Raw genomic sequence first — 72,089 nt, forward strand, 5'->3', positions numbered from 1 at the left:
TTGAGTTCGATTTTGCATTCTATTTTGCATTAGATTTTAATGGGGATTTGAGGTTCCATTTTGGGAGGGATTTCATAAACTGAACACAAAATCCCTTCTTAAAATCTACCAAAATAGAATTCGATAAGAAAATCCGCTCGTTAGAATGTGTTCGCACGCAGTCAGACGATTTTTGCATTGTGCACATGCGTACGCATCGCAATGCGCGTGCGTGAACCAGTGCAAGCCATCGGGAAGCGTACGCTCGCCGCGCATACAATGAGTGACAGGAGAGGCCGTTTGTGGGTGGTGACAGGGGCAGGCCACTAGAAATGGAGGAGTGGAGGTGCGAACGCAGGCGTGCCTGAGCGATAACGCCGTTTCAGAGGCGTGCATAATTAACAGGCAGCGTCATAGTACATGTCACTTGGTTGTATTGCACACTAAAGTGCTTGCAGTGCTTGTGGTAGGGTATAGTCAACCACAAGCGCTGCATTCGCTTCCGATGGTACTCGATGTACTGATGGTTGCATACACATTATGGAGATGACGTGCAGAAGTGGGCGTTTTAAGACAGGCTAGTGAGCGTCTGCATACACAGAGTGATCGCACGCCAAGACATAGTGGGCGTGCTAATGCCTTGCCGTGCGATCGCTTGCCATACTGGGTGTGTGCCGGATTTGCATACGCTCAGGGGCAGAACTACCGGCGGTGCAGCTGCTGCACTGCACCGGGGCCCGTCGCAATATTGGAGTCTGCCTGTATGACAGGTGCAGTGCAGCTGCTTGCCGGGCAGTCATCAAGGCTGTGACTGACCCACCCGGCAGCTACACGCAGGGAACCGGAGCACAGTGCACTCAGGCTCAGCACTGCAGTACACTACTAGGAAATAAATACCAGTAGTCTCTGCAGTGTGGTCGGAGGAGCATGTGCTGAGCTCTTAGGAGAAGCCCATCACATGCTCCTCTGACCCAGCAGCGCAGCCTCATGGGTGTGACTCATTGTGAGGCTGTGACTGCTGCTCTGCCGGGCCTGCTGCCTGAGGATGCTGCTGGTAAGTACACTGTGTGGGCACTATAGGTGGCATAATGTGTGGGCACTATAGGTGGCATAATGTGTGGGCACTACAGGTGGCATAATGTTTGGGGACTACAATGTAGCATAATGTGTGGGCACTACAGGTGGCATAATGTGTGGGCACTATAGGTGGCATAATGTGTGGGGACTACAGTGTAGCATAATGTGTGGGCACTACAGGTGGCATAATGTGTGGGGACTACAGGTTGCATAATGTGTGCAGACTACAGTGTAGCATAATGTGTGGGCACTAGAGGTGGCATAATGTGTGCAGACTACAGTGTAGTATAATGTGTGGGCACTACAGGTGGCATAATGTGTGGGCACTAGAGGTGGCATAATGTGGGGGGTATGACAGTGTAGCATAATGAGTGGGGCACTACAGTGTGACAAAATGTGGGGGTACTACAGTGTGGTATAATGTGTCGGGCACCCACTGTATCTCCCTGTCACCTGCTGCCTCTCCCCTCTCCATGTCACACACTGCCTATCACCCTCTCCCTATCATCCTCTCCCTACTGCTCCTCCCTCTCCATATTACCCACTGCCTGTCACTTCTCCCTGTCACCCCCTCTCTCTCACCCACTGCTTTTCCCTGTCACTACTGCCTGTCACCTCTACCTATCACTCTCTCCCTGTCACCCACTGCCTCTTTCCTCTCCTTTTCACCCATTGCCTGTCAACTATCCCTGTCACACTCTCCCCCTCTCTGTCACCCACTGCTTCTCCCTGTCACCTCTCACCCTCTCCCTTGTCACCCACTGCCTCTTCCCTCTCCCTGTCACCCACTGCCTGTCACCCAATGCTTCTTTCTGTCACCCACTGCCTGTCACCTCTCCCTATCACCCTCTCCCTGTCACCCACTGCCTCTTCCCTCTCCCTGTCACCTACTGCCTGTTATCTCTCCCTGTCACCCACTGCTTCTCCCTGTCTTCCTCTCCTTGTCACCATCTTGCCTCTCTTTATCTACCTCTTGCCTCTCCCTGTTACTCTCTATACCTCTCTCTGTTACACACTGCACTTTGAACTTGGAGTAGGGAGGAGGAGAGGGACCCAAAGCAAATTTTTGCACCTGGGCCCACCACTCATAAATCCGCCACTGCATACGCTGGGTACATACGTACGCATCTAGTGAGTGGGTCTGAATCGAGCCCTCAATTTGATTTCAGTCGATTTTATCGATTCATAAAATCAAATACCAAATCGAACTTTAGTAAATTTCCCCCCTGGACTGTAATAGCGGAATTGGGAAACTCTGTTTTAAAATAATCATACTAAATTATAACAATGCACAGTGGTTAAAAGACCTAAAACAATAGAGAAGTCTGTACTTTGCAAGACTCAGCATTGCTGTAACAAGAGCTTCAGCAAAGAAATTTGTTTGTAGAACCATAAACAAATCACATAATTGTCACTACCCCAAAATAGTTATACACATAAGAACAAAATTAGATGGTTTTATTTTTAATGATAAGTCAGGTCCTGTAGTCTCCCACCCAGGGGAGTATTACTGCCTAAGGAGGCCTGTGTGCAGCGGATATCTGCACAGCGTCCTGTTACACCTGTATTGCACAGCTGTTAAGGGGCCTATGTATCAACCTGTTGTTATTTACATAAAATTATGTAAATAATTTTATGTATTGTTCCTATGTACTAAAAGTACAATGCAGGAGATTTCACAGATTGCAGCATTATTATCAATGGAGACTACGATCTGACCCCCAGTGGTGTAACTACAGTCCCCGCAGACCCCGCAGTGGTGGCCGCAGATTCCATGCGGACTAGCCGTCTGCATGGAATCTGCAGAAAACGGCCCTCCAAAAATGTCCGCCACCTAGGAGGAGACAGATGCTAGAGGTCCTACTGGACCTCTAGCATCTGTTAGTCACGCAGCCAGGGCGGTAGTGCGGACCGCACATAAGTGCCGTCCGCACTACACTAGTATAACAAACACACAGCCACCGGCGCCAGCAGCTGTGTATTAGTTTTAGCAGCCGATGAGTCAGACAGACTCATCGGCTGCTTGTCTTGCGCCCACTGCCGGAGCCGGGCTCTTCCGGCTCCCGCAGTGGGTGATGATGGGAGAGATGTCATGACGTCTCTCCCATCATGCAGAGCGGGCCTGCCCGGGAGGACGCCGGACGGAGGAGCCGATGCCGGAGCGTTGATCAAAGTAAGTGGATTTTGTGTTTCTGTCTGTCTGTCTGCCGGGGGGGGGGGGGTTGTTTACTACTACTGGGGGCATTGCTGGGGGAGTTGTTTACTACTACTACTACTGGGGGCATTGCTGCGGGGGGTTGTTTACTACTACTACTGGGGGGCATTGCTGGGAGGGGGGACTACTACTGGGGGCATTGCTGGGGGTTGTTGTTTACTACTACTGCTACTACTACTACTGGGGGCATGGCTGGGGGAGTTGTTTACTACTACTACTACTGGGGGCATTGCTGCAGAGGGTTGTTTACTACTACTACTACTGGGGGCATTGCTGGGGGGGTTTACTACTACTACTACTGGGGGCATTGCTGGGAGGGGGGACTACTACTGGGGGCATTGCTGGGGTGGTTGTTTACTCTACTGGGGGCATTGCTGGGAGGGAGGACTACTACTGGGGGCATTGCTGGGAGGGAGGACTACTACTGTGGGCATTGTAGGGGTGGAACTACTACTGGGGACATTGCTGTTGGGGGGACTACTACTGGGGGCATCGCTGGTGGGGACTACTACTGGAGGCACTGGTGGGACCACTACTGGGGGCACTGCACTGGTGGGACCACTACTACTGGGGGCATTGCTGGGGGAGGACTACTACTACTGGGGGCACTGCTGGGGGGTTAGTACTGGGGTCACTATTCAAGGGGGTCTACTACTGAGGGCATTATATAAGGGGCACTGCATAGGGGGATGACTACCTGGGGCACTGCATAGGGGGACCACTTCCGGGGGCACTGTATAAGGGCACTACTGTATAACTGTCTAGGGTGGGGTGGGAGCAAATTTTTTACTTTTGCACTGGGGGCCAAATTGCGTATAAATGGCCCTTTAATAATTTAACCAAAATGCCGAGGGGGGGGGTTATATGGGGGGGGGGCAACAGCAAAAATGTTGGCAGGGGGGAGCAAAATTTATAGTTACGCCATTGCTGACCCCTATGTAGCCCCGGTAGTTTACACCATCTTTAGAAACTATAAGCCTATGGAGGCTCCAGGTGCAGGAGAGAGATCTTTCCATCTCTCTCTCGCAGCCCCAGGCAGGTCCTGAAAGCTGACACTGGGCCTGATTCTGAGACAGACGTTAATGCGATCGCAACTGCATTTTCACACGCAGCACAGCTTCGAAAATATGCTAATGTCAGCAAAGATCACCTGAGCATTAATACGCCCACTGCTGCCTTCTCGCCTGTTTGCGACTACACATACCTAAAGTACATCGGCGGCCATCTTACCCTTGAGTCTGACCTGCCGCAGCCGTGGGAGCTTTTCTGACATGCAGAGCTGCGTATCCATTCACAGAATTGTAAATTTCCAAGAGGTAGGAGCTTCACTAGGGCCCATTATCAAGGGCCCAGACCCCGAGTCTCAAACTTGTTACCACAACTTTTTTTAATAGTTTTTTTTTATTATGCCATTGACTTAAAAGTCTTTATTTAATTGTCGCTTTGCTCTAAACTATGTAATAAACAATTTTGTTTGTATATAATATATATTACTATTAGTGTTACTTTGTACCATTGGTGCATGGTAGGAGCAACAATAACAGTGATGACCTTGGTTGTGGTGCTCGGGCAAATTTTCCTGAGAATTTATCAATGCACTTGCCTATAGGATGACTACTTTATGCAGAACAAAATATGAAACCAGCTCAATTCTCCATGCATTTCTACTGTAATTCCCTATTGGCTAGCAGCTGCCATGATCAGCATAAACACTGGACATGCTCTGATCACAAACAGGTAAGAGTGGGGTCCGCAAATACAAGGCATACCTCCCAGGAACGTTACATGAGGACCAAGTGCCCAGAGGGAACCAATCAGATTGTAGCTATCATTTTATAAAATGTACTAGATAAATGATAGCTAGACTCTGATTGGCTGCTCTATAAAATGTTACAGTGCCGACCATGGCTATATGGTGTTGTATTTTCCACCCTTTTGCACAACCTTAATAAGGGAACGTTAATCAACTGTATAAAGGAAAATATTTGTTTCAGATGCTAAATATGCAAATTTGGTTTGCTTGCTTCCACTAGTTGTAGTTGTACATTAATATTATATACCTTTTTATATATATTCAAATAACACATCATGCTAAACATTACAGAAACCTTTGAACGATTCCCATTATCCAATGGCCCCTGCAGTCTACATTCTCTAACACTCAGGCTAACATGACAGATTTGTTGGTAAAATTGAACGTTGCCTATGCACCAATTTATTTGTCATGTTATCTGTTCCTTGTGAATTCTTTAGACACTCAGGGGTCTATTTACTAAGCAGTGTTAGGAGACAGTGAAAAGTGATAAGGTGCCAGCCAATCAGCTCCTAACTGCCATCTCACAGGCTGTGTTTGAAAAATGACAGTTGGGAGCTGATTGGCTGGTACCTTATCTCTCTTCACTCTGTCTCCTAACACTGCTTAGTAAATAGACCCCCAAGTGCACTTCAATGTTTTATAGTAATGAGAAGACAAAAATTGTCATTCAGCGATAATAATCTGCGATCCCTGTCTTTAGGTTTGGCAGCTCTGCAGAAAATGCTCATTAAGTGAGTGATACCGCCTACAATAATTGGTTGGAAATAATGTTCTTTTTTTGTGTCAGTCCTATGTTATAAACAGACTTCATAATATGGCTGTAGTCAAAAGGTAGACAATGTGACATTTCATCACTGTCTACTTGATTATTGTCGACATTCTCATGTTGACATTATGACAATGTCGACATATTATACCCATCCAGCAGCTCCCATATAAAATATTTAAATTCACTTTAATCACCAAATATAATTAAAGAGACACAGAACAAATGAAGAAGCATAAAAGTATACAGTGGTGTAGAATCTGATTGGTTGCTTTGAGCAACATCTCCACTTCTAAAAACTCTCACTTTAGCAAATATACCCCTGTGACTGGTGACTCATGAGAGTAATAATACACATAATATTGAGGCTGAATTATTAAATACACAAATATTAAACACACACAACTCAATATATTTTTAGGGTGTGTAATTTATAGGTAAACACAGATATATGAAAGTCATTATTATCTAGATACTGAGATATTATCTAGGTTCACTTGTATAATATAATTTTTTATATTTTTTTTAAGTTCATTTACATCAGGAAATAAGCAGCTACAACAAGTGTAATGGACTGTGTTAATGTTTTTTTACTTTTCAAAATGATTTATTAGACATTTGGGGCCAAATAGGGTGAGAGTTTAGCAGTAACCTCTCCGCCAATGTAATAGAGTCTAAGAACATTCAAACATGCATGTTTTTAGACTCCAAACAATCTCACAATTTAAACTCTCATCCAGATGTTTTCCCAGTTTAAAGATTACTGGTAAACTCTCACCCTATTACATTTGGCCCTTGTTGTCTAATTTGAATGATTTATTAGGTCGTTGCCAAATAAAGTACCCACCAGCCACAATCCTAATCCACATACCTTTATTGATAAAACTATACATTCATCAAATATATGTCCAACATATCAAATAAGTTTTTCAAATACATTGTTTTTATGTATGGCTGTATCTAGTATATCGGAAACAAATAGGAATATGACCTTACCTTGTCGTATTCTGCTCAACCCTCACACTGGGTCCAATGTCACCACCACAATAGTGAAGATGAAGTAAAACTTAGGGACAAAGGATAAAGGACAGCTGAAAAAAGGTCACAAATACACTCTCACACAGGACTACACGCTCTAGACACGCCCCAAGTTACCAAAATAAAATTATCAGTAAGTGAGCAGGGACATTCCTGAGGTGTGGAGATACAACTCAGTATTAGCAAAGCCAGTACAGTCAGCTGTGGAATGCCACGGACAGAGTGTCAGTCACACACTGAGTTGGCAGGACACATCAGTGAGGGTGCAGGGAAAGGGAGGACATTTCCTCTAAGAATTAGGATATGTTTACTGAAAGAACCATCGTCTGTTAATAAATACAGAGTTTTGATTACAACTGCCTGCAAGGATCATTGTTGTAATTGCGTTCTATGAATTGTTAGTGGCTATTATTTCTCCACAGGGATTAGTAGTGTAACATGGTATATGGTAAGTAGATTTTACATAAGCCCTTGCTACACTTAACCTTTAGTTAAAATATTTGAACATTCTTAATTTATTGCTAATTAAAAAGATGTATCGATAACTCTGTAAACTACCTTTATATATTTTAAGGCTATTAGTACAGTTGACATAAAGGCTCCCATACTATGAGATACACGTAGTTGCCTTCTATTCTGCTCAGATAGTTGTTGCAACTTATTGCAAGCTTTAGGTCTTGGGCCTAATTCAGGGATGAGCGCAGATCATGCGCGTCCGTGATTTATCACGGATTCTCAAGTGCGAACATATGCAGATGAGAGTTTAAGCATTCCCCTTGTGCACTAATGCGCAATGGACTTTGTAAACCCTGTGACACCCACTTTGCATAGCTGTGCTATGCTCAAGTGCTCTGATCACTCCATCATTGATGCATGATGAAACACACCCATGACACGCCCATAACACGCCCATGATTCCTCCTTTAGGTCACCTCCAAGTCTCCATTCTGACCATCCAATGGATCGCAGAAGTAATAGCGATGTCGTAGGCAAATGTGTACGTCATTGAAAAGTTTGGTTCGCACCTGCGCAGTAAGAATTTTCTAGACTTTTGGCACATGTGCAGTAGCAAAAAATCGCTGAACTGCACAAACATCGGTACTGTGTGCCCCTCTGAATCAGGCTCCCTGATGACATTACTTTACAGGCTGATGCAGGTGGATTGCAGTGTTATAGAATGGGATTAACCTGGCCATACATAGTCTGATCCTGCCAAGCAAAGGATTATGGTACAATCTAGTGATAAACGGTGGTGGGCAAGTTGATGATATCCATCAGTTCTGCCAATCACACTGGGTACTTGATCATGCCCTGACTTCCACCTTATGAAAAATGACCGCACACAAGCTGATTGGTATCGCCGGCAGTCATTTTCTGAGCACTCTTTCCAGCAGAGGAGTCAAGACAGCCCACTTGTGGGCTAGATATGTTGATGCTGCTGTCAATAGGTTATTGTGGAGGGTGAGGCCATTGGGGAGGGAGGGAAGATGATCAGCTCAGTCTAATGCTGGGTACACTAGACGATGTGTACCCAGCCAGACATCTACAGCGACGGGAGTCACGGGACCCGGCAGCGGCAAGTACATACACACTTGGCGATGCTGGCAGTGACAGCGGGAATCATGCTGTACTCAGCAGCATGGCCCTCGCTAATGACATCCCCGTCATACCTGCATGTAGAGCCGACGGAGGATGTAACTGACTACTCGTGTGTGTGCGCATTGTCAGAAACATCGTGCGCACACACTTGACGATTTAACATTCCAATGCGTCGGAATCGGCCAAATAGTTTAAAAAAATTGTCTAGTGTATACGGGGCTTTAGACATGTTAAGTTTAAGAAAGTGCTGGAACATCCAGAGAGAAATAGCAGAGAGACAGTTTGAGATACAAGTGAGGAGAGAGGGGGAGGGGGAGGCGAGGTAGATCTGAGTATCATCAACAAAGATATGATATTGGAGGCCAAAAGAACTGATGAGCTCACCTAAGGAGGATGTATAAAGGGAGAATAGAAGAGGTCCAATAACAGAACTTTCAAGGACACCTACCGATAGTGAAAGTGGGGGGAATGTGGAGTCATGAGAGGAGACTAAGAAAGAACGATCAGAGAGGTAGAACAGCCAGGAGAGGGCAGGAGTTGCAGGAGGAGAGGGTGGTCCACAGTGTCGCAAGCAGTAGAGAGGTTGAGGAGAATAAGCAGACAGTAGTTGCCCTTGAATTTGGTAGCAAGGAGAACATTGCTGATTTTCATGAGGGCAGTTTCTGTGGAGAGGATGAAAGCCAGACTGAAATGGCTCAAGCAGGAAGTGGGAGGAGAAAAGACAGTAAGGTGGTTGTAGACAATCTGCTCGAGGAGTTTGGAGGCAAATGGGAGGAGAGAGATGGGATGGTAGCTGGAGAGAGTGTAAGGGTCATGGGTGTGTTTTTTAAGAATGGGGGAGACAAGGGCATACTTGAATGCAGAGGGGACAGTGCCTGATGAGAAGTAGAGATTGAAAAGATGGGCAAGATGGGAACAGGCAACAGGAGAGAAGTTGCAAAGGAGGTGGGAGGGGATAGGGTCAAAGGGGAGCAGATGAGGGCCATGACTTCATCTTCAGATACTGGGGAGAGAGAGGTCAGAGTTCGTAGAATCAATGGGAAGCGGTATGCTGGAAAAGGAAGAGATGGGATGCTGGCGGGGATCTGGCGGGATGTAATGTCCAATATCGCATCTGACTGGCAGCCAGAGGCATAACTAGGTATTTTAAGGCCCCATATCAATAGTTTGTAAGGGCTCCTATGTACCATTCAATAATGAAAAATGTACATAATGCATGTAACACTGACAAAGAGGATGGGCCCCCTCAGCTCTGAACCCCATAGCAGCTGCACCACTTGCACCTATGGTAGTTACGCCCATACTGGCAGCCATCAGTACTCCGTTGTAATATTCAACATAGGAGGAGAAAGGGAATGACCAATGAGGGGAGGTAGAAGGTGGGTGGGGTGGTAAAAGGTACTGGAGGCACAGGTGCACTGGATGGTGAGGCAAAGGGTAGAAATCGGTGGGGGGACATATATTATGAGGAATAAAAGACTGTAAAATAAAAGGAGTCTAAGAAAGGATAGACATCCACTATGCTGAGACAGAGGCAAATACAAAGTGGCTTATGGAAACAGATTATACTTTTTGATAGAGAACGCCGTTCAAGCTGCAGGTGCTTCCGCTCAACTATGGATTCCGAATCCCTTGAAGTATGATGGGGATCCCAAAGGCTGTCGAGTATTTCTGAATCAGTGCTCGATTCAGTTCGAAGTCCAGGTGGCAAATTTTCCTTCCGAGAGGACAAAGGTGGCTTATGTTATTTCGCTGTTATCCGGACAGGCATTGGCTTCTCCGTTATGGGAGATGAGAGACCCACTGGTCAATAACAGTGCCGATTTCCTAGCAGCCTTTCAAGGGTCTTCATTGAACCTGGGCGATTATCCTCTGCAGGGGTGGCCATTCTGCAGTTGAAGCAAGGCAACCAAACTGCTGGACAATATGCCATGCAGTTCCGAACCCTGCCCTCAGAGTTAGGGTGGAACAACAAAACCCTGGTTGCAGCATTTATACAGGGTCTGTCAGAGCAAATTAAGGATATAGACCTTTGCCACAGAGAGAGGGAACAGTCTTGGTGTTCAGCTTCAAGGGTCTGAATGCCATCATCGCCAAGGATCAGTATCCACTACCACTAATCTCGGAACTCTTTGACCGTATAAAAGGGGGTGAAGGTTTTTTCCAAATTAGATCTCCGTGGGGCCTATAACCTAATCAGGATCTGAGAAGGGTATGAGTGGAAGACAGCCTTCAACATGCAGAATGGTCATTACAAGTACTTAGTCATGCCTTTTGGTTTAAGCAATGCACCAAAAGTACATGAATAAGATCTTTAGAGACCTGTTATATAAGTATGTAGTGGTACAGTATATCTGGATGACATCTGGATCTTCTCTAAGGGACATTATGAGTTATTGTCATCGCATATGCGAAGTACTGTCACGACTCTGGGCCAATCAGCTTTTCTGTAAGCTAGAGAAATGCTCCTTCGAGCAAAAGGAACTGCCATTCCTGGAGTACATCATTTCGGGCTCTAGTCTCCAGATGGACCCTGAGAAGCTATTTGTCATTGTCAATTGGCCACATCCGGTGGGGTTAAAGGCGATACAATGTGTTCTGGGCTTCTGTAACTTTTACTGGCAGTTCATCAGGAACTATTCTTCTGCTCCCATCACTGCTCTCACCAAGAAGGGTCAAAACACTCGTGTGTGGCCTCCTGAGGCAAAGGAGGCATTTGAGCGCTTGAATTGATGTTTCACCTCAGCTCCCATTCTGAGGCAACCTGATTGTGACCAACCTTTCTTTCTGGCGGTGGACGCCTCTATGGTCGGGGTTGGGGCAGTGCTCTCGTAAAAGGACAAGGAGGGAAAGTGGTATTCCTGTGGCTTTTTTTCCCGCAAGTTTTCAGCTCCGGAGAAAAACTACACCATTGGGGATAAAGAATTGTTAACCATCAAGCTGACCCTGCAGAGACATCTGTTGGAGAGGGCAAAATTCCCTGTGATGGTTTACACAGACCAGCAAGAAAAAAAGGGGTAGTATTCTAAAGTGTAGGGGTAGTATTCTAAATAAGCAGTATCTCCTAAAATTTAACCTTTATTATATTAATTAAAAGCGAATTATGAAACAGAATGTGAAGTGATATGTAACATGTATGTAGTCAGTTAAAAAATGGACACCTCAAATATAGGGTATTTACCCCAGTTCTTAGAATGTGGGCCTTGAGCTAGAATGCAGCTTTTTTTAATGGGGGTGTATTATTATCCAGTTCAATTATCAACCTCAATTTATTGGTTACCTCTCCAAACCCACTATATCTGAAAATGCACTTCTATCTGTTAGGGGGTCTTATATATTCTTAATCCTGCTGGTTTACACAGACCACAAGAACCTTACTTACCTCAAGACCGCTCAGTGTCTGAACTATTGTCAATTTCGACTGCATCAATCTGGTGATCAATTACCGGCAAGGCAGCAAAAACAGCAAGGCGGACGCATTATCCCGGGCATTCAGTTCTGCGGAGGAAGACGCAGTTCGAGAAGAAAGGCCCAGTCTCTATCTGGCTTGCTTCGTAGCAGTAACTACCAAGGTCAAAATTCCTCCAGGGAAGACATTCATAGCACCTGAGCTCCGTGCAAAACTGCAACAATGGACACATGGTTCACGCTTCACCGATTATGCGGGTGTGAAAAGAACCCTGGAGCTAATTCTTAGGGGGTATTGGTTGCCAAAGGTCCATGAAGATGTTAAGGACTTTGTGGCAGCCTGTTTTACCTGCGCTCAACACAAGGTTCCACCTTACTCGCCTCGGGTCCCCTGCATCCATTGCCAGTGCCTGACCATCCTTGGACCCAAATTACCATGGACTTTGCCACCGATCTGCCGTCCTGCCAAGGTTTCAATACCATCTGGGTAGTAGTGGACAGGTTTTCCAAGGCCGCTCACTTCGTCCCATTAAAAGGCCTACCTTCAGCTCCAAGGCTAGCAGTGGCTTTCAGAAGGGAGATCTTCAGGTTACACGGGTTCCCTAAGGACATTGTTTCTGACCATGCGGTGCAATTTACCTCCAAATTCTGGAGGGCATTGTGCAAGTGTTTTGGGGTTAACCTAAGCTTTTCAACAGCCTACCATCCGCAGAGTAACGGTCAGACAGAGGGAGTGAATCAGGATTTGGAGAAATTCATCCGAATGTACTTGTCAGACAATGAAAACGATTGGGTCTCCTTACTACCATGGGCTGAATTAAGTATTACAATCTGTTCCATGAGACATCTGGTCTCTCTCCATTTTTCATCCAGTAAGGTTTTCACCCTGTATTACCAGCCCTTAAGTCGGTATCACTCCCAGTCATCCGTGACACAGTGAAGCGGTTCCTCAATATCTGGAAAGAGGTAAAGAAGAATTTGTTCAGAGCCTCTTTGAGGTATAAGATGTTTTTGGACAGGAAGAGGGTTCCTTCACTGAGTGCTGGTGACAGAGTTTGGTTGTCTACCACACATCTGTGATTTAATGTACCGACAAAGAAATTTGCTCCCAAGTTCATTGGGCCATTTCAGATCCTCCAAGTGGTCAACCCCGTGGCATACGGCCTGAAGCTTCCTGGCAGGCTTAGGATACCGAAGGTCTTCCACATCTCGCCCTTGAAGCCGTTGGTTCTGAATCAGTTTTTAACATCCTGTGGACCGCCTTCAGCTATTCCAGTGGCTCATCAGGAGGAGTATGAGGTGAAGCAGATTTTGGACTCAGTTTTGCAAAGTACAGTCCAATTCCTTGTGGACTGGAAAGGTTATGGTCCTGGAGAACGCTGTTGGGTCAAGGTATCAGATATCCATGCACCTCACCTTCTCCGGAGATTTCATCATAGATTCCCTGGCAAGCCAATTGTGGGGTGTTCGGAGCCCACCCCTAGAGGGGTGGGTAATGTTACAGCGCGGCCGAACCCTGCTCACTCCCCTAGGGGTGCATGCACCAACCTAAAAGGAATTTAAAGAGACAGGTGTGCCAAATGTCTCTTATATAATTATAACTCCCAGCTCACTTTTTGTAGGATAGTGCAGATCTTCTGCTAATTTTCCTCAGACCTTTGAGACTATTGAATAACACAGTAGTAAGCGGACATAAGTACTTAACTTCTGTATATTATATGTATACTTTATACTATGTAGCTTCCATATTATGTGATCTTGCAGATTTTCTGCTAATTATGGAACTTTCAAAATTATCCTACTATAGGCCGACTCCGAGTGATAGATATAATAGTATGAACATAATGAGAAATACCCTTTTAAATGATATGGTGTCTACAACAAACAAAATATCCATAATATTTATTATGCAGATCATTCTGCTAAATATGGATTACTACATTTAATTTATGGACACCCATTGCTCTAAATTAATCTGTTGTTGATAAACCTACTACAATAGTGTGAACAAATTGCTATTTTGTACTAATATAATGCTTACAAAATAAAAATATCCGTGTTTTTGATTTTGCAAATGGCTCTGCTAAGTACTGAATTTTGTACCTTACCGATTGTTTAGGTTAAAAATGATAATCCTGTACCAATCTCTGCACAACAGTGTAAGGCAGACAATACTGCTAATAAACAGATTATTGGAATCTTAATATCTACATCAACATTATTTAAGAATAAGGCTATATTATAAACCAGAATAATCTAAATGAGTGCCAATTGCCTTGGTCCAGAATAAATACGGTTAGTTACTTTATTCTCAATATCATATTCATATATGTTGGTAACCTGATAATTTGTTCAGTATACTGCTGATACTGTGGTATCAGTTAATTGACACATCCCCCTACATACACACACACACACAATTTTGTTACCAACGATTTTATGAACGATTTTCTGTAAGATTATCTGACAGATTTTTTAAAGTGTAATAAACGATTTTTTGAACTACAAACAATTTTTGTAACTTCCCTTAATGAAAATCGTTCAGTTGGTCAGTCAGAATGAACTACAAACGGGAACGAGCATGAACGATAATCGTTCATCGTTATAACTGAGAAACTGAGCGATTTTTTTCAACGATTGAACGATAACGACTTTGTTATAGTTAAATCATTCAAAAAATCATTACGTGTGTATGCACCTTAACTGTGTGCAAGTGCATTCATCAATAAGAGGGACACCCTCATCCCACAATAAGGCAATATTTACCTACATTATTATAGCATATAAAATTGAGAGCGAGACGACACCAGAAATTCAAATCTGTTTATTTCACAACTTTGCAAATGTTATTAATTCATAATATCTTTAATATGAATTATTGCTTTTAATATTTCACTGGTACGGTACACAATTTTAATTCATTAATAAAGGTTATATTTTACAGAACAACTTCTATAGTGCACCAAGTAGAGATAATTCTTTGCCCTTTTTTCTTTCTATAATCATACTTATTGTCTTTAGCAGCACCCCCGCATGAATAAGACATATTATATGTCATAAGTAATAATTTGGGGTTACATAGGAATTTTGGAGATACCTACTAGTGCAGACATCCTCACAATATCCCTTCCCCCATTTACATAACGACTGTGTGGTACGCCTGCTGGTACTCCACTCTAATCCAGAAGAACATCAGCACCTGTACAAGGAAACCAAGTCTGAGGGCCGCGACCTACGTGTTGGACGCAGATAACTTTCTTAGTCTCAGTCCAAACCTCCTTGCAGGGGACCATGGTGAATACCGTCAACACGTTAAGACTCCGTGCCTCAGTACTGGGTCTCGCCAATCCTGAAGTACGGGCTAGCATCCATTATTCGTCCGTTGTTTGTGACAATATGACAATGGGCAGTGCGTGACTCATAATGTGGGGTGAAGGCGACGCTCTAATTGCAGCCTGTGAGAGGGAGGGGCCTTGACGCTCCCATTGTAGTCTGTGAGAGGGAGGGGCCGTAACGCTCCCATTACAGACTGTGAGAGGGAGGGGCGGTTACGCTCCCTTTACAGACTGTGAGAGGAAGGGGCCGTGACGCTCCCATTACAGACTGTGAGAGGGAGGGGCCGTGACGCTCCCATTGCAGCCTGTGAGAGGAAGGGTCTACCAAAGAAATAAAGGCCCAGATCCTTACACCAGTGCTCCCAGTTCTGCATATCAGGATATAATTTAAAAAAAAAACACCTACCCCTAATGAGTCCTAACCTTTGATTAATCTAATCTCATGGCAAATAACTCATAACATATTTTCTTTTGGCATTATTTATTTGAGCAAGTACACCCTTACTGATTACACAAAAATAAAAGAGGTCATTTTGAGGCAGGTGCTGCCACCTCTCTATAGAACATAATGTATGATAGGGCTAAGCATTCAGGTTTGTGCCTCTGCCATGCTAAAGCTAAAAGACAATTGGTTTGAGAAGTTAAGCCATTTTAAGTCCATCATTCAAAACTGACAAACATTATTTTCAAATGAAGGTAAAGGCAGTAGCCAATCTTTCCAGGAGTGGCTATCTCAGGAAACCTACCCAATAATTTGACCATACAGTAGGCTGCTCCCATGACAGACACAACTGACAAGCACAGTGGTGGAGTGGTGATGATTGACACCTGTTTTGGAGCCACTGGACCTGGACGCCTCACAATCATTGTGTCCACCAGGAAGTCATCATTACACCAGAGCTTTCTAGAGGAAAATACAAGGCCATCCATCCAACAACTGAAGAAACATTGAAACTGGATCATGCAACTGTACAATGATCCCAAGTACAAAGGCAACTATGCAGAAGAATGGCTGAAAAAGAAAAGATAGCAAGTCATAGAGTAGACCTCAAGTTCATTAAGATGCTGGAGTGGGACCTTAGGAGAGCCTACTGCCCTTACATATAAATGATCTTTATCAGTTTTGTAAGGAGGGGAAAGACAAAATGAGTAAATACAATGTAAACTCACCCAGAAAAGAATTGTTACCACTGCTAAAGGTTGTTCTCCAAGCTAGGTGTACTTACTTTTCTTTTTTATTGACTATATAACATACGGTAGTAATAAATGTGTTATTTGTCACATGCGATTAGGTTTAGCAAATTTAAGGACTAGATGATGACTTGGCTGTATATGTGATAGCACATGCAAAATAAACATCTCCAGTGATGACCAATTCTGCTTCTCCCTTGCACCTGCCCCCTGTACACATATGGCAGAGCCTTAATACCTTCTGCCCTATATAGGTGGCAGTAAGGACCGCGGGGGCCCTGCACTACAGCGGCTGGTCAGAACATCATGTTTCTGGTCTGACAACCTCAGATTATAGAGCAACCACCAGAAATAAGTTACTTGATGGCTGAAGTAAAGTAAAAAAGTAAATGTTCACAGAAGTACAATTTTACTACTTTACCCCTTTCTCTTAACTCAGTGATTTTAATCTCACAAGAAAGAAACATGCTAATTTTTACACTATGAAAAAAAAAAAATATATATATATATTTTTAATTAAATCATCCTCCCCCAAGTGAACTCCTATTATCGGTAGCATCTTGGTATTTTTAGATTAAAAACAAATAGTTATCATACTATTGCTCATGGCCCTATAACTATCTAAAACCTTGCAAAAAGAGGTTTCCTGGAAAACAAAAAAATATAAAATTATCTTAGAAAGACTCATGTAAGAAAAGATAATCCTGGAGAAGTCAACTCAGAAAGAAAAAAAAAAATCAAAGTAGTGGTGCAAACTACCTCTGGGGTTAAATTCATATACAAATCGATTATGCCATTTCATTTTACTTTGTGATGGTAAAATATTCTGATTTTGGTGTGCGTGGAAATATGATACAAAGCAGAACCACCAGCGCCATCTGTTGTCCAGAACTGTCCGTGAAATAAAAACACAAAAAACACACACAGCCAAAAACTTTTCCGATTAGACAATGTTAAAAATGGTCTTCTAAATCAGGGTTTCTTATCCCTTTTAATGGACACCCAGGCTTATTCCTGTACCAGATTACCACTGAAATAGTGCAAAAAAAGAGACAGACAACAGGAATAAACTCAAACCAGTCTCACTGCTGTAGCTCCTGAAGTTGGATGTTTAAGTGAGACCCTGGCTGTTTTGTGTCCTGTTGCCCTGTCCTGTTACACTGTCATGGTACAAGTAACATACCCTCCAACATCTCTGAGTTGAAAGCCGGTACAGGGGCATGGCCACAAATAAAGGGGTGTGGTCATCTATAAAGGGGGAGTGTCCACGGGTACTGAAGACTGGAGGCAGCTGGCGCTTGTGGGTTGTTATGTCAGCGTCAGTGCAGATTGCCAAGAACCACGGAGGACGGAGCCACCTGTCATTTAGCAGCGCTGCGGGAGTCTGTGTCCCCGCAGCACTGCTATAGTATTCAGGAGATTGTGCTCATCCGGTACATCGGTACAGCCCGTTTTGCCGGTATAGACCATTAAAAAACGGTACTGTACCGGCCAAATCGGTATAGTTGGAGGGTCTGAAGTAATAGGGAGACAACAGTCTCATTGTCCATTCACAGAGTAGGTTGGTGAGTGGAATAAAATTGATAGAGAATCTTCCCACTCTTAGGAGCCAAAATGTTAAAAGGAAACTTGACCCCCAATTGTTTTTGAAAAACACTTTTATTGTATTCATTGCATTACAATGTTCAAAGTGAATATAAAGAAATGTGTTACAAAAAGCAAATCAATAACGAAGTACATTGGTGTTAACATCAATTAATAATTTTTTTTATTTTCAAGTGGGAAAGAAAATAAAGGAGGAGGGGAGGGGAGAGGGATATTTGGTGAAATAAACAAGGGAGGCAGCCAGTCTTTTTCAAAGAAGATCCAGAACGATAGTATTAACAAAAGAGTAAAGAAAAATATGTTACAACCGATAAGTCTAGGAGAGACATTGTAGTAGGGACAAAGTGGTATATTTTTATAATACTATCAGCAGTATCAGTGGGTAGGTAAGCTAGATATAGCTCCCATTTCACATGAAATATCTTACCACCTTTTTCATTAACGTAGAGAGCAGTACGTCTATCAAAGTAAAGTAAGTTTAAAAGTTAGAATTTGAACATTTCTATAGTTGGGCTGTCCTCGAAAGCCAGTGCTGTAAAATACATTTTCTGGCCAAGTCGTGAGGATTGTCAACAGTGACAGTACCGTTTTGGGCACTAGCGTTGGGGACCAAGAGGTGACATCTGCTAAAAGAAATGGTTCCCAGATGAAAGGTAATATATTCCCCGTAATCTGTTGTATAAAATTAAAGACCTGATACCAATTTTTTTTTACCTTGGTACAACCATTATGAATATAAGTGGCAGAGAAAGAGCTGACCCATTTTTTATTTTTTAAATCATACATTCCACAGTTGATAGAGGGTTTAAAAAAATAAAATAACATAATATTACAATACATATGATTGAGCGCTCACGGACGCAAACATCTTTACATGTTTGCTTGCTTGTATTCTCTATATCCTAAAGGCTGTGTGGTGACCTTGTCAGTAAGCTGCTCCCATTAATACCTATAGTACTGGTTATTGGAGCGCACGTACCCACTTCTTTATTTATAACATACATACATACACACAGAATCCAACTGGGCTGCCGCGGAATCGGGTAATTCCCCGGTGGGCCCCTGATAACAGGGTCGTTACCAGGGATTTTTTTTCGGAGCCTGCTGAGCTCCTGAAAGAAATGACTGCCGGCGGCCGTGCTTCGGGGCTAATTGGATAGCCCCCGGGGGATCATTTAGCTGCAGCACTGCAGCTAATTGAATTCCCATGTTTATGTAATAACACTGCATTACTCATGTTAACTCCTTTGGTTCAAGTTCAACTTTTACTTATATTTAACCTCAGAAGAACAAAAAATACAAATATAGTAAAACAAATATATAAACTATGCTGATATAATAATATATTTAGAAGAGAGGAGCCATCTGTCGTGGGTCATCCGGCAGAACGCTGACTGAGTCTTCAGCTCTCCCACATAACATGCAAAGCATAGTGTACTCCTGAAATAGAACACAGGTAGAATTAAGGTACTATAGCAGTCTTCATCCTCTGAGAAGCTCTTATTTTTATTTGTCAAGTAACCCTTCTTCACTAACACAGTAGTAAAGTGTTTGTTACAACAATGTGAGGAAGCCATGGGTGTGTTTGTTACAGGCTAGAACCATGTGAGGAGGCCATGGGTGTGTTTGTTACAGGCTAGAACAATGTGAGGAGGCCATGGGTGTGTTTGTTACAGGCTAAAACAATGTGAGGAGGCCATGGGTGTGTTTGTTACAGGCTAGAACAATGTGAGGAAGCCATGGGTGTGTTTGTTACAGGCTAGAACCATGTGAGGAGGCCATGGGTGTGTTTGTTACAGGCTAGAACAATGTGAGGAGTCCATGGGTGTGTTTGTTACAAGCTAGAACAATGTGAGGAGTCCATGGGTGTGTTTGTTACAAGCTAGAACAATGTGAGGAGGCCATGGGTGTGTTTGTTACAGGCTAGTGTAAAAAATAGAGTGTACTGTATAAGGGTGTCATTATTCTAAATAAGCCAGCAAATCCTATGACACAGATTTAATAACAAGGTAATAACATAAGTGTGCTACAGTCCATCACTTCCTTATTAGTTTAATCTAATGAGGAGACTAATGAAAGCAAATGTTAATGTTAGTTGCTATGGGTTATACATATATGTTGTAATAAGGGACCGCTGCCTAACTGATAAGATAGCTTGCAAATTATTATTATTTTGTGTCTTACAGTGTAAATGAAAACCAATGACTATATTGTAAGGTAATTATACCCTTTAAATAGGTACGCTACTTTTCAGCAGTAACTGTTTACCCAGATCAGACTCGGGACAGAGCCCTTTCCCACTGCGGTGCCAACCCGGGTTATGCCGTCGCGGCACCGTTCACTCCAGACCCGGGTGGAGCTGAAAATTTAAAGCGACACTCACATAAAGGGCCGGATTCAATTAGCCTTGAAACTTCTATTAGCCTCAAAGCAGTGCCCGGGGCTATTCAATTAGAGCACGCAGCCTGTGCCTAACGCGGATTTCTGGTCACTCCCTATTGAGGCTCAAACAAAAATCTGTGGTAATTAGGGCTTTCGCTCTTATCGCGGGTTCCGGACTATAGACAGACAGTAATTAGTTAGACAATGTCTAGATAGACACCAGATGTTAGACAGTCAATAGTTGGATAAGGATTAAAGTTTGACACAGACAAAAGTCAGACACACTAAAGTTAGACATGTAAAAAGTTCGACAGGTACAAAAGATCGACAGGTACAAAAGTTTGACTGTCTAACATCTGGTGTCTATCTAGACATTGTCTAACTAATTACTGTCTGTCTCTTATAACACCCCTTATCGTGGCTGCTGCTGCTTTACTGCACAAGGAAAATAGTTTGTAATTGAATGGCTCAGAGCTTAAAAGTCTGTGGCTACAAACCTTTTCCTCACGCAGTAAGTATCAAACCTAACTGATTCCAGCTTAAGTCTAAAGCCAGTCGTGCTTTACTCTGTATGTTAGTGCCACGTTACATTTTCAGGTCCAACCCACCGAAAAGTGGCAGCATTTTGGACATATAGCCCAAGGTGTTAAAATAGCATTTGTAAGTACTGTGTTTCAACCGTAAGAAACCCCCAGCAGAATAACTAATAAACCTTGTTTCATGCAAATCACTATTATCGTTTTGTTAGGCTCTTATGTTCATCATGTCGGCAAGCAGATTGTTGAGTTTTAACATGTCTACTTGTTCAAAATGTCGCCACCCAATTTTAACTCTACCGCTAATCCTAACATTTCTATTCTAGGACCATGTAGCATGTCATATGTTGACATTTCAAGTGTGGTGGCAATTTGCAGATGTCGACATATTAAGTACCAACATTCTGGTGTCGACATTTTGACTGTCTACATTCTAATTGTAGACATGCTGACTACATCTCACACAAAAGTACCAGATAAATAAGGGATGATCCTGTGCCCGCACACACGACGCAATACGCAGGGATATTGCAGATTTCTGCATACTGCATATTCGTCCCCCAAATAAATTGGCTTATGCACAAGGGTCAGATCAAGTACGTGCACACGGGTGGAGATCGCTTTTGTATACGGAACGATTTCTCCGCCGACGGACCACACGAGCCATGGAATGGGCGGTTTTTGGCTGGTAACTGCGCGGCAACCATGCGATTGAACAGAACTCATCTGTCTCGTGGGAGTGTAGTGGGCGTGCCTAAAACTTTCCGTGCTCATTCGCAGCATGCGGGCGGAGATGGGACGTCTGTTTTAGCTGGTGACTAGTGTAAGTTCAGATACTAAAGATGATCTGCGGCAGCGAGCATAACAGTAGTGGACGGGATAGGCTTCCACATGCAGTCACATCGGTTTTGCTATACAATGGCGGATACCATAACGTAGTAAGTAGCCATACGGACAAGTGGCTGCCATGCATCAGACACTAAATCAGCCCCATATTGTCCAGAACTGTCCAGTGAGCGTTACATTGGTTTTGAACATTTTTGCAGGTGCCAGGTGGTAAGCCTGCTCTGTCTGTACCTGATAGTCATCCACCACGCTGAAGGTATATTCGTGCTTTGCGATCACATGGTGACAATTTTTACACATGTCTGGAAAATAAATAATAATATTAATAGTGGTTTCCCCCAAAATGTAAAGTATCAAAGTTTAAAGTATGCTCATCTCCTACACGCAGTATATCTTAGCCAGAGTTAGTACTAGCCACATGCATGGCAGCAGCTACATCATTCTTTATGGCTCAGTGCAAAATCTATCACTGTCAGGGGCAGGTGCCCAGAACTTGGAGTCTGCATGCTGTATTGAACTGTCAGTGGGGACGTCACTAAAAAAGTACATATGGGCCTCCTTAAACTTTAGTATGCACCACAACTAGTTTGCAGTATATTAATGTACCCATTACATATCTTTTAGCTGTCCATTATAATCTAAAATCTTGTTCCCAGGGTGCAAAACATATATAACAGTTAATCATATTTCGAGATGTTTTTTGATCTTTGTAAAAATCTAAAGCTGTGTATCCACATGCCGATATTAATGGACGACTGAACGATAACGACATCGTTATCGTTCAGTTGTCCTTTAATCGTGCATAAATCGGGTAGCTTAATGTCGGAAACGACTAGAGATGTGTGATCCCACTGGTCGGAAATGACATCAATCATAGCCTGAACATTCCGGTCCATGTTCAGGGATGAGGGAGGGTGCCTGCACTGAACGACATATCGTTCAGTGTAGGCACTACAGGTGATGAGGAACGACTGTACGATTACGATGTCGTAATCGTACTCTCTTTCCTAGTCGGCAAGTGGATACGCACCTTAACATTACATTTTGTTTACCAACAAAGGAAGCCAGTGACTCTGTGTCAATTGTCAATTCTCAGGAAACCAGTTTTCAAAATTAAAAGATGAATACTCATACACTGCAACCTAGGGCCTGATTCAGACCCGGTGGCAAGCGCTGAGCGCTCGCAAGCCCCGGTCGATGGTGGCCCAGAGCGCATGCGCACGACGGAGCCAGCTCCATCGTGCGCATGCGCAAGACCCGGATAGCGACGGGCACTCTGTTGCTCCGGGTCTCGCACCAAAGGTGGGCGACCTGTCGATGTTGAGTGACAGCTTGCCCCCTTTGGTGGGCGGGCCGGGGGCGTGGCTGCCCAAACTGAGGTGTTCCCATGAGAACGCCTGACGTTTGGGAGCGGCCTCACTGACATCACGAGTGATGTCAGTGGAGAGATATCGGCTCTGTTAGAGCCAAAATCTCTCTGGGGCTTGCGGCCACGAGACCCTACCACAAGGGTCTCGTCGCAAGCCCAATGGTCGCAATGGTCTTGACCATCGCAACCATCATCATGGCCGCTCACTGTAGCTGTCACCCACAGCTATGCGAGCGGCCAGGAGACAGTTCTAAAAAAAAAAAAAAGAAAAAAAAAAAAAAAAAAAACGGCCCTGATTCAGAGCGTCCTTCTCTGAATCAGGGCCCTACTCCAGTAAGTAAATGCATCTTTACATATCTATGCAGGGTTTACTATGCCTTACAGAGAGAGTCAAGGGAGGAAATGTGATAGCCTGCGAGATGCAGGCATCAGCGCAATTCCGGCCAATGTTTTAAAGTGCCAATAATTTAAAAGGCAAGAGCAACCAGCTTTGCCTTTTAAATTATTGCCGCTTTAAAACATTGGGCAGAATTGACACGTAAAGATTTTCTGTCCAACTATCCAACTAGTTGATTGGTTGGAATGAAAATCTGGTAAGGTATGAAAGCAAATGACAATCAGCAATTTGCTCCCAAACGCTGGAAAATGGACAAAAACTGTTGTTTGAACAAATTGTTTAGATCAAACATTTAACAAACTTGTCCGACGACCATTTTCATCTGTTTTCTGGCATTTAGGAGCAAATTTCTGATCATCAGTTGCTCCCATATGTTACCAGATTTTCATTCCAACCAATCAACTACTTGGATGGTTGGATAGAAAATCTTTACGTGTGTATGCAGCTTATAAATATTAAGCTACGGCCAGATATTTCAGAAAGGTACCACCAAAAGGGTTCACGAAGGGTCTTTAGATAGAAATACAGATGATCTGTGTGCAAAGAACAAGGCCTTCATATAAAGTAAGCTGCATTTATGTTTCACTGACCATTAGGACCCATTCGCAGCATAGAGCTTGATTCAGGGATGGATGCAGTAGCACAGTAGCAGCGTCTTTGAACGCAGCGGCTGTGCTACAATATGCAATAGCCGCAGGAGGTGTCTGAATTAATAATGAATAAGGCGCCCACTGCCAGCTTCTGTGATCTGATGCCGCGTCTGGAGACACAGCCATTGGATCAACTGTGCGACCATCAGACATTTGAGTAACCCTCAGATGTTCTGGAAAATCAGGCTGCCAGGGCCAATGAAGCTGCCTCCAAGGAAGCAACAATAGGTTTCAGCACTTCCTGAATACAGGGCTGGCGCCAGCAATTTCTGGGACGCTCCGTGTCACTGGTGTAAGCCACCAGCAGCTTGTCAATCATGCTATGGCCTTTGGGGCACTGGAAGCGACATCGCAGTCCCGGATCTGCGCATGCACAGCGCGGCTTCTGCGCATGCACAGATGTAAAAACACTGGAGATGTGCGTAAACATCAGCTTTACATACATTTTATGAATTAGACCCACAGCCCTAAAATACACTAACAAGAGAGCAGGCTTCAATGGTCTCATTGACCCTGATGCCAACATATCTGCCCTATTCAGGAACAAGCATGGAGTAGCATCTACAGGGCCAGGATGATGGATATTACTGCGTGCTATAAGGTGACCAGAGCTGGTGCATGGCATGATGATCAATGATTCGGATGCCGGATCTATTTTCAGCCTGCTGTGCACACAGCCAGTGTGATATTCCAGGAACTGTGGAGAAAACAAGCCCCGTGCACCTGCTATGCAGTGTCAAAAAAGGGATATTAATAGCACAACTTAAATAAAAGCCTGACTGCACTGTGCACTTGTTAACATTGATGAAACTATTGACATAATCTAAAAGACCTGTAATTCCGTCTGTTGTGTATTTTCTTGCTGTTTCTTGGGCTAATGAATCTGTGAGCCTAATATCTTGTCATCTGTCAAAGCCATTTAAAAAAAGGATGGAAATGGGTGCATTGGGCCCACAATTACATATGAAAGTAATGGGGTCTGGATAGATTAGAGCCCACAAATGCTCATATTCAATGAGAGCCAATCACATTTCCTGCACCCTCATGTCATAGACCAGGGCTCTTCAAACTTGGCCCTCCAGCTGCTGTGGAACTAAACATCCCAGCATGCACTGCCATAGTTTTAGCATGCTGTTATATCAAAAAGGTGGCAGTGCATGCTGGGATGTGTAGTTTCACAGCAGCTGGAGGGCCAAGGTTAAAGACCCCTGTCATAGACAGTTTCTCAGTAGAGTGTAAATAAGTAAAACGGTTTATCCTATGTTTAACCCATATTCTTACCAGTCACCTACCAACATATTCTTCCCATGAAATGTCATACACCCGTGGTGGGATCAGCTGGAAATATTCTGGGTGAGACCATTTCAGTGCAGTCACTCATAATAGGAGCACCAATGGCAGTCTCACATGAACATGTGGCTGCAACTAGCTATCCAATCAGTGCTCTTTCAGCATACATCCAGCGAATGGATCCGAAGGAATGCTGTAAACACTCTGAATTTAGACTGCTGGAGTCAGACATTAGGAAAGCCATAAAGTGTGAGGTGGATTTTCTATCTATTGGGTTTACAAAGCTGAAGAAGATCGGCGCCTTTGACAGTGGATTCGAAAAGCAATAGTAATTAATTCTAAATCAGCTTGGTTTAGTATTTATAACTAATACCCTTTGAAATCCATGTTTCAAAGCCGGCGATTATCATTAGCGGCTTTTTAAAGCCGATAGTTAGTAAAACTTCAAGTCCTTCTGTATATGCTGGCAGCTCTGTAAACAGCACAAACACTGCTCCTCCATGGACATATTAAATACAGTAGGGTGTCAGAGGGATGACTGCGACTGAAATACAGGGTGGCCCTGTGTCAGCTCTACAATAGGAGGAAGTGAAGAACTCTTGTAAATAAAACTTACAGAAGTATTTCAAAGTGTATAAAAGAGGAAACCACTGCAATGAATGTGTCCACTTTTACTTTTGTGAGTTTTATTTACAAAGTTACTCTACTTTCTCACCTGCTAGAGACTGCAGGAATTATTTCACAGAGGGCCAGCAGCCAACAGAAAGCAGGGCAGGCAGAGCAGCGGCTATACGGAAAGCAGGGTCTGGCTCATTGTTATACTGACAATACATGAACTATAGCACCTACAAGGTACAACAAGAGGATACATATGATCAGTACAGGGAAGGTTCATTTACTGTTTATTGGTGTTTCAATTCTTTTTTTTTTTTTTTTTTAAGCAACTAATTTCTCATGTGATCAGATTCCCATTCCATTTACAGGTCCTAATGGACATTATATAATATTCTGGAATCTTAGAATGAGAAAAATGACAGCACTTACGATCAAATGTAATAATCTCTTCTCCATCCTCTTCATCTGTCGTTCTATTGGCGATGAGCACAAAATCCCGCGTACTGCACTTGGCACAACTGACATAATTCAGCAAGAAGGAGCCAGTCTCCAAACAGGTACTACCCTAAAAAATACACACAAACATATTTGAAGGCTACAACTTGAAGCTTTGCACACAGAACAATTAAAATGCACACATGCAATTCCAGAAATATGGGGCAGATGTACTAAGCTCTAGGAAGTGATAAATTGGAGAGGGATAAACTACCAACCAATCAGCTGCTAACTGTAGTTTTTCAAACACAGCCTGTGACATGACAGTTAGTAGCTGCATGACTGGTAGTTTATCACTCTCTAGAGCTTAGTACATCTCCCCCTACGTTTTTGACAACATTGGCAGTAGTATTTAACATGATTTTAAAACATTCAGCTCAGGTGGGCTGGCCCTATTGCAGTATCTAATGGCTTTCTGTGACCACTGGCCCTGTACATGTCTGAGGTATTATACACAGCACTTTGTATGAGACAGACTATAATTTGTCATGTACTAATTATGCCCTCTTCATGGGCTGGCCACACTCGCTCTAAAATCAAGCATTTGGAAACCTCTCTCTAAAAACCCTGCATTTGCCCTAGAGTCAAGAACCAGACCTATCGCTAACAAAAAAAGAAAATATTTAGCTCTCTATTAATCACACATACACGGCACAGTTACGGAAATTTACGGCCCCCATACATCAGCAATTGATTGCAGCAATCGTGCAATCTGCAATCGATTGTGTATAAAAATCTTTCCCTTTTTCAATAGATTGCAGATTGCAGAATTGCCACAATCGATTGAAAAAGGGAAAGATTTTTATACACAATCGATTGCAAATTACACGATTGCTGCAATCAATTGCTGATGTATGGGGCCTTTGTCCAGGTTGTCTTTCCTTTTAAATTATCGCAGCTTTAAATCTATACACTAAGGGCCTGATTCAGCAAGGAACGCAGTTGCTTATACGGACGCAATCGGCCGATTGTTGCGTCCTGCATAAGCAGCCTGAGGCCTCATAGCATGTGCAGAAGTTAGCAATTCCTGAGTGAGGTCTGACCTGCCTTAACTGTGCGTATGGGTCCGATGTTACTCGATGGTTTCGCTATGTTGGCCAAGTATACGGATATTAGTAAGGGGAAGTGGACGTCCTCATGTCAGGCTGCGATCACAATGCGAATGCAAACATTTACATATCTCCGCTGATATTAGCAACTGCGTTGCATGCGTGTAAGCAGAATAGCGATCCGTGCTGAATCAGGCCCTAAATCACCGGATCTGCATCTGTTCCTGCAGCTCGCAGACTATTATATATGGACCATCATCTCACACCTAGTGTGCCTACAGCATTACATATAGATTCCTTGTGCCAAGTTGAGCAATTTGGTTAGTGTAGTTTGTTCAACACTTCTATAATACACAGTCGTTGGAGCAATCACTAAGGAACATATCCATCTTTGGCCAACTACAGAGGGTTAATTCATACCAGTGAGTCACCCGTTGCCAAAAACTTTTGGATCAAACCTTTTGTTCATACCTGACTGTTTTTCAGAATCTTGGGAAAGTAGACGGCCCTCCCGGATCCTGCCCACAGTGAAGTAAATTGGGCTGTGTTGATGCGATTCGCTGCAAAAAGTGCCACAGTGGCCTTCCTTTGGAGAAAATCGAAACATTTTGCAGGGAAGGGTTGTGATGGGAATTAAAAGATGTTTCATCGGAAGCAACAATGGATTGGTTCCGATGGTTAACCCTGCAATGGTGAGGATCCAAAGTTTCCTCACAATTGATAGATTTGTTCCGATAGTGGGCAGGCACTTGTTTTGATTGGCTCAAGCAGCCCGACTGAGTGACTATCAGTGGCTTGTTGTGACAAGGACGAACTCTGAGAGCAGTAATTGGCTAAGCTCAGAGTTAATTATTTCATGGAAGGCAGCGATCGTGAAGGGACAATGAAAGAAAACATTGATGTTCTGTCGTCTAAGGTTAATCGATGTTTTATTACAGATAGTAAAAACAAAAGTCATCTTCTGTGCACACTAATGGTTTGTGCCCCAAATGGCCAGGTAATTTTTTAATTCAGTGACTGAATGATTAAAATATTCTCCGGACAGCACTGGATAATATACTGCTGCTATATAAATAAACAATAAAATAATTATTTCATCACCTAAGTGAACAGTGATCCAGATGGCTAGGTAAAATGACTGGTTTAGCTAGTGTTATGGTGCGTACACACGATACGATTTAAATGGACGATATGAACGATATCGATCATATTGTTATCGTTCATATCGTCCATTTTTCGGTGCCCAACAACTTGCGATGCGCGGGCGTGTATGGACGATATCGTCCATCGACAGTGCATGCAGGCCAACCTGGTCTATATCGACAAGGTTACTATAGGGACCCGCGATCAGCAGGTCGTTATGGTCGTTGGTGGTGTGCTGGATGATCGATAACGATTGTTATCGTCATCGATCGTCCCGAGTGTACGCACCATCAGACTTGTACAATCTATATAAGATTTCTCTTGGCATATGAAATATAAGCAAACATGGTGTTTGTGTATTATGACATGGAAAATTGTTTCTCTGTATATTGTGACATGTGGAAGGAGCGTGTCTCTGTATATAGTGACATGTGGAAAGAGCATGAAAGTAGCGTGTCTCTGTATATAGTGACATGTGGAAAGAGCGTGTCTCTGTATATTGTAACATGTGGAAAGAGCATGAAAGTAGCGTGTCTCTGTATATAGTGACATGTGGAAAGAGCGTGTCTCTGTATATTGTGACATGTGGAAAGAGCATAAAAGTAGCGTGTCTCTGTATATAGTGACATGTGGAAAGAGCGTGTCTCTGTATATTGTAACATGTGGAAAAAGCATAAAAGTAGCGTGTCTCTGTATATAGTGACATGTGGAAAGAGCGTGTCTCTGTATATTGTAACATGTGGAAAGAGCATAAAAGTAGCGTGTCTCTGTATATTGTGACATGTGGAAAGAGCGTGTCTCTGTATATTGTGACATGTGGAAAGAGCATGAAAGGAGTGTGTCTTGGGGATGTCAAAATGTGAGGAAAAAATAGTCCAGGCAATGCTGGGCACATCAGCCTAGTCCTATATATATTTTTCAAATATTAGACCTAATTGAGTAGATTGTAACCTTGCTATTTGCATGGTCCCACTACACCAGTGGCGGAGCAACAGCGGAATCACTGTTACGGGGCCTGGAGGTCAGGGAGACAGGGCCGTAACTAGGGCAGTGTGACCAGTGCCATGGCACAGGGCACCGCAAGGCAGGGGGCGCTGTTCGGGCCTGTCAATTTTCTGTTTATTATCATTCTCACTTGTAGATTCCTCTTCTTTTATCCCCAGCATCTCCTGGCCTCTCCTATCTCTTCCCTGGCCCTTCCCATGAGGCTATGGCCCTTTTTCGGATGCATATCTTATGTTCCTATTTGAAAAATAGGGGAGGGGGGACCCCAGTGCTCTTTCTGGCACAGGGCACCAAAAAGTCTAGTTATGGCTCTGCAGGGAGGTTACAGGGCCTGGAGGTCAGGTGTGTTGGCCATGCTGGTGGGCTCATCCCCCTGAGGCTGTTCTCTGATCTGAAAAGAGTAGAGCGGGAGGCTAGAATGGCATCGCCAGGCCCCCTACCAAATGTTTCAATGGTGCCTGGACCCGCTCTACACCCATAGTGATCAAGAGGCCCATTGTGACATGCCATAAGACTACCACCCCTGTGCGCGACATCACAATATGGACACCGTGCAGACCCAGCTACCATAGCTCCCGTCCCTGTAAACCACCGTCTAGGGACACTGCGCTGCTGGGTTTGGCGCCTATACCGGTCATGCACAATAGTGTAGCAGTGCACGTATTAGCACTATAACCTCTATCACATCATGTATCCTTGATATGATATGCGATATATATATATATATATATATATATATATATCAGGTAGTATTACATGTAAGAAGAGGAAGAAAGGCCACCCACAGCCAGCTGATGGCTAATAGTTACATACAGACACAAATGACAAGCCCTGAAAAGTTGAGACTGTTCATGGTGACTAGGGACAGTTGGCAGCCCCCAGGCTCAAAGGCAATCACACCCGTATTGCTCTCACCCGGTCCGGGTACTCCTGTTGCACACACCCTCCGCACATGGTGCCGCCCTTCAACGTCAGAGAGCCGGGATGGACACTGCTGTTATTAATACTCTGCCCGGGGAGTGTAGGGATCATACAGCTGTTCCGGGGCAGCAGCACTAGTGCAGACAACGCGAGATGTCAGAGACAGCGCAGTGCGCACACATGGCCACGCGGGGGCGCTGCTCCCATAGAGCTCAATAAGAAGGCGAAATGTGCTGTGTGCACCATAGGCATTAACTATTCTATTTATTCCTTTCCTAATGTTGTTACACGGGAAAGACATAGCAGTATTAGTAGGTAAGAATTCCTGTAAGGTGATGTCATACTTTACACTATTTGTCTTCGTGATGTCATACTTTACACTATTTGTCTTGTATTCCTTTATGTAAAAGTGCTAACAACAACATTCCCAGTTATCATCATTTCTCCCCTGAAGATATTATGCATGCATAGGGGTCAATCCAATTAGGAGTGACAGTTGCTGTTGCGGCACCCGTCCCCTTCGCATCCCAATCTCTCCCCAGATTTGTGGATTTTTGTATGCAATAAAAGTTCAGCGGTACCGTAAGTACTTACTCGCGCACGTGAAGGTACAAAGAGGCCTATATATCAAGATGTTTCTGCATAATTTTATGTATTGCTCAGCAATCTCTGGCAAAGTGCTAATTAGCGCTGCAAATCGCAATCCCCATTATCAATGGGGACTACAATCTGTTTAGTACCCTATGTACTAAGGCCCTCATTCAGAGCCGTACACTCTGAGCAGAGCGCACGCTCTGAATGAGGGCCGGGCTCCATTTTCATGGAGCGTCCTCCTGGACGCTCGTATAGCTGTGGGTCACCACCCACAGGCTATACGAGCGTGCTTTGTGATGGCCGCGATGGTCGAGACCATCGCGACCATCTAATTTGCGAGCCGGAGCCTGCGGTTGAGGTTTTCAACCGCAAGCTCCGGAGTGATTTTGGCTCTATCAGAGCCAAAATCACTCCCACTGACATCACTAGTGATGTCAGTGGGCCGGCTTCTGACGGGAGGCGTTCCCGTGGGAACGCCCCCGTCAGGGAGGCACGCCCCCGGCACGCCCACCAAAGGGGGCGTGCTGTCAATCAACATTGACAGCACGCCCCCTTTGATCGGACACAACGAGCGAAGGACTTTCCTTCGCTCGTCGCGTCTGGCGCATGCGCACGACGGAGCTCCCTCCGTCGTGCGCATGCTCAGTGCATAACATCGACCCACTTGCGAGCGGACAGCCGCTCGCGAGTGGGTCTGAATCAGGCCCTAAGTTCCAAAAAGCCAAGCTATCCAGAGTTTAGCTCCGGTAGTTTACACCATCTTCAGATGGTGTAAACTGCTTTGAGCCTATGGGGGCTCTTCTGATCTCTCTCTCTCTCGCAGACCCCAGCCGGCTCCGGAAGATGACGTTGTGTGCTTGCGCAGTGTCGGCTTCCCTCGGGGTAAGTCTTTCACTTGTGTGAAAGACTTCCACAATTTGCCGGGGATATAACTCGCAGGGACAGCGGTGACCGCAACCACTGTCCCTGTGAGGTCCACTTTGTACATAGCGGGGATATTTTCATTAAAATGAAAATATCCCCTGTGAGTTGGACCGATAATAATGGTGGCAGTACCGTGATTATTGATACATAGACCCCAAAGTCTCTGAGGCTTATTTATCATTAAATATTTGCTGCATGTTTCCTGAAAACAACAATTTTCAGATAGAATGGTCATTGTGCATAGTGTTAACTTATATGAATCTATTTTATTTTTAATATAGCTTTTGAGAGGAAAGCATTAAGATCCACAATTCCACACAGAGCTGAGAGGTCAGATAAACAGAATGTTGAGTAATCAGCTCTGATTAGTTATATTTATGTTTCTGTGTGGCAGCAGGTAATATGTGCAGACATGTTTCACACTGTTTTTGTCAACTGAACCCATATTCATGAGAATGCAGCCAATCAATTCACTAGTGACATTACGGAAGGGCATGCAGTCAGTATGTCAACATTCACAATGTCGACACTGACATAATGTTGGCATTGTGAATATAGGCACAGCATTTACGAGATAGGGTTAGGCTGCAGTTAGGGTTAGACTATGATTAGACTGCAGTTATGGTTACGGTTAGATCTAGAGTAAAATTAAAGGGAAAATCCCATTGCCGACTGCTGATATTCACAATGTTGATATTATGTCAGTGTCGACATTCTAAATGTTGATGTTACACTTCCGACATTCTGAATGTCGACAAAATATACCACACTCTACTGAGGCATAAAACACTGTCAGATCTACATAAGTCTCAGCAACACTGGCTATGTGGGGTTAACACCACAGTCCCTGCTGATATGCACATGCATTAGCCAGCACGTGCGCTCACAGCAAAATTGCAATCCCATATTTGGGCTTTTAGTTACACTAATTAAACAATAAAAATAGATCATAAATCTAAAAATACCCCAAACCCAAACATTTATTTAAAATAATCTTTAAACAACGTTTTTTTTTTATTGATTTGCTTCTGTTACTTGTTTGTTATTGCCATCCTAAGACGATGAGTAAGTATTGCAGCAGCACGTGCTTGTTAAATAGCTCTTTGCATGAAAACACAATATCAAAGAGTATGATATCAGAATTGAGAGCAAAGCAAAAAATAAACCACGAATTCAGAGTTGTACGCTGTTAGCATCGCTGTTTTGGCCTCAGGAGTATTGCTAAAATATGGTAATGCCGCAGGAGGTATTTTGTGTCATTAGACGCCTCCTGACAGCTTCTGCGGTCAGCTACTGCATCCGAGGACGCAGCATCAGATCACTCTGAGTGACTATCGGTCATCTGAGTAAGATTTAGGTTGCTCAGGATGGCGGCGTTTTTACACAGCTAAAGCTGCGTACAAGAACGCCCCATTTTCCTGGGACGCTGCTTGGCAATCATGTGCTCGCAGTCACTGGTGCTGATTGGTGACTGCAAGCATATGATTGACAGGCAGCGTCCCAGGAAACAGGGACATCCTTGTACGCCGCCATCTTGAGCATTGCGCATGCGCCAATCGACCACTATCGGGTTTGCGTACAACTCTGAATCAGGCCCTATGTACCTTGGTAAAATCATGCTGCACTGCAGGTGAGACAGATGTAACATGTGCAAAGCACTTGCCGACTTTAAGCTCCCTCCTTCCAGGGGGGTGTCGCGGGAATGACGAATCATTGGGGGCGGGGCTTGGGACGTGATCGCGTCATCGTGACCCCGCCCCCACTTCACAATACCAGGATTAATGGCATTGTGAAGTGCGGGGCCCAGATGACTCGATTCAGCGCGAATCCCCCCATCCGTGCGGTTTCAATATAAACCCCCTGCAGCGGGGGGGGGGGGGGGGGCGGTGACGGGATTCGCGTTGAATCGAGTCATCTTGGCCCCCCCCAATGACGACGCTGGGGGCCGGGAGGCTTGCCCGCCTTTCCCTGGGGCTGTGAGCGGCACCCGATTTTCGGGAGGCTCCCGGCGGAATCGGGAGGGTAGGCAAGTATGGTGCAAAAAGATGTAGATTTGGGAGGGTCATGTTCAAACTCAAATCTAATTTGCAGTGTAAAAATGAAGCTGTCCAGCATTTGTACAAAAGCAGCCAGTATTTACCCTGCATGCTAAAATAATAAATGTATTTGCTCCCCTTGAATTGCAGCATTGCTTTGTCCAGGTGCAACATTACTTGCTCTTTTTTTGTTTTACTCCCAACACAGAATCAGCCCCAAAGTTGCTAAATTTACTATTAGCGAGTGTTACCGCTGGCAACTGCAGTGCTGTGTTTAGCAGTAACCTTTGGATGTATAAAGTATATTTTTTGCTGGCACTAGGGCTTTTTGCCATTTGATAAATTGACATGTGTGTGAACTGTTCGGTGATTTATTATTCTTATGTATTATTAGAGTCGGAAAAACGCACTCCAACTTTCCTAAAATGCTCGTGAACAATGCAGAAATTGTATCTAAATATATGGGAGTATATGGGAGAAACTGGTGGCTACATTTTAGACTGTATTTGTAGTTAGGCACTGACTGTGTGAATGAATCATTGGTAAAGCCTGGGTGAAGCGATAGTAGGAGTGACTCAGAGATGCGCACAATGACGATGTTGGTGCATTCCAGCGATTATTTGCTACTGTGCAAAATAATCTGAAAACTCCTATGGCGCATGCGTGGAGTGTACTCACAAAAATGCTGTGGCGCATGGAACCGTTGGTATTAGACATGGCGGGGCAAAACCATGGGTGGCGACTGGGAGGTGGCCTGAAGTGAACGCAAAAAAGGGCGTCTCATGGGAGTGTTATGGGAGTGTCGCTGGCGTGCCGGTGAAATTGGCTGCGTTCTCAGATGCAGAGCCGCTGCCATTGAGGCCATGTTTAGATGGAGTCCAGAATGAGACACTGCACCTGCCATAGACTGGTGCAAGGATCAATGATGCAAAGGATGGTGGGTTGTTCAGAACCACTGGCAGCGTTGCAGAATACGAGGGCAATGAAAGTGGGCGTCTCAGGGCTTGCAAATTGTGGCACACGCTAGTATACAAGGCGCAGGCTGAAACTAGTATTTATATACTATCCCCCACTGTGACTCTGCAAAAAGCCACAGTCGCAGCTGTATTTGTGTGCACCTATAAATCAGGCCCAGTGGGTGCACAGGATGCTATTAATATGGGGCCCAAAGGCTTAGGGGGCCCCATACTCTGATTATATAGTTGTCTACCAAGTTCCCGGAATTACCCACTAAGCAATTAGGTCTGACCCATTACCCAGCCTGAAAAGGGGGACTTGTCAGCACTGAGGTGTCCTGGGGGGATAGGGCATGAGCTGCTAAATTAGGACTGTTGCCTGCTGAAAGAAAGACACTATCCACTGAAGGTGGAATCTCCTGCAGTAGGAAGTATCCCTCATAGGTAGGAGCTGGTTGGTCTTCACCCTTTCCACCCCTGTCTTTGCACCAGTGTTCATTTTGACAAGAAATGTAAATTTAGTTTTAGTCTGTCGCTTATTTAATATTGTAGTATGTTTAAAGTCACATTTTAGGCTCTCTTTTTTTGCTTTGTTTTAGTCAAGATTTAGTCAGTGGACCTCAGATTTCATTTTAGGCTAAAGGTGGGTACACACCTGACAGATATATCTGCAGATGATGGTCGTTCATACACACTGAACGGCCATCATCTGCTTGTGCCCTCGGGTGCCTGCCGCTATGTGTGTACGGGGAGTCTGCAGACCGCCTGTACACACTTGCCGATGGACAGATATGTCTGCAGACATATCTGTCCATCGGCTGTGCAGCACAGCCAATGCGATATGACGGTGAACGCCGACGTTCACCAACATATCGCGGGTACACACTGGCCGACGAGCAGCAGATACATTGGCTGATCAATTGATCGGCCAATGTATCTGTCAGTGTGTACCCAGCTTTATTTTAGCCGAAGTTTTAGCCATACATTTTGTAAACAGTTTAATGATACTGTAATGGTTTTTACTGAAGGACTTTTCTCTAAAATTTCCTTGAGAACTTGAGGCCTGATTCACTACGGATCGCTATTGTTCTTATACGCACACAACGCAGTTGCTAATATCAGCGGGGATATGTAAATGTTTGCATTCGCATTGTGATCGCAGCCTGACATAAAGACACCCACTTCCCCTTACTCACATCCGTATACTTGACCAACATAGAGAAACAATCGGTAACATCTAGTAACATCGGACCCATACGCACAGTTAATGAAGCCCAGACCTCACTCAGGAATTGCTAACTTCAGCACACGGTCAGGTGGCATCTAGTTTCGCAGTCCATAATTTATGCACGCCTTGCAACGGTGTCGAAACACGCTGGCACGCCTGCGTTCGCCCGACCACCCCCCTGTCACCACCCACAAACGGCACTTCCTGTCAATCACTCTGCCATGGGTCTGCATATCCTCTGCGATCGCTGTCCCGAGCCCAGTGGCTAGTTCGCGCATGTGCACTGCAATGCATAAACATGTGAAGTATGCAACAATCGACCGACTGCGTGCGTATAAGCGCTCGCTCTGAATCAGGGCCGTCCTTCTCTTTCTTTAGAGCGGCCTCCTGGCCGCTCGCATAGCTGTGGGTGACCACCCACAGCTATAGCGAGCGGCCAAAAAGATGGTTGCGATGGTCAAGACCATCACGACCATCAGGCTTGCGATGAGACCCTTGCGGTAGGGTCTCGTTGCCACAAGCCCTGGAGTGATGTCAGTGGGGCCGGCCCCAGACGGTAGGCGTTCCCATGGGAACGCCTCCGTCTGGGCAGTCACGCCCCCGGGACACCCACCAAAGGGGGCGTGCTGTCACTCACCATTGACAAAACGCCCCCTTTGTAGCGAGACCCGGAGCGACGGCTTGGCCGTCGCTATGCGAGTCTCTCGCATGCGCGCGACGGAGCCGGCTCCCTCGTGCGCATGCGCACTGGGCCAACATGGACACGCTTGCGAGCGCTCGCGAGCGGGTCTGAATCAGGCCCTGTGTTCCTTGCTGAATCAGGCCCTTGGTCAGCAAACCATTTACTATGTGTTTAGTAATCTATGCTCTGTAGTGAGAATGTTACATATTGACTTACCCTAGTACACCTCCCATATATCATATACAAATTAATGCCTAAAGGGGGGATTTCAAATAGATCTGATATTTTTTTGACCAAATAAAACAGGATTTTAACGCTTGAATTGCCTTAGGGCAATTCATTTAGCTCCCATCTTATTCAACTGAAATAAAAAACTGCATAGGATCCGTGATAAGGTAATTGATCCTATGTGTTAACGGTGGTGCCTGCCCGAAAACATATAGTTATCGGGCATTTTTTTTTGGAGCCTGCTGAGCTCCAGAAAAGAAATGCCCGATAAGCAGGGGTGCAGAGAGGGAGGGGGGGGAATTACTTGAGAGCTCCAGAAAAGAAATGCCCGATAAGCAGGCGTGCAGAGAGGGGGGGGAGGGGAATTACTTGAGAGCTCCAGAAAAGAAATGCCCGATAAGCAGGGGTGCAGAGAGGGGGGGAGGGGAATTACTTGAGAGCTTCAGAAAAGAAATGCCCGATAAGCAGGGGTGCAGAGAGGGCGGGAGGGGAATTACTTGAGCACGGCTTGTTGGAGGGGCCCGGGTCCGACATCTCCGACCCCCCTCACCCGCCAACCCCCTTCCCCCGCCACCCCGTTCCATGTCAGCAGCCCAGCACATGCTGCTGTGTGTTTTGCTGCAGTGGGACCAGGGAAACCTCTGCCGCTGTGCAGCAGCAGTCTCCTCTCCCAGTGCTGGGGTGTGTGGGGAGCTATCACACTGATTGCTCCCCCTTGCTCACCCCGCACGGTGCTGGTGTTTTTTTTCTTTCTACGGGGGGCGTGGCTAAGCATCTTGAACACGCACAACAATCAGCCAATTGTATGCGTCTTAGCACTTGCGAACCTTGCTGAATCAGGCCCTTACTCTTCAGCTGACATTAGCCATTGTAGCCTCTGGGCTACACTTTGCAAAATGTACAATGGGCGCTTGCACATGTGTTGCCTGATCACCGCGTATGCGACCCAAAGACAGAAATAAAGAGAAAGTATTAGTGATCACTTTACTTTTACACATCGCAGGATCGCAGTCCCTGAATGTGTATAATACTATAACCCATTTCTTCCACTGTATTCCATATACCCATTGAGGACTGCAACATCTGGAATTTGAGGAGGCAATGTAGCAAACTGCAACCACGGGCAGGTATCGGTGTCATATTAAACAAAGCTAAAATCTCCATACCAAAAGGATGATTGTTTCACTTATATAACACATTTATATATACATATATATATATACTTATATATACATTTCTTTTCTTTCTAGGTACCCACAAAACACTAAAGGGGTTTATTTACTAAAGTGCGGATGAAGTGGAGATGTTGCCCATAGCAACCAATCAGGTTCTAGCTATTGTCTTACCTTTTGTATGTCTTTTACGTGTGTCTTTTATGTATTTATGTATGTATGTATGTATGTCTGTCTGTCTTTTACAACCCAGTAAAATGTTAATGTTGATTCAAGTTGTAAAGCGCAACGGAATTTGCTGCGCTATATAAGAAACTGTTAATAAATAGATAAATAAATAAAATAATCTTCTAGAAGCTGCTACCTAAATGATAAGTAGAAACTGATTGGTTGCTATGGGCAACAACTCCACTTCTAAAGCACTTTAGTAACTATACCCCTAAGAATCAACGGTTGGAGAAGTGCTGGAACTACCAATCTTTCTACATATATTCTCTTTATGGAACTTTATTTATTAAATACTTTATTTAAGTTTCTCAGTTCATGGCTGCACACTCCTAACCTTTAGTGAACTTTTTCATTTGGGGTGGATCTCTTCTTCTAGCTGAATAATACAACCCTGCAATACTTATTTATATTTTCTTATTGTGGCAATAAGAATTTATCAGGACAAAGTCCAGATAATAAATATCGTCCATAATCTTTTATCTGACTTCCATGTAGAATATTGCTGCCTAATGGGCTGACATTCCATTTTCAGTGAATGGTGTGTGCAGCGGATGTTATAATGGTAAGGGGTGGGGGTATAGTGGATGTTCTAATGTAGTGGGGGCACTGTAATGTGGCATAATATAAATATAAAATGAACTAGGGCACTACCATGGAGCATAAAATAAACTAGGGCACTCTTATGGGGCATAAAATGAACAACCACTACGGAGAGTGGTTTCTCTTTAGAAGCATTGGGGCGGGGAAACCTTCCAAATTTTATGGGCCCGCAAAATCTGGCTATGCCCCTGTGGAAAGCATGCATATAGTTTTGATATAGTATTCGCTACTTTATGCTACAAAACGACTAATTAAAGAATATTTGAAAATGCTTCAGCATTTAGAAAAAAATACATTGCTACAGTATGGTCACATTAAGTACTTGAACTAAAGGCTGGCAACAGAAATAATTTTTTTTTTCGACTGGCACGCCTACATGGCAAGACATTTATTTTGATACTGCAACCATATTTTTACGTTCAGCCATTTTCTCAAAATCGGTCTCACAGTAAAAATCTTATAGAATTAATATATAGATTATGTGATGTAATCCAAATCCATTCAGTGGAAGCCCAGAATAGGCTCCCGGGGTCAAAGTTCTGCCCAGCGTACACCAACGGGCGGTCCGACCGGGACCATAACTCACTAAAACCTGGCCAGGATCCAAATGGACCACTTCCAGTTGGTTTCATCCCAATCAGTGCAGAGGTGTCCGAATGCATAATCGGACAGACAAACAAACAACCAGACCAATGAATTTTTTATATAAGATTAGTCGCTTTATTGCATTTTTGCGTTGTCGCTATGTGGTCTAATAGCGTACTTTTTTATACTAAATAACTATGTAATGCCCCTTTCACACTGCCATCAAATAACCCGGGTTATTGCACATGAATGCGCAACAACCTGGGTTACTGCGCAGTGTGAAAGGGTCCAGTTGAGGTTAATGAGCAGGGTAGAACATGAGTTCAACCCGGCTCACGGTGCGGTGTGAATGAGTAACCCGGCCCGCTGTTAGGCGTGAATGAGTAACCCGGCCCGCTGTTAGGTGTGAATGAGTAACCCGGGTCGAGGCAACCCGGGTTCCCTTCACTGCATAGGGAGAGCCGGCACTTGGAGATGAGATCATCTTCAAGTGCCGGCTCAGCAGTGATGACGGTGAGGTCATCTACCCGGCATTATTGCCAGGTCGGGCCGCCTGTCTGAAAGGGGTCTCAGGTAGGTCGCACCCGGGATGGACTCGTGTACAAATCCCGAGTGCGACCCGCCATTTGTGATGTGAAAGGGGTATAAGTTTTGGCAGCTTTACCTTGAGAGCCGTGGAAGATATTCGCCAACATATAAACAAACAAACATAAACTTCTAGTTCTTTTACATATATAGTAGATATAAAACATAGTAACATGGAAGTCTGTGAACGTTTATTAGAGTTTAAATACAATAGCATTCAGATACAGTCTTGATACAACAGTCATGTACCCTTCCAATGTGTTTTAAAAGAGTACAGTCATCTAGTATTAGTTTAATATCTGAGCACTAGTCACATTCTAGACAATAATTAAACTGTTGTTTTTTTGTAATTAAGTTTGTTAAAGTTTAAATGAAACTTTTTGCTTACCTAGACTATTAATTCTTGGGGGTATAATTACTAAAGTGCTGGTTTTTAGAAGTGGAGATGGTGCCTGTAGCAACCAATCAGATTCTAGCTATTATCTTCTAGAAGGTGCTAGATAAATGTTAAGTAGAATCTGATTGGTTGCTATGGGCAACATCACTTCTAAAAACTCTCACTTTAGTAAATATACCCTTTGTTGTCTGAAATATCATTCATGAAATTTACAAGGAAGCAGTGACAGTGCACACAGTAGAGGAAGCCATTTTGTGAGTTTAGCCATATCAATGGGAATGTAGCATACAATCACTAGGAACAATCACGAATGCAGACATGCTGTGTGATAAATCAATATTCCTGAGTTTATAGACTATAGATACGGCTGTATCTTATCATATCTGGCCACCTAATCTTGCATTTTGGCATTGTGCTGCTACGTGTGTGACTTACTTAAATCAAAGACTCCAAGAGTTGTGGGCCAACTCATCTTAACCTTTAATAGTATGTTTTTCTTTGGTCAGGGACAGGGCCGGATTAACGGGGGGGCGACAGGGGCGGTCGTCCCTGGGCCCCCACACGTAAAGGGCCCCCACACCCATCGGGGTTAAAGTGGGCCGGAGGAGATGGAACCAGTTCCGTCTCCTCCGGCCCACCTTAGCCTGGCGCTGCAGGGAGGCTCTATTTGCCAGGCGCCCGCTGAGATTGTAACCAGCGGGCGCCCGGCCCCCTCCCCGCAGCGGCAGCCGGAGGCTGGAGCTCATTCCTGAGCTCCGACTCCCGGCTCCCGCAGTGCACTATGGGAGAGATGTCATGACGTCTCTCCCATAGTGCAGAGGAGCAGCGGAGCGGACCAGAGTCGGACGGCAGCGGATGCGGGGCTTAAGGTAAGTACAGTATTCGTTTTTTTTTTCTTTCTTTTTTTGTGCTTCACTACTGGGGGCAATACTCGGGGGACATCACTACTGGGGGCAATACTCGGGGGACATCACTACTGGGGGCAATACTCGGGGGACATCACTACTGGGGGCAAGACTCGGGGGTCATCACTACTGGGGGCAATACTCGGGGGACATCACTACTGGGGGCAATACTCGGGGGACATCACTACTGGGGGCAATACTCGGGGGTCATCACTACTGGGGGCAATACTCGGGGGACATCACTACTGGGGGAAATACTCGGGGACATCACTACTGGGGGCATTACCAATGGGGGCATTACTACTGTGGGAATTATTACAGGGAGAATTACTATTGTGGGCACTACTGGGGGCACTAGTAATGGGGGTATTGCATAGGGGACACCACTCCTGGGGGCACTACTAGTGGGTGCACTGCATACGGAACACTACCACTGTGGGCACTGACACTACTGTGGGCTCTGCATAAGGTTCCCATTGGCATATTCCTAGTTCTTCCAAATTTAATAGGGCCCCCACATGTTTGTTGCCCAGGGGCCCTCACAGACCTTAATCTGGCCCTGGTCAGGATATATTTGTTTAAACTTTACAGTAGTGACTATAATTGTCATTTCTGTATAGCAATAAAGCAGGACACGCATAATGTCATGTGGCCTAAAAGATGGGATCACTGTTCAATTTGGTCACACAAGTGGGTGATCCAGTCATTCAGGACTCAATGTTAGTGGAGCCATTGGTGAGTACTGCTGCAAACTTTGCTATTAAATAATTAAACAATGATTGACATTATATGGCAAGTTTTAGGAGTCTCTGAATATCCGGTTCTATGTTGATTGTTTGAAAACTTTTACTGTAGCGCTTGAAAGGTTCTCCTTCCGGGCCTATTAGAAACTTCTCAAAGTTCCAAGACAGGTCAGACCGTTGTACGGGACTCCATACTATATACCGGGGATCAGTAATCAGACCAGCTGGGTCATCATCGGGAGTAGGAAGTTTGTCCTTCAAGTAAGAAAAAACTGGATGAGTGCCTTTTCCATTCACTTCACATTTTTGGAAAATGGTGAAACCAGGTTCAAAGCCATTACCCGGTCTTACATATTTTAGACAATTCAGAATCTCTTCATCTTTGCAGTTTTCCTGTCAAAATAAAGAAAATCAAAGATTGAATTTAGTGCAATTTTGTTCAAATTGTTTCAATACAGATGTTGGCAACAAAATTAGATTGTGCCATGGGAATGTACCCATGAAAAGGAAATGTACCTATCACCTACATACATTGAAGAGTGCCATTTTGTGGAATGAACCACTGAACTAATTCTAATTGTTCTACGCTGATTATGATTACAGAGACATACGTACAAACACAATATATACATACATACATACAAAGAATTTGTTTTACATGAGACTTTATTACCCCCCACTCCTCCACTCAATAATGTTAAAACATACACCCCTTTTCTGTTATTGTATTCAGGCAGCACTCTGGTCTTTATCACTAATGCCCATATACCATCCATATATTATACTAGCTATATTCCAGTGGTGCCCAGATTATTCCAGCAAATACCATATACCAGAGGAGCCCAGAATATTTAGCAGCGTGTATATGGCAGATTATAAAATTACACAGCAATTCCCTCATTTTACGCAGTCTCTGAGTGGCGGAATTGGAGTGGAGGAAGGGGCAGGGAAGAAAGGACTTGGGTATAACATAAGTGGGCAAGTGGAGGTAGAGATCAATGATCCATGTTACAGCACAGATGTGGCTGGTCCCGTGGTAGCAACCAACCAACTTCCAACAGCGTAATACTGTAGTTGGGCTGGCACCCTTTATGGCTAGTAGGCATGCAGATGACGGCACCCACCACTATCCTGTGTGGGCCTCTGAAGGCTTGCGGTGACCTTGGTGGGCGCTTGGGTTGCCTAGTGGGTAATCTGGCCCTGCGTGAATTTATTTATGCAGGGGGTATCTTGTTAGTCGCTTTTAATTTTAACCCTTGTATGTCTTATTTCCATGTATTGCTTCTCTTGCACATTGTAACATATTTAGTGCTCCCAAGATGGCTGCCTCGCCTATTACTCTCGTATGTAGGATGAACAATGCATGGTATGATAATTTTCATATCCCTCTCTCTCCTCTAGTATTTTGTATCGTCCCCGATGTGTGTTATCTCTTCCATGCATTATCTATTCTGCCCAGTGTAACCTCTGTAATGTGCCTAAGTTGGTGTCCTTGCCTAGAGCCTTTATGGGTATGATGAATAATCCTTAGAACTGATTACCCAAAATGGCTGCATCACAATGCAGGAACAAGCAGGAACTCAGTTCCTGAACCTCTTATTAACTATGATGTATAATTTTCCTTGAGATAAGTTTTTAAGTTTTATTTTAAAGTCCCATTTGAGTGCCTTCTTTTCTAATTACTATGTATATATAATATATATTATATATACATTATATTTCTATAGCTCCATCCCCAGTTCCAGAACCTATTTTTCCAGAAAAATAGCCCTGTATGTATGTATACATAATAGATAGATAGATAGATAGATAGATAGATAGATAGATAGATAGATAGATAGATAGATAGATAGATAGATAGATAGATAATGTAACCATGGAATCAGTTACTGCACTGGTCTGTGCCCCCATGCCCCTCAATGGTACAGTTACAGCTAAGTACCCAAAATAATTATTTTAAATAGGCAAAATAAGGTTTACTATTTTTGAGAGGCGTTACCTTTTTGCTAAGAAAGCCTATGTACAGTAAATAACTAACCAACCTGCAGTATACAAAGATAATGTACACCACAGGCTCCAATAGAAGAATGTTCTCTTCAAAAGCAACAACCTAAAAATGAGATGTATTTAATGTAAACAAAATGCTTCTAAGACTTGTTCTGCACGTATTTAAAGTCCATGGAGCCTGGCATAATGCCCACAGCATTTATAAAGGGAATCAGAGCATGTATAACAGCAGCTTGGTGTTTGTATTGCAAAGAGTGTGAGTGCAGGGACTAAAGCAACACTACTAATACTATGGGGTCCATTTATTAATAATCGCATTGTCTTGGTGCAATATTAGTGCCCATAATCGCATTGCAGAATGTGACTATACAGCCCGATGTATGATATAGCACACGCAGAGACACGGGATACGAAAGCAGCCTGTCCCTGCGATGTGCTGAGAGTAGAGAGACTGCATGTTTTAAATCATTCCTGACTGTAGCGGAACATTTGTGCAGACTTATATCAAATTACAAATATTTTATTTAGTAAAAAAAAAATACATTTGTCTCCATTCTACCTCGGAGGTAGTTTGTGTCACTACACAAATTCACGGACTCCTGCACATGTGCAGTCTATGCGTGGCAGCTATTGCTGGCGAAGGTTCTGGAGAAACCCCCTTTTAGTAAATTTAGGAAATGTAGTCCATTGACTACAGCAGCACAACGCCATCTTCAGACGGCATAAACTGCGGGAAACAAACTCGCATTCCGGAGCTTGCTAAACCTGACATCACATCCCCAATAGAAACCTATGGGGGATGCGAAACACCCGATATCTGCTGCAGACCCTCCTTCATATATTGGGGTGATTCTAAATATTTGCGGGTATCCCCAAAAACAGGTGTCTTCAGGGAATATGCTGCAAATATTTAATGATACATTGGCCCCTATATGTCACTATACTGTTTTGTCAGTATGTGGTAAACATAAAATAGGCATGTTAGTAAATGTGAAAAGAAATGTGTATTTGCCATTTTGTGCGGTCATTATTCCTGGCTGTAGCACTCAGTTTGCCTTGCATGTCCTGCTAAGATTCAACAAAGACTACGGCAATATCCTCTACAAGGATAACCGAAAATTATAACATGTGTCATGTCCTTTTGTATGACAAGTAGGATTTTCTCAGCACTGCATATCTGTATAGGCAGAATTAGGGGCATATTTACTAAAGTGAGAGTTTTTAGAAGTGGAGATGCTGCCCATAGCAACCAATCAGATTCTAGCTATTATCTTCTAGAAGGTGCTAGTTAAATGTTAAGCATACTTGCCTACCCTCCCGATTCAGCCCCGCCCCCCGCGCCACTTACAAATGACAGTAAGCTGCCTGGCCCCGCCCCCTTGCGCCAGCCACGTTCCCCTGCCATGGCTGCTCCCTTGCGGAAGGAGTAACCAGAATGTCGGCAACCATGATGTTAAGTAGAATGTGTTTGGTTGCTATGGGCAACATCTCCACTTCTAAACCCCTCCACTTCTAGTACCCTACCCCTAGGCTTACTTTTATAGATTAACAAATAAACTTGTTCACACCCACCTTACATAAGGCCAATCTGCGCATTTCATGTGTACGACCACCCTGGTTTGAGAGCTAAGACATCAACGTTCATCATTTGCACAACTGAACATCACAATGGCATTTGTCCTATATCCATTTTTCTCCTGATTTGCAACCTTTTTCCTCATTATTCATGTTTTAAATAATTCCTGACTGTAGCGGAACATTTGTACAGACCTTATATCAAATTACAAATATTTTGTTTAGTAAAAAAAAAGAATAATTTGTCTACCTTCTACCTCGGAGGTAGTTTGTGGCACTACACAAATTCAGGTCATCTCCATCCCTGCCAGTGGTTATCCCACAAGATGAGGATAAGAACTGGCACTGTTAAGCTTTTCTAACAGCTTTGTGTAATGTCCCAGATTGGGCCCAGTTCACCAATTCTCATGGGCAAGTAACATAGGGGCTAGGGCTGGCGCTAGGCTTTTTGATGCGCCCAGCGCCATCCTGTGTTTCCGCCCCATCCCTCCTCCGCTCCCTCCCCCTGAGCTTACATAATCAAACTAGCACCGGGAGGGAGGGTGGGCGTTTATAGCGCCCGCCGGATACAATGGCGCTCTGGGCGACGGACCGGCTTGCCCAAGCCTAGAGCCGCCACTGATAGGAGCCTATTTACTAGGCCTTGGATGGAGATAAAGTGAACGGAGATAAAGTACCAACCCATCAGCTCCTAATAGCCATGTCACAGGCTGTGGGCCTGATGCATCATGAATCGCAATTGCAACAGCGCACGCAGATCGGCTGATGGTGCGTACTGTGCATGCATATGCACCACAGTATTGCGATCGCACTGTGATTACACACGCAGATACCAAGCCATTGCAGAGTGAGTGACAGGACATCAGCGTTTGGAGATGGCGACAGGGGAGTGGTTGGAGGAATGCAGGCGTGCCTGTCAGTTTGAACGCCGTTTCCCGAGTGTGCATAAATTAGCCACTGCGGCGGCATTCGCAGCCTGAGTACTCACTGCGTGCGACAAGAGTTGCAATTTCTGAGACAGATCAGACCTGCTGTAATTCTGCGTGATGGTCCGATGTTACCGAGGTATACGCGGGATTGCGAGGTCTTACGGATGTGCGAAAGCGGTAGTGGGCGTCTCTATGCTTGCTGAGCAGTTGCAAACATTAGCATATTTTTGCAGCAGAACTGCGCACATAATCGGAGCAGCGTTCGCAATAGAGATCCGTGATGAATCAGGCGCTGTTTGAAAAATGACAGGAGCTGGTTGGTTGGTACTTTGGGGTCTCTTTATGGAGATAAAGTGAATGGTGATAAAGTGCCAGCCAATCAGCTCCTAACTGTCATATCACAGGCTGTGTTTGAAAAATGACAGTTAGGAACTGGTTGGCTGGTACTTTATCTCTGTCCACTTTGTCTCCATCCAAGGCTTAGTAAATAGACCCCTTTATCTCCATCCAAGGCTTAGTAAATAGACCCCTAGCTTCTTAAACATGTTATCCTGCAGCACAATAAGAAGAAGAATGAGGCACCTGCAGAGCACTTGTGCCATTGCTCTGTTTCATACAATACCCTTATGAATGTGTACAAATGTGTATTCCAGAGTACAATCTATTCATAATGAAGTCAGTTTTTGTAAAGTGATTTGTACTAAGCAGTTACTGTAAAAGATGACTCATTCCTAGGTCCTATGTAGGTTTCCATGACAACATCCTCACCCAGTTGGAATGATCTGTATGCAGACTACCTGGTGAATGCTGTAGCCGCATGAAAGCTACATACATATACACATGCATACATACGTACATTATTAGAATCACTTACTTGATAGCCAAACTGATTACATGGAAATCCCATCACCACGAGTCGCCGCGGATACTTGTTCTGCAGCTCATTAAGTTGGGTATAATCCCTTATGGTGGTATCTCAAAGGGAAGCAACATTTTCTATTAGAACCACTCTTCCTCTAAATACATTAAAATCTACCTTTTCCCTCTCCAGGGATGTGGCATGGAGGTCGTAGAAAGATTTAGCGATGTAAGCCATTGTTTCTGCCGACAAACTGGCAAGATCGCGGAAGAGGCAACTTATTTGTAGCCTCTTTTTGGAGATCATGTGACCATTTGGTGCTAATGGTAATCTGTAAAGTATACTTTACAGAAAGGGGATACCTGAGTGTTACTGATACTGTCAGCCCATTTTAAAACTAAAGCTATTGTAACTGTTCAGTCTACTGAGGGCTCTTTCTAAATAATGCAAGGACACAGGGTACATTTCAGATTCGAACATAAGCCTATGTCTGCATAATGAATGGAATTCAAATGCTGGCGGTACATATATACAAATAAACAACCCAATATGTCACATTTGTTGAATTTCTACATCAATGCCAGGTAAGATCGGACTATTAAAGAGATTTGTTCTTTCAATATTTTTCTAGTGTGTGCACCTTTAATCGTGTCACGAAGGAATCGCATCTTATGTATGGTTTAATTTTCATCTGATTCTACTGTGTCTGGTCGAAGGAATAGTCTTGTGTGTGCGCATTCCACTATTCCTGTGACTATTCCTGTGACTATTCCTGTGACTGTTCCTATGATTGTACACAGTGCTGCCTCTGGGCGTGTAGAATTAAACTGAAGCATAGAATCGCGCTGCGTCACATGCTCCTGCATCGCTCTCGTTCTGCACATTTCATTTCATTTTTCACGTTTACATATTGAAAATGTTTCATTATTCAATGCACCATTACAGCAGTCTTTCCCTATTGGTATATGGTGTACCAGGGCCTGCCCAGCAAATTATTTCATGGACCAGGGCTTGCTGGCATGTGTATTTCCACCCACTAGCAGGCAGGTAATGATGTGTACCAATTCAAGGGCAAGTGGCCAAGATGCAGTCACCCATTACCTTTAAGCAAAACCCCGTGCATTTAAAATAATCAGTCAAGTTTTATTTTTCAAACAAATGTTTTTTTTTTAACACTATGAGGAAGCTTTGCATGTTTTATTCCGCCATATGTTTGCACAATGGGCCTGATTCAGACCCGTTCGCAAGCGCATAGCGCTCGCGAGCGGGTCGATGGCTGGGCAGTGCGCACGAGCGGCGTGCGCGAGCCCCGGAGTGAGCGAGAAATCACTCGCTCCGGCGCTCGCATCCAAAAGGGGCGGCTGTCGATGTTGATCGACAGCTCGCCTCGTTTGGTAGGCGGGTCTGGGGGGTGGCTGGCCAAACGGAGGCGTTCCCGGAGGAACGCCTGCCATTTGTGGGCGGCCCCACTGACATCACCAGTGATGTCAGTGGTGAGCTTCCCGCTCTATTAGAACCGGAAGCTCACTGGGACTTGCGGCAGATGAGACCCTACCACAAGTGTCTCGTCGCAAGCCCGATGGTCGCAACCATCGCGACTATCACCTGGCCACTCGCAAAAGCTGTGGGTGGTCACCCACAGCTTAACGAGCGGCCAGAAGGGCGGATCAAAAGAAAAAAAAAAAACGCCCTTCAGACCTGCGAGCTGCTTCCGGCAGCGAGCGGGTCTGGATCAGGGTCAATGTCCACAAGCTCGCATCCTATTACATAAGCCCCAAAGTCTCCTTTACACTCTGCAAACATCATTAGATCAGTGGAAGGCAAGAGTAAACATGTCAGTTGTATAATCTTCGTTACCTGCAAATACGCAGTAGGAATGGTGACTTCCTGATCTGTGTTTAGCAGCATTACAGGGGGTGCTACAAGTGTATTAGCCTAGGACATCCGCAACCCTTAATCAGGCCCTGCCACTTCCTCTTCTCAACTAGCATATCCAAGTCTAAGGGGTATATTTACTAAAGTACTGGTTTTTAGAAGTGGAGATGTTGCTCATAGCAACCAATCTGATTCTACTTAACATTTATGTAGCACCTTCTAGAACCAAATAGCTAGAATCTGATTAGTTGCTACAGGCAACATCTCCAATTCTAAAAACCTGCACTTTAGTAAATATACCCCTAAGACCCCAGAAGTTCACAGAACACTCACCCCCTACCATCTATAGGTACATAGCAATTTCTACATGGCCTGCACCATATTATTTGTGTAATAAAAATATGTTCTCCAGGACTGAGAAACGCGTTAGATCTCTCACAAGACATGACCCATATGTATGGACACACATTCTAACATTTGTGGATTGTAGCACGATATTGCCACCGGCATCTCCGTCCCGACGGGCCAGACTATTAGAAGTACTGCTACAGCACCTTCCGGCAACAGCCGACAGAGCAGTGTACACACCGCCCGGTACTCATTCCAGGCGCTCAATCTCGGAACAAGCCGATAGCCTGAACGGCCACCGCTGCCATTCCTGACACTGGCCACATAGCGAGTGGTACATCTTCGTTGACGACACTAGTGAAAGGGCTTTCTAGGTCAGTACATCCGCTGCACATCTTCCACCCCAGGGGGTTGTCAGGCTCTGTACATTGATACAGCCAGTGCCCTATAACAGCGGACACCTATGGAACACATTATTCAGCTGCTTATTTAATTCTATTCAGACCATTTGAGTGCTTTGTATATGTGCACACTTTATAAATCAAATCACATTGTGCCGACCTGTGTCATACAGAACATGACATATCCAGCACAATGAAAGACTATTCTAGATTATATAACAGCCACATGTGAACATTGGTGCCCTTTACAAAACTATAAGGATTTCTACTTATGATTCATGAATACAAAGGTGAAATTAACAAGAGATGCCACATTGCTGTTACATTTTTTCTTTTTATGTTACTCTTTGGACACTTTGATTAACCTATATTTACACCAGCTGGCGGCTGTTACTTTATTTATTCTCACATATGCGCATGTCTTATAGAATTTTTTTTTATTTTTATGTCATCACTGTTTTATTGTGATTATTTTATTTATCTCATTTAATATTTGCATAAAAATTCTTTCATCCATCTGCTTGTGCTCATAAGTATTGTTTGTTTTACCATTTTTCGACATTTACTTCAGTACACCTCCCATCGTTTCTCCAACCTCTTGAATCCGTTCAGGAAAAAGTCTGGTGATTGGGCCTCAAATCAGTCCTGGACAGCAGTCATGACAACGTCATCAGACGCAAAAGTCTTTCCACGGATGTCTTCCTTGAGCTTCCTTGAGCCTGAGTGTGAAATTTTAGTAGGCTTCATCTTCTTCATTTGTAGGTATTTAATGAAGGCTCAAATTCAATTTTCTCCATTTTTCAGTATTCTCCATGTTTCAACTTTTCGTGATGTTGTTCCATTTATTATTCAATATCTGCAAAAATAAAAGAAGAATTGTGCTGTAATATTTCACAGTATTCTACTAAGACCTCTAGTACATACATACAGAAAGTCAATATGGGGCAACATCTACTACTACGTCAGGAGACGGACTATTGGATCCACCCTTGTATTTATTCAAAGTTCCATAAACTATTGTAGCATGTCCCTAAGAAATGCCCTTGAATCATGAAGCAAGGGGGTGAGCTGCCTAAGATATGCGGGGACACCATGGTTTTAATAAGGTGTACTTAAAAAAAAAACATTTTGGTGGAGTTCATATTAAATATAGCAAAATGCAGGGACTACTTAAACAGTAAGAAAGCATTGCCTTATATAAGACCATAGCTAAAACATTTGAATACATACAGTCAGGTGCATAAATATTGGGACATTGACAGAATTTTCATATTTTGGCCTCTATTCACCACCACAATGGATTTGAAATTAAACAAACAAGATGTGCTTTAACTGCAGACTTTCAGATTTAATTTGAGGGTAATTACATCCAAATCAGGTGAACGGTGTAGGAATTACAACGGTTTCTATATGTGCCTCCCACTTTTTAAGAGGCCAAAAGTAATGGGACTATCAACTCAAAAGCTATTTCATGGACAGGTGTGGGCTATTCCCTCGTTATTTCATTATCAATTAAGCAGGTAAAAGGTCTGGAGTTGATTCTACGTGTGACATTTGCATTTGGAATCAGTTGCTGTCGACTCTCAATAAGAGATCCAAAGAGCTGTCACTATCAGTGAAGCAAGCCATCATTAGGCTGAAAAATCAAAACAAACCCATCAGAGAGATAGCAAAAACATTAGGTGTGGCCAAATCAACTGTTTGGAACATTCTTAAAAAGAAAGAACGCACCGGAGAGCTCAGCAACACCAAAAGACCCGGAAGACCACGGAAAACAACTGTGGTGGATGACAGAAGAATTATTTCCCTGAAGAAAAACCCCTTCACAACAGTTGGCCAAATCAAGAACACTCTCCAGGAGGTAGGTGTATATGTGTCAAAGTCAACAATCAAGAGAAGACTTCACAAGAGTGAATATAGAGGGTTCACCACAAGATGTAAACCATTGGTGAGCCACAAATACAGGAAGGCCAGATTAGAGTTTGCCAAACAACATCTAAAAAAGCCATTACAGTTCTGGAACAACATCCTATGGACAGATGAGACAAAGATCAACTTGTACCAGAGTGATGGGAAGAGAAGAGTATGGAGAAGGAAAGGAACTGCTCATGATCCAAAACATATCACCTCATCAGTGAAGCATGGTGGTGGTAGTGTCATGGTGTGGGCATGTATGGCTGTCAATGGAACTGGTTCCCTTGTATTTATTGATGATGTGACTGCTGACAAAAGCAGCAGAATTAATTCTGAAGTGTTTCGGGCAATATTATATGCTCATATTCAGTCAAATGCTTCAGAACTCACAGTGCAGATGGACAATGACCTGAAGCATACTGCAAAAGCAACCAAAGAGTTTTTTAAGGCTAAAAAGTGGAATGTTATGCAATGGCCAAGTCAATCCCCTGACCTGAATCCGATTGAGCATGCATTTCACTTGATGAAGACAAAACTGAAGGGAAAATCCCCCAAGAACAAGCAGGAACTGAAGACATTTGCAGTAGAGGCCTGGCAGAGCATCACCAGGGATGAAACCCAGCGTCTGGTGATGTCTATGCGTTCCAGACTTCAGGCTGTAATTGCCTGCAAAGGATTTGCAACAAAGTATTAAAAAGTGAAAGTTAGATTTAGGATTGTTTAGTTTGTCCCATTACTTTTGGCCCCTTAAAAAGTGGGAGGCACATATAGAAACCGTTGTAATTCCTACACCGTTCACCTGATTTGGATGTAATTACCCTCAAATTAAATCTGAAAGTCTGCAGTTACAGCACATCTTGTTTGTTTAATTTCAAATCCATTGTGGTGGTGAATAGAGGCCAAAATATGAAAATTTTGTCAATGTCACAATATTTATGCACCTGACTGTATAATCTTCTGAGATTTATTGCCCCAGATATCAGATGAATCCAGTTAGCACCAGTCAATAGAGCAAAGTTCATTTTTCACTTTATCAAGAGGCTGCTACAGGAGCATACTGTGACATGTCTACAATAACAGGCTATTATAGGAGGGATGTAGAGATAGTCCTGTAGATCTCATGATGAGCCAGCAGCTATGTTCTCCTGAAGTATTATATATATTTTTTTTCTCCTGAGAAACCTGCAGGTATGAGCCAGTGAGACAGCTATGGAGCTGCAGACATGCCCTAGCCCCCACCCATCCCTTAATGCCAGCTCTCCTATTTTATATTATTGGTAGCCAAGGTTTGGAGGGAGGATTTATTGTCTTCTCCTTTTTGTTATGCCATTCCTGTTTCCAGTCCCTGTGTGAAGATGCCTACACAGGAATCTGAATGATTTACCGCCGGACTCATGCCTGGTGGTTGGAATCCCGACAGCGGCATCCCGGCAGAGGGGAAATCCCGATCGTCAAAGGTAAGTATATACTAACCTATTTCTACCCCCTAACCCTTCCTTAGGGGTGCCTAACCCTAACCTTCCCCCCCAGTGCCTAACCCTAATCCCCCCCTCTAAGTGCCTAAACCTACCCCCCCTTCCCACGCCGCCTAACCCTAAGTCCCCCCCGGGACGCCTGTCTTTAGACCGTTGCCGGGATATGACAGTCAGGAAGCCGGCTGTCGGGATTAGGTCCGCCGGCTTCCTGACTGCATACCGCCTACACACGGTATGATGTAGGTAACGATTTCACATTGAGTCCTGGAGCTCCCCCGGCAGCTCCAGGACACAATGTGCTGCAAAAGAAAAGCTGCACGATGTGACACGATCTATCGTGCACGATCAAATTATTTGCATATCATTAGATTGTGCACGATAGTAGACAGATGCTTGCACGGATCAGGGAGATCCGTGATGCAAGCATCTGTCACAGATGCACGCACAGAGCAGTGTGTACCGTGCTACTAAGCTTGCTGAGACCTGTAGTTCTACTGCAAAAGACAATATTTTTAACTCTTTTAATTACACTACACTATCAACTTGGCACTCATCGCACCAGCGGTGCTGGGGATAGCCTCGGGCTGTCAGCCTAGGCCTGGGGTGCCCTGGTGAGGGGGACCTCTTTAATGGGCCTGGGCTGACCAGTCGTCAGGGGTAATACTTTGGCCGGGGGACCCAGTGAAAGGGTTCCCCTGGCTGTGGCATTACTCCCCTGTTAGAAAATGTTTGGTGCTGATTATGGATAATACAGGAAAACCCTACGCTTTTTGTCCCCTGTATTTCCAAAACCAGGACTGGTTCAGAACCCAGTGCTGGTTGCGCTAAATATAGGGGACCCCTACATTTGTTGTCCCTTGTATTTTGACAACCAGGGCTGGCTCTGAAAAGCCTGATGCTGGTTGTGCTAAATACAGGGGACCACTACATCATTTGTCCTCTGTATTTAGCACAACCAGTACTGGGTCTCCAAAGCCCTGGGCTGGTTGAGCTTTAGGGGGGGGTCCACGCTGTTTTTTTCATTTACACTTTTATTCATTTTTTTTTTACATAGATGCACAGGTGAATTTCACTGATCCGTCCCTGCATCTGTGACTTATCACAGGTGCTTGCTGCACGGATCGCACTGGTCCATGTGTGAATCTGTGTCTTCCATGACAGCGTTCACCGTGCTTACACACGGAACGATGTGTGACAAATCGTTGAAAGACAGCTTGTGATCTTTCTGCACGTTGAACAGATCACCGACCGCGACCAACGACTGCGGAAGCACGCATCGGCATCGTTATCATGCCTACACACAGAACTCTTTAAACAATTTCTCATTCTAATCCGTTGAAAACGGCAATATCATTTAAAATATCGTACTGTAAGTGGGGGCCTTCAGAGTGCTGTGTTCCATCGGAGTCTTTATTCATTGTACATTATGTTATTTAATGTAATGTCTGTATACAGTTTCTGACATGAGCGTGCCCCATGTCCAATGCAATTGTACCAACTTGGTCAATAACATTAGAAATGTTGCAGCTTATTTTACTTTGTTTCTTTATGACAAAATAAGATAGGAACATTTAAGTAAAGAAATACCAGCTACATATATTAGTATACTACATGCATGTATTGAGTGTTTTGCCTCCAGCAAAACTGAACAAAACAAAATCTAAGTATACTACAACAAATAAATAAATACTATATGCATGGCCTTGGTACACAGAAAAGACATTTCAGTGTTGTGAAGATATCTTTGCAGTACCCAACTTTTAGATTATTCATTTTCAGGTGTGTCACCCGAAGAGTGTCTCAGTAAACACATTCTCCATACACTGTGACTTTTGTCAGGGCTCCAAGGACAAAAGAATTTATTTGCTTGTCCTATGCCCGCCCCACCTCCTTCCTCACAATAGACAACAGATGCTGTAGTAAATATACAACAAGAGGCAAAAAGAATGAAGATTGTAAAACTCACGAGTTTCCCTTTAAATGGATATTTCAAACAAATTGTAATATTTTATGCCTGCTAATCTATATGAAAAATAAAAACATAAATATTTTCACTTATTCATTTCACATTGTTATTCTGTTATATGTAATCCTTGAAACTGATACTTTTCCACATTACAGGTTTATGTAATATCTATATATAGGAATATACTCAACGGTAAAAGCAAAAAAAAAAGAAAAAGAAAAAAAAGAACGAGTTTCTACATTGGAACAAACCATGTACCAAATGCAAGGGGTGCAATTGCATTTATGTTTTTGCATGTAGGGAATATACTGATTGTTCTGCATGTAGTAAAGAAATATTGGGCAGCTTTAGTTTTACACTGAAATGTAAAATTAAGCAAGGACACACCCCTTCCCAACTGTAAAACTCTGCACATATTAAATCTGCCCCTACCCCACCCTTGCAGCGCAACATGGTTTTAGCCCTTTTTTTTATTTATTTTTTTGCTCTTTCTCCTGACTCTGAATAAGGTCCATAATTTATATGCGTATCTGAGCTTAGGTGATTAGGACCATTTATAAAAACTGCTGCATAGAAGAATGACACAAAAATATAGCAGCAGAAAATGAATGTATGAACTCTCTCTACTTTTACAAACGAACAGTGTTCAGAAATGTCTCCCAACCAGCACCCTGGGCTTGTTTGATGATGAGTCAGACTTGGCATACCATAAGTGCCTTAATAGATCTAGCTACAATCTGTAACAAGCTCTGCAGATCCAGCAGACAAGCTTTGCAACCTTTCTTCTGAGTGCCCCCCCCCCCCCCCCTTTTCACGCTGATTTGCAGGGGGCGCAGGAAATTAAACACCCACTCTATATAGCTATAACAAATTATACTACGACAATTAGCTAAGATTTCTGCCATGCTGTCCCCCCGCCATTGGAACAATCTCCCCCGTTACATCAGACTATCCTCTAGCCTGCCTTGCTTCAAGCGGGCACTGAAAACCCACCTATTCATAAAAGCATATCTGTCTACCTTTTTAACCTTGTTGGGTATGAATGAAATACCGGCAGTTGGGATGCCAGCTGTCAATATACCGACAGCGGTATCACAATGCTCAGTATCGCAACAGTATGCTAACTCACCCCCCTTCTCCTCCTAACCCACTGTTCCTGCATCCTAACCCTCCCCCCCCCCCCGCAACCCTAACTCTCCCCGTTAGTGCCTAAATATCCCTCCCCCTTGGTGCCTGAACCTAACCCTCCCCCCTTGGTGCCTAAACATCTGAACCGTCATCGGGATTTCTGCGCCCGTGTTCTGTCCCCGGTTGGGATTCCGGCGCCGGGATTTCATCAGCTGGCATCCTGTACGTAGGTATCATAACTACATCCCCACCATGTTGTCTACCTCACCCTCTTGCACTTTTCAATTCTCTCAGCCCTGCTCCAGTCCTTAGCTCCCCATACACTGCTCACTTATGTCTTCCGTTTGTATCCCCCTTCCCTTTAGACTGTAAGCTCTATGAGCAGGGCCCTCCTTCCTCCTGTTCTCATTACCTACTTCTCTTGCACACCAGCTACACTCTACACCTCCTTCTTTGGCTCTTTGCCACTCTGACAACCTAGACCCATTTTACGCACCCATCCCAATAGCGTTTTATGCTGCCCCTGCTTCACATTTACTTGCACCTTGGACTGAGCGGTGACTGCCTATGACGGGCCGATCAGCTGATGCTGCAGTTAGCTGAGATGCAGGAAAGTGCAGGACGGATCTTTACTACATCACAGCTGACAGCAGTCATTAGCTGATGGGCTGGTCAGAGGGGGCCACCGATCGCCAGTCCCGGTACAGGTGTGAACCTGGGGCAGCAGCCACAGGGGTAGGGGAGGTAGAGGGGGGCAGCAGTGGCAGGAGGTTGCTGCGGAGGGGAGGTCAGCGGTGGCACACTCGGGCAGCAGCGGCAGAGGGGGGGTAATGTTTAACCAGGGCAGAAGAGGGCAGCGGCTGCGGTTTTGTAAACTACTGTTTTTTTTGGATAGTGATCAGCTTGTGGTCTCTTTAGACCATAAAGCTGATCACTGGGGCCGGCTCCCGACTCTGCCTGTCAGAGTGAAGCAGGGGTCGGGGGACCGGGGGAAAGCCCTGATAACGCCATCTAATTGAATTCTAGCAAATATCAGGCAAATCGCATTTCCCATTACAAGTATGGGAAATGCGATCTGCATACTAAAAATATGCGAATTGGAAGGGATTGGACTATTTTTTTCAGGAAGACTACTCCAATTGCCCTTTAATAAAATAGAGACTAATAGAACATTTACCTATATTTAAGAGGGGAATAATGTAAATAGCTCCGTGCATATATCTGTATTCCACTAATTTTAAAATTGATACAATTTACAGGGAAACTGTTTTGATCACTGGCATCTATCTATGCAATGTAGAAAAGATTACTTGCTTACAACACAATTCTACTGTGTATGGTAATTGCACCAGCATACAAAGAACCTAGCTATACATGGACGTGTGTGCTCCATATCACAAGTAGGAAACCTGTGTATAGGTGCCCATACACGGGTCGATTTTTTACACGATTTGGCCGTCTTTAGATAATTCGTAACGACCAATCGTGCAAAAAGTGGTGTATTCCAGTATGATTACGATGCCAATGCGTGTCCCGGGCGTCGTGTATCGGCATCGTAGATCAACTGAACCTGCAGTAAGATTTCGACCTATCGTGTACGATGTGACAAACATCGTACGGTGTTTGTGTCATTGACACAGAAGCACGGATGGGTCAGTGAGACCCGTCTGTGCTGCTTTGTATTTCAATGACACAGATGAACGCATGGACCAGGAGACCCGTGCTACATGCATCAGTGTCATTGACGAGATCAGAGAGACCGGTCTATGCTGCTGCGGTAACACTTATGATGTACTGGCAGGATTTATGAAAAATTACATCCAGGGAGGGACAGGGGCTGTGATAAGAGCCTGTGCCTGCAATGTGTAAAGTAAAGAGATCACTAATACGATCACATCACTTTCAGTTTTGCGGGCCAGTCGAGATATTGCACAGTCTGATGACTGCACTTGTGCAAGTGCCGCCTACGGATCTCTCTCCTGGTAACTTTCACAATCTGTAGCCCATAGGCTACAATGGTTAGCTCCATCTGAAGCTTGGTAAATTCAGCATTTAAGCAGCGAGCAAAAAATGAGGGATTGCAGCAGATATCTCCTGCGTTACCTTGTAGAAACATTCAGAGGATCCTTAATATTTGCGGGTACACCCTGGGTGATTTCAGGGGATAATTGCAAATTTTGTTTGATAAATATGCCTCTACCTTTTTTTATCTTCAGCGACAGTGATGTATGTCAGGATGTGACCCATCCCATGAATTGCAATCCTGTGTCTTTCTTATATATGCTTGGAGCCAGGCTGCTGGGTTAAGTAAATCAGATATGTACAGTCACATTAGTTGCAATAATAACTGTATATAAGTGTATTGCCACCAGCAGCATTGATGTATTCACTGTCCTATCTATTCACGGCCCACCCTTCCCTGCACAGAGGCTGGAGACACCACCAGGGCGTTGTTCCGCAGTTACTAAGCGGATCTTCCCATCTTCCCAATCCACCATCCCAGCCATTAAGGAAATCACATCCTCCATGTATAACATTAGATTGCTGAGTAGCAATATTAGTTTACACCCGTCCCATAACAGTCGCACATATAAAAGTGCGCTTTGTTATGGGAAGATTTATAGTAAATGTGCAGTAGTTAGCTGTCCGCCATTTTCTAAACAGGCGACACAACTGCAGCAGCAGTTACAGCACAGCGCGTCACTGTGGGGGAACGCCGTCCGCCAATCCGCTCGATGGATTCCCAGGCACGCCCCGCCAGCCACCATTTTGTGACTTCGGCTGAAGGAGAAGGGGGGAGGAGCGTTCGCCGGATCTCCATCGTCCTTGCAGAGAGGAACACGTATCACTCCCCTCACGTGACCACAGAACGCCCCTTTCCCTAGCCACGCCCATTCTGTATTTTGTTCAGCTGCAGCGCCGGAGCTGCGTCATTCGGAGCTGCAGAGGCGAGTCGTGCTCAGGTTGGTGCGTGTGGCGCTGATGGCGGGCGGGTATTTATTATAGGCGCTTTCTGGGTCCAGCTTTTGAGATAATGTTATGCTAGTCCTGTCTGTATGTAATGATGCTTTATTATGTATATTATTTGCATTCTCAGCGTTATTGGGACACAGGAGTACGGTGTGTTAGTAGGTTATACACAGTTACTGGGTCTGCATGAGGGGGACGTTGCGGATGGCGTGTTTTGTAGATTCGGGAGGCTGTAAGGCCGATCGATCGGGTCTTAGTGAGGTGCTGGAGGAGAAGTCTCCGCCTCCAGCTAGTCGTCCGGCGCCATCTTGGCTGGCTTCGCCCAGCATGCGGCTCTCCTACACAATGCGGAGTAAATGCTTACTAGCACGGGCTCAGGCGATCCTGCCATTTTTAAATAGTTTTTAAAGCCATTTTAAGTGATCTGAATGATGAGATAATCACTACTTGGCTCTTACTGTCTGGTTAAGTGGTACTTCTCCATTCACTGCATGATACAAGTTCTTTGGCAACCATTCCGTATATATATCTATCGTAGACTAAATGACTGTTAAGGCCCCCATACACCAGCAATTGATTGCAACCATCGTGCAATTTGCAATCGATTGTGTATAAAGATCTTTCCCTTTTTCAAACGATTGCAAATTGCACGATTGCTGATGTATGTGGGCCTTTACTTTTGAAGCTTATTGCTTCCTATCGGCAACTTCAATTATTGCTCTGCATGGTCCATCACACGTGTAGACGTGTTTGCAGGCTAATTCCTGTGTATGTAGTTACACAGAGGTGCTGTCGCTAAACAAATAGTGGGGTAAGATTCTGGCGTATTGTTTGCATGGCTTGGTCGTGCACGGTCAGTGGGGGTTAGATTGCATGTTGGTTGGGCATGGAATTGCAATAAGTGGCACTCCAGTTGTGGCTGAACTACAAATTCCAGCATGCCTTGTGGCATTTTAAGCATGTCAAAATAGCAGGGCAGGGCATACTGGGATGTGTAGTTCTACAACAGCTGGGGGGGATGGTTATTGCCCACCCCTAGTAGAGGGGACTCCCAATTGCCACCTAGTGGTAGGATCTTGCATTGTTGCTTATGACACCCAGTTCTATTTAAAGCATTCAACTTTAATGTAGAATTTTAGTTTGATGCCCCTGCAATCTTCCGTTTCAGATACTTTGTTAAAGACTACAGTTAAAAAAATGAGTGGTTGCAGAGTGTTTATCGGTCGCCTGAACCCAGCTGCCCGAGAGAAGGATGTTGAACGTTTCTTCAAAGGCTATGGAAGAATCCGAGATATCGATTTAAAAAGAGGATTTGGATTTGTTGTAAGTAAACGCCCATTTCTATACTAGCATTTTATACACTTTGACTTATTTCCTGTCTTATGTAAATTGCATTGATTCAGTATGGAAGCAGAAGGTGCCCATACATCTTCGACGGATCGCCGGGATGCGATCGGAAATTTCCGGTCACCCACCATCGATCTTCTGCTATCCGTCGACTGATCGCAGACATTTGACATGTTAAATGTCTGTGATTTGACAATTTTTTATTTTTTTTTAATCGGGATCGCCAAAATCCAACATGTTGGATTCCTGCGATGCTGGCTTGCGGCAAGCCGTCGCAGATGTATGGGGTCCGTTAGAGAACTTTCCCAGGTGATCTGAATATCAAATTCTTTCCAGTGCAATCATGCTGAGGCCTTTTTTTTTTTTCTGTCCTGGCTTAATACATTTCTGAATTCTTAACTTGAGGATAATGCATATTAATGACATCCCTTAAACGTGTCACAGGAGTTTGAAGACCCAAGAGATGCAGATGATGCAGTTTACGAGCTTGATGGCAAAGAGCTGTGCAGTGAACGGTATGTAATTTGAACAATCCACCAAAATGTACTTCGTATTAACATTGCAGAATGCTTTATGTATTTCCTAATCGTTTGCATTGTCCGCTCCTAACAATGTTTGGCCCTTTCTAGGGTTACTATCGAGCATGCCCGTTTACGTTCCAGAGGTGGTGGAGGAGGTGGTGGTGGAGGAAGAGGAGGAGGACTTGGCAGAGGAAGATATTCTGATCGATTTAGTAGTCGGCGCCCTCGTAATGATAGGAGGTAATTTTGCTTCTATAACTAACTGCGTTTGTGTTAATACATTTTCTAATCTTAACTCATTGCATTGTTTCATATTTACTGAGGAAATGGTTGCTAAAATAAAATTCTTTTTTTGTAGTGCACCCCCAATAAGGACTGAAAACCGTCTCATAGTTGAAAACTTGTCATCCAGAGTGAGCTGGCAGGTTTGTTGACTTATTTTTAATGGGGCTACTGGGTATGTTCACCAGTGTACCTCACCAGTACACATTATAGTTAATGGGTTTTGGCTAAATTGTTATAAAATTGGGATATGGGATTTTATTTTGTTTCTCATAATTTTAACCAAATATTAAACCCTTTATTTGCCAGCCTATCTGTGTGTCGTTGGCCTTGTGACGAGGAGCGTCTGTTGGTTATCGCTCTGTGTTGGTCACTTTTGGTTGGGCCGGGTTGAATTTCCCAGTGAGCTCCTACAGTGCCTGTTGGCCACCTAGATCCGTTGCTGGTCTAGACATACTGGAGCACTTCCTTAAGTGCCAGGTTGCAGCGACCCCCCTGAGAGTTAACGAGATCTGGTCCTTAAGTTGAGATGTTCTTCCTGTAAAGATTCCGAATAAGAGGTCGTGGTCGTAAAGAGTTGAAAGATACGCAATTAGGTGGTCGTTGGAATCCTGGTCGCAATAAAGTCCTTGGTAACACCACAAGAATAGAAAATGATGGCCATCGTCCATAGTCTTCTAATAGGGAGGGTCGTCCGATATAACGGCTTCCATCAATTGGGTAGCCCTCAAGTGGGTGTGAAGAGCCAGTCGGGCTTGTCTCGTGACGGTTCTCCAGTCGCTTTATGCAGTTTGCTGGTTGACTAGCCTAGGGATTTATTATTAAAGGTAAAGTAACTTACATTTTTAATGACATCATGGGCACGAAATAATTGGCTTTGTACTTTATGTAAATCATTTTACTACTAATCTTTAGTCTTTCAATAACTTCAACTTTTAAGCTTAAAACTAGTTTCTTAATACAGAACTTCACTTATTTTGTGCCCTACTGTAGTTTTTTTTCTCTGTTCTTAGACTCAAGAATGGTGAATTTACAATTTTCCAGCTCTAACAGTATTTTTTCCAGTCTTTATATTGTTTCAACGTCTCTTGTCTTTATGTTAATAAGAACTCAATCTTGCATTAGGATTTGAAAGACTTCATGAGACAAGCTGGTGAAGTTACGTTTGCTGATGCGCACAGACCAAAGCTGAATGAAGGGTAAGAATGCTGCTATGGCTTTAGATGAGTTTGGATGTTCTGTAGATATTTAGGGCCTGATTTAGAAAGGATTGTAATGGCATTTATGCACGCAGTCTCGCGACAGTATGCTAATCCATTGCGATTGCTATGCCGCTGCAGCACAACATAAGAACGCCCACTTTATCTTACACCCATTCGTAATCCTTCGCAAGACTGAGAAACCATTGGTAACCTAGAGTACCATGGCAGCCTTGTGTACTTGCATAAGCTCTGACCTTACTCAGAAATTGCTGACCTTGCCGCACACTATGAGTACTCAGGCTGTGTAAGGAATCGCAGTGGATAATTTATGCACACCCATGCAACGGCGTTCTAACGCAATGGCACGCCAGTGTTTTGCCAATCGCCTCCCACAAATGGCACTTCCTGTCCATCGCTCTGCGATGGATCTGCACAGATCCAATCGCAGTGGCTGGTTCGCACGTTGCAATCACAGTAAGTAACGACAAATTCCGTGAGTATTGGCAGTTGTGATCCTTTGCTGAATCAGGCCCTTAAAATGCAGTTAATTGTATAGGTGCAGTTCTTAGGGTTTGATCTTTAAAAAGATTTTGCTAATTTTTGTAAATCTACTTTCTCTTCTCAGGGTTGTAGAGTTTGCATCCTACAGTGATCTTAAAAATGCCATTGAGAAACTTTCTGGCAAAGAAATAAATGGGAGGAAAATCAAGCTGATTGAAGGAACCAAAAGGCACAGGTTTGTTTGATCATCTGTCTACTAAGGAAGTTAATTTTTAGCAGTAGTCTGATTTAATTTTGGAGCTTTGTTCAGCTCTCAATTATAATGGCTGCAGATTTTATGGCACCAACTTTTGGGATCCATGAATGCTTGCTGTAAATACAGCTTTATAGTTTATGCTTTAGCAGTCGATAACTATACAAATTAATGACATCTTGATTGTAATGGTCCTTTTTTTAATTGAAATTTCTAAATCAGCAGGTCAAGGAGCCGTTCTCGTTCCCGCAGCAGGAGCTCATCCAGATCTCGCAGCCGATCTCGCTCTAGGAGTAGGAAGTCTTACAGCCGCTCTCGTAGCCGCAGCCGTACTCCCCGCAGTAACCGCAGCAAATCCAGGTCTGTCAGTAGGTCTCCTGTTCCAGAAAAGTCCCAAAAGCCTGCCTCTAGGAGCCCATCCAAGTCCCCAGCCTCTGCTGAACGCCCAAGGTCTCGGTCGAGATCACGTTCTGTTGATAGCAGAAACTGAACATTTGTACTTTATTTTTATTTCGCCCCATCCCCCTATTTTTGATTTTTTTTTTTGTTTTGTGATAAACATACTTGCTAAATTGTGGTAAGTATTTGAAGAAGTAAAGCATAGCAGGACATTTGAAATAGACTGGACCACAGACAGATTCATCAAACTGTCTTTTGATAAACACCACCTGCTTGTGGCTTCAAATGTATAGTTTTTGTGTAAATTCCCCCTTTTTTTTTTTTTTTTCCCCCTCCCCCAATTTGTGTCTGAGCATTAGATGGATGTATTCCAGACTTGTTCATTGCTGTAAATATTGCGGATTCCTGTGTTCATTCCTCTGCCCTCTCAGCTTTCATACAAGGTTTCATTTGTGAAATATACTGTTCAAATAAACTTTATTAAAGAAAGCAACTTCGTGATCTTTTATATAAAGTGAGACTGCTGATTTCTAGCTTTAGTAAATGTAGTTTGAATAATGCTAATGGATACAAGGCTTTCTCAATGACAGTTGCTTGCAAAAGCTAACATGACTTAATTTATTAGGCAACCTCAAACCTGACTTGATTTTGGCTTGTAATTACACCATCCTCTCTCTCAAAGCAGATCTAATAGCAGGCAAACTTGTGCAGATGGCATAGAAAAATACTTAACAATCGTAAAGACCAAAAGGATGCAATGCCACTTGTGGCTCATCCTAGTATAAAGTTCCTGGTTTTCCCCATAGGGACTCCTATGAATTACACAGGTTCTTTGATTAAAACCAGGTGAAATAAAGACTAGAAGCCAGCCACAAGTTATTTTATACTAGCTGAGGTACCTGGCGTTTCTGGGTTGAAGACTGGACCCTGGAGCAGGCTATTTTTCAGATGTTGCTATGTGGTCCATAATGTTCTAGTTTTGCCCTTTCATGCATATGGCTCAGCCTTTGAGATTGAAAGGACACTTTTGTAGCTTTCACACAGGTTTCTGGCAGAATGCCAAATTCCACTGGAGCCAGCCCTGGAACCTGTGTAATTTAAGTGTCCCCATTATTAGGGATTGTGTGACAGTTAAGTTCAAACCTAGGCAAAAACCAGTTTGGTGGAGCTAGGTCCAAAAGTCTGGCCATGCAAAAAGGACAGACACTCACTTGTTATATAGATGGCACACACTCACTCTTTTCTCTCTCTCTGTCCCTGCTACAGTGGAGCTTACATCTATCTACTCAACCACCTGTATACATATTAAATGTGTCCCTAGTATGAAGCACAGATTTACACCACCCTGTAGGATGGTCTTAACCATCACACAATCAGGACTTTACATAATTAGAGCATTGAAATGTTAATATGTTGAAGTATCTTAGTGCAGAGATTCCCTAATTCCGCCATTACAGTCCAGGTTTTAAGGATATCCATGCTTGAGTCCAGATGGTTCAAGCAAATTGACTGAGGTACTAATTAAGTCATCTGCATTCAAGCATGGATAGCCTTAAAATTATTGTAATGACAGTTTGGCAACCTCTCTCCTAGTGAGATTTTACAATCTGAAGGGGATATGGGTGGACTTAATAGGCAAAAAAGGGTAGAGGGGTTAAAGCATAGCATTTACATGCATACAGACTTAAAAGAAGACGTGCACACACGTGTGCCACCCACAGTGATTACATGAATTTCTTCTGGAACTCTCCCAAGGGAAGAAAAAGTTGGCAAGTCTGCTTAACACTGGTGCTAGAAAAATTGACCAGGAAAACCTTGTGTGGTAATATTACAGTGTAAAGATGTGCTTGCTTTAAAACTGACAGGCCCCTGTAATGTTAGGGCAGGGTTTCTCAAACTTTTGTGTTCGTGATACCGTAACTGCATATTTTTAAGGAAACTTTCAATAACACTGTACAACAAATTAATACTTTTTAATTTGTTTCCTTTCTAAAAATAGTCATACATTATTACTAATTTGAGTTCAAGAAAAACTAAAATGATTTCAGAATGTTTTTACTAGCTCTATTTCTTGAGCTACACTACTTGCACTATACTTTATGTACATTAGTAATAGTGAAAAGCTATTTTAAAATCTCTTCTTGATAGAAAATAAATAACCGTTCTAAATCACAAATAAGAACACAAAACAAACATACAGCATACAAAAGTAATATCCAATATAGTGGCCTATTCATGGGGGTGCTTTCTCTTTGCTTGTCGCTTGTACTCCTCTTCTGGGGCATCTCTTGTCACTGTCCAACAGTAGTGATCACCTACCCTGATATCTTTGTTCCATTGCTGAAATGTCTTGGTGGAATCGCTCACTATGCTTGTCACTCAGTGCACCACAGTTATCTTGTGTGGGTAATCCCGTGAATCGCATATATTTGAATAGGGGAGGGGATAAATAACTGATTAATTTATTTGGGTCATTAGGCCCTGCCCCCTCTGCGCGGAACGCAGATTGCTGGTAAGATTCTCTCCATTCTGCCCACTTCAGTAGGAATACCCCTACATCATCATAAATGGGCTATATCTCGGACCTCAGAGCTAACAGCGTTTTAAATGTCATATTCATTCTTTGCATGCTGAAATCAATTAGAAGTAATTTTTTTTTTTTTTCACATCGGAAACATTTTCATTATCTGTGCAGTGTAATTAGTACCACCTGTTAATCCAGTGGTTCTCTACTCCAACCCTTACAAAGGCACAATAAAACTGACAAGAATAAGATAGATATACATGTTTGTAATCGAATGAGATTGGAATGCCAGTGGCTGTGTACCCGCAGGTTTAGATCTCGACAGTGGCACGTAAGTAACCTAACCCTCCCTGCACCCGAAACAACCGTCCCGAGGGGCTGCCTAACACCAACCTCCCCCAGCTAGCGGGACACGTCTGTTCCCAGGGCTGCAGGGGGTAGGTAAGACTGCGCGTGGTCTCCCAGGACAGGAGCCGCCGCAAGGCAGCCCGTTATTGCCGGGCAGGGGAGGAGGAAGGGCCCAGCGGTTCTCAGCCTGGTCGGGGGAGATGGCACGCCGGCGCCCCCCACCCACTTAGCGCGTCTTTGCCTTGCTCTCAGGCCATGCTGTAGTGGACTACGCTTACAGGCACCACCCCCAGCAAGTGTTTGGTAGCCATTTTCTGACTCCCAGGCAGCGGTGAGTAGCTGGTGTCCTGTGTCCCCCTACGTACTTTGATTTCCGGATCTGGTATGTACTTGCAGCCTTCATTAACCCTTTTGGTTTTGAAGTTGATTTGCAGCGCTTTTAACCCTTTCAGCCTTCAATGACTTTAAGGTTGATTTAAAGTGCCAGGTAGCGCAGAGTTTTTCTTCTGCATTGTTTGGCAGCATCTGAAGGTGTCTGCTTTACTTTCTACTAAAAATAAAGTATGTTTCTACTTCAGGGTCCATAGGGGGTCCACAGGGTTGACCTTGGGGTATAGCTTGGATCTGGATCCACGGGCACCATACAGTTAAAGCTTTAGCTCCCAGGATGCACTTGGGTCCTCCTCTATACCCCGCCCCCGAGCCACAGGCACCTCAGTTTCAGTTTGGTGCCGGCCGAAGTCGGTTGCACTGTGCAGTGGGGCTGCAGGAGCAGCCCCATAGCTTTATTTTTACAGAAGAAAAGTTTTTATTTTTTCGCTTGTTTTACACTTAATGCAGCAGCATAGGACTGTCCTTCTGGACGTCCATGCTGCCGCTTCAACACCCCGCTGGCGCTGCAACGCCAGTACTGATCTGGCGATCGCAGCGGGACCCCGGAGTTAGTCCTAGCATGGCTCCGGGACCTCCCTCTGACTGCTGCCGGACTCTACGGGGAACAGGTAAGCCGCGAGCAGCGCTCTTAGCGCCGCTCGCGGGGGTAAATGCAGTCAGTTGCCTCCGGTCTCTGGGGACAGACCGGCGGCGCTAGTAGCGGCGGCGGGCTCCCCCTCATCAAGCATACCCCGCGCTCCGCTGGACCACCAGGGTATAAGTTCCGGAGGGGAACCGGCATCCCTGGGGTTAAATACTAGCCAGGGGAGGCAGCCTTCCCTGGTTTAGCGGCTCCTCCCCTCAGCTCAGCGCGCCTTTTCTCACGTGTACTGGCGTCGCTGAGCTGCTCCTCTGCTGGCCACTCCTCCTCAGAGCTCTCCGACTAACGCAGGCTCCCAGGCAGGTGCATGGTCAGGTCCCCCTGTGTACCTCTCCCCTACCTAAAGGACAGTGTACACAGCGCTATAACTCCCCCCCAGACACTGAATCTGGGTGGTTGAGGGTAGCGATTGGTGCAGTAAGTACAATCTTCCTGCATTGTATGTGACTTTGCTAGTGCTGCTGTCTGTACTCATTTTCTACTTGCTGTCAGCTTATATCTATCCCTTTGCTTCTCCTACAGCCCGAAGGTGTGTGGGGGAGGGGCGTTTTTCTATTAACCTCACTTTTATAAATCATGTATTTGTGAGGTCAGTCACATACTGTTGTGTGCTACACAGTACCATATTTTTGGGCCTGTTTGTGTTGCATGCTGGTGAGTGCGAGGGTGTTAATACCGTATGTCCTCTGCTGATAAGTATTTATTGTATAATTACTGTATCATGTCTGATGAGGAGACTGAGCACTCCGGGGCTCCTGTGTTGCTTTCCTGCAGACGCTGTTCTGCTGGTGTTAATGGGAGGATTTATCTCAGGATGGTCTTTGCGGGCAGTGCCAGCTGGCACCAGGCCCCTCTATACCCCCTATGCAGCAGGACCCCCCTTGGGCGATGTTTTCACAAGTGCTGACATCTATTGCAGATGTCGATCCCTACAGTGACCCCTTCTGGGGCATTGTCCCAGCACTCTATCTCCCATTCCCCGGATATTCCGCAGGTATTGCGGTCTCCCTCCGGGGCCCAGACTGTGAGACGGTATTCGGGGCTGCCTGTGTATGTCTAGCCTCCCCCTGTATCACAACAGTCTGTAGTGCCTTTTCAGGGCTTCCCTCAGTCGGCTCCTCCGCCTTGGGTGGATGTTCTCTCCAACTCGGTACAGAGTTTGGCGGCTTCATCCTCGGCTTTTCAGTAATTTTTGATGTGCCACAGAAGGCGACTAAACGGCCTGTTGTGAGTTTACTCACTGCGCAGGTATCAGAATCGGATCCCTCTTCAGATAATGGAGTCCATGAGGATTCTGATTTGGATGCTGTGGGACAGGAGGTTGAGCCTAGGTCCTCCATTAATGTTCCAGCATTAGATAGGGCGGTGCATGCTATTCTCAATATAGAAGAGGAGGCACCGGTCCCTAAGTCGAAGTTTCCTGACTTCAAGAAAGCAAAGGTTACTTCTAATGTGTTCCCTCTGTCCGATCAGTTGGCGGATCATATGGCGGCGGCCTGGCAATTACCCAGCAAAGAGATTCCAACCGCAGAAAGGGTTGGCTTCTCATTATCCCTTTCCTGAGGATCATTGCAGAAAATGGGAGACTCCACCGGCGGTGGATTCACATGTCACTCGCTTGGTTAAAACCGCTACGCTACCATTGCCGTCTATTTCCTCTTTAAAGGATCCAACGGACAGGAAAGTGGAGATTTGTTTGAAGTCCATTTACTCGCTCTCCGGAGCGGTGGCGCGCCCGTCCATGGCCATTTCCTGCGTGGTTAAAGCCATTAAGAACTGGGCCAAAGCCTTGGAGGATTCTCTTATGGACGGTGTTCAGAGAGCATTAGTGGCACAAATGAGGGATGCCGATTCCTATATTGGGGAAGCGTCATTGGACTCAAGCATGTTAACCTCTAGAGTTTCGGCTGTGTCTGCTCGGAGATCCTTGTGGCTGCGGTCCTGGAGGGCTGATGCGGACTCTAAAAAGGGTCTGGAGGTCTCCCCTTTAATGGAGATTTGCTATTAGGTCCGGATTTGGACAAAATAGTGGATACCTTGGCTAAGTTCAAGTCGGCTTTCCTCCCTTCGGCTTCTGCGCCGGCTAGGGTGAGGAGCCTTTTCGGTCCTTTCGGGTTCAGGGTAAGGCCAAGGGCCAGTCCTTCCCGAGACATTCAGCGACCAAAGCCTCATCCAAAAGCAGGCATGGAATGCTCGGCGCCCCTCTTCCAAACAGGAGGATAAACCTGCTGCCTGACGGGACGGGCCTCTCTCTGGGGGACCCCAGAGTGGGAGGCCGACTTCTCAGATTCGCCCAGTCTTGGTTCAGTACTACCACGGATGCTTGGGTACGAGAAGTAGTCTCTCAGGGGTACGCCTTGTCGTTTCAGTGCAGGCCGCCCCACCAATTTTTTTGCACGAGTCCTTCGCTGGACGAGTCCAAAGCTTCCTATCTCTGCTTCTGGTGCAGAAACCCAATGGGTCTCATCGCCCTATTCTGAATTTAAGGTCTCTGAACAAGTACCTCAGAGTTCCCAAGTTCAGGATGGAAACATTGCGGTCCATCATCCTGGCGATGGAACCGGGGGACTTCATGGTCTCCCTCGATATCCAGGACGCCTATCTCCATGTGCCCATAGCACCGGCACATCAGCGGTACTTGAGGTTTGCTATCCTAAACCATCACTACCAATTTCGGGCGTTGCCTTTCGGTCTTTCCACGGCTCCGAGGGTTTTCACCAAGGTGATGGCAGTCATGGCTGTCCACCTTCGGGGTCAGGGTATACGGATGCTGACGTACCTGGATGATCTGCTGCTGCTGGCGAGCTCCCCGGAGGTGCTTCTTCATCATCTCCACCTGACAATTGCTTGTCTTCAAGCACACGGGTGGTTAATAAAATGGAAGAAGTCGTCTCTGATCCCATCTCAACGGATGGTCCATCTGGGAGCACTTCTGGACTCCAGTCAACAAAGGATTTTCTTGACTCTGGAAAAGGTATCCTCCCTACAACTGAGGATACACGGTTGCTTGAGCAGTGGCAGGGTGTCAATACATTCACTGGGGTCCATGGTGTCGGCATTCGACATGGTGGAGTTCGCCCAGTTCCATTCCAGACCCCTGCAGGGGCAGATTCTTGTGGAATGGAACGGGTTGTCCCGCCGGATACGATCCCAGATGCTGGTATTGTCCCCGGAAGTGCGCCGGTCCTTGGCGTGGTGGCTGCAGTCAGCTCATCTCAGCCAGGGTCGCCCCTTTTGGATTCCGGACTGGGTTCTGCTCACGACAGATGCCAGTCTCCGGGGTTGAGGGGCAGTGACCGGCTCGTTGTCTCTTCAGGGCCGTTGGTCAGCGGAGGAGGCCGTCCTTCCCATAAACATTCTAGAGCTACGGGCAGTGTACCGTGCTCTTCTGGCGTCAGGCACCGTTCTTCTCGGAAGAGCAGTTCAGGTGCAATCAGACAACGCCACCACGGTGGCATACATAAATCACCAGGGAGGAACTCGCAGTCGAGCTGCGATGTTGGAAGTGTCCCAAATCCTGACTTGGGCAGAGTGCCACCTTCCAGCAATATCGGCAGTCTTCGTCCCGGGAGTCCTCAATTGGGAGGCAGACTTCCTCAGCCGTCACGACGTGCATCCCGGGGAATGGTCGCTTCACCCAGA

General features: G+C 44.5%; 4 protein-coding genes across 6 annotated transcripts in view; 1 reads left to right on the forward strand and 3 right to left on the reverse strand.

Annotated features, from left to right (window-relative positions):
- Positions 1 to 6,938, reverse strand: part of LOC148525068 (spectrin beta chain, erythrocytic-like) — a 142,097-nt gene extending 135,159 nt beyond the window's left edge. The window contains exon 1 of one of the 2 annotated variants that reach the window (XM_088471203.1): positions 6,850 to 6,938. The gene's annotated coding sequence lies outside the window, so the exon portion shown is untranslated. The remainder of the gene's footprint in view (positions 1 to 6,849) is intronic. The other variant, XM_088471201.1, reaches the window with a different exon arrangement.
- Positions 6,939 to 18,064: 11,126 nt separating this feature from the next.
- On the reverse strand, positions 18,065 to 30,869 carry CHURC1 (churchill domain containing 1). Its single transcript, XM_088471300.1, has 4 exons — positions 30,722 to 30,869; positions 26,544 to 26,679; positions 22,025 to 22,095; positions 18,065 to 19,469 (listed from the first exon to the last, which is right to left on the reverse strand). The coding sequence occupies exons 1-4, from the start codon at positions 30,836 to 30,838 to the stop codon at positions 19,377 to 19,379; spliced, it is 417 nt and encodes a 138-aa protein (XP_088327426.1). The 5' UTR covers positions 30,839 to 30,869; the 3' UTR covers positions 18,065 to 19,376.
- Positions 30,870 to 41,984: 11,115 nt separating this feature from the next.
- Positions 41,985 to 48,266, reverse strand: GPX2 (glutathione peroxidase 2). Its single transcript, XM_088471301.1, has 2 exons — positions 47,976 to 48,266; positions 41,985 to 42,983 (listed from the first exon to the last, which is right to left on the reverse strand). The coding sequence occupies exons 1-2, from the start codon at positions 48,264 to 48,266 to the stop codon at positions 42,633 to 42,635; spliced, it is 642 nt and encodes a 213-aa protein (XP_088327427.1). The 3' UTR covers positions 41,985 to 42,632.
- An 11,658-nt stretch (positions 48,267 to 59,924) lies between these two features.
- SRSF5 (serine and arginine rich splicing factor 5) lies at positions 59,925 to 65,031 on the forward strand. 2 transcript variants are annotated; one of them, XM_088471204.1, is made up of 8 exons: positions 59,925 to 60,030; positions 61,206 to 61,360; positions 61,829 to 61,899; positions 62,014 to 62,145; positions 62,264 to 62,330; positions 63,313 to 63,386; positions 64,015 to 64,125; positions 64,366 to 65,031. In XM_088471204.1, exons 2-8 carry the CDS (start codon positions 61,235 to 61,237, stop codon positions 64,631 to 64,633), a joined length of 849 nt encoding a protein of 282 aa, XP_088327330.1. In that variant the 5' UTR covers positions 59,925 to 60,030; positions 61,206 to 61,234; the 3' UTR covers positions 64,634 to 65,031. The 2 variants fall into 2 exon arrangements, with proteins under 2 accessions (XP_088327330.1, XP_088327331.1); XM_088471205.1 differs by having other exon boundaries at positions 64,369 to 65,031.
- Positions 65,032 to 72,089: the final 7,058 nt, after the last annotated feature.

The sequence above is a fragment of the Taudactylus pleione genome, unplaced genomic scaffold, assembly GCF_031769625.1.
Source record: "Taudactylus pleione unplaced genomic scaffold, aTauple2 ptg000113l, whole genome shotgun sequence".
Lineage (NCBI taxonomy): Eukaryota > Metazoa > Chordata > Amphibia > Anura > Myobatrachidae > Taudactylus > Taudactylus pleione.

Coding starts and splice junctions, on each gene's coding strand:
- CHURC1 (XM_088471300.1), bottom strand. CDS start 30,838: ATGATCCCTACACTCCCCGGGCAGAGTATTAATAACAGCAGTGTCCAT. Junction 22,096..26,543: donor AGAGATTATTACATTTGATC/GTAAGTGCTGTC, acceptor TTTATTTTCCAG/ACATGTGTAAAAATTGTCAC. Junction 19,470..22,024: donor GCGTGGTGGATGACTATCAG/GTACAGACAGAG, acceptor GTTCTATTTCAG/GAGTACACTATGCTTTGCAT.
- SRSF5 (XM_088471204.1), top strand. CDS start 61,235: ATGAGTGGTTGCAGAGTGTTTATCGGTCGCCTGAACCCAGCTGCCCGA. Junction 63,387..64,014: donor AGACCAAAGCTGAATGAAGG/GTAAGAATGCTG, acceptor TTCTCTTCTCAG/GGTTGTAGAGTTTGCATCCT. Junction 64,126..64,365: donor GAAGGAACCAAAAGGCACAG/GTTTGTTTGATC, acceptor TTTCTAAATCAG/CAGGTCAAGGAGCCGTTCTC.